This window comes from Lissotriton vulgaris, chromosome 6, assembly GCF_964263255.1.
Source record: "Lissotriton vulgaris chromosome 6, aLisVul1.2, whole genome shotgun sequence".
NCBI classification, from domain to species: Eukaryota; Metazoa; Chordata; class Amphibia; order Caudata; family Salamandridae; genus Lissotriton; species Lissotriton vulgaris.
This window is the reverse complement of record NC_141694.1, coordinates 241791798-241863886: the sequence shown is the minus strand read 5'-3', so window position 1 is coordinate 241863886 and position 72089 is coordinate 241791798. Positions and strand designations below refer to the sequence as shown.

Genomic DNA, 72089 nt, shown 5'->3' with positions numbered 1-72089 from the left:
GTTGAGTCGCGCACGAGCTGGGATGGAAGGTTACCAGCCTTCTTACACGGTATGGACTCAGTTCAGCATCCGTGATTAAAAACAGCCTTACTGCAGCCTGATGCATTTCGAGTGTTCTCTTCTTCAGAGGCTTTAGCGTAAGGTACGTGCTGGGCGAACATACTCCTCCATTTGGTATGCACAATGACACGCCCACAGTGGGGCAGCAATATTTAGCAGTGCGTGAGCATTCTGGGATTTGTAGTGTTCGTATTTCTTTACCTTTTAATTTAAGGCGCACTCGATTAACTGTTATTTTTTCAAAAGCTCTGAATGAGCCCCGGTGGTGACCATTGTCCTTATCCAGCATCCCAGCCCCACGTTGAGGGTGGAAATGAATCCTCGTGGCCCCCTGCAGATTTGGGGTGGAGCGGTGCTCGGCGGCTGGGCCGCCGCCTCTATGTTCCGATGCGATGGTAACCCATGTTGAGTCGCGCACGAGCTGGGATGGAAGGTTACCAGCCTTCTTACACGGTATGGACTCAGTTCAGCATCCGTGATTAAAAACAGCCTTACTGCAGCCTGATGCATTTCGAGTGTTCTCTTCTTCAGAGGCTTTAGCGTAAGGTACGTGCTGGGCGAACATACTCCTCCATTTGGTATGCACAATGACACGCCCACAGTGGGGCAGCAATATTTAGCAGTGCGTGAGCATTCTGGGATTTGTAGTGTTCGTATTTCTTTACCTTTTAATTTAAGGCGCACTCGATTAACTGTTATTTTTTCAAAAGCTCTGAATGAGCCCCGGTGGTGACCATTGTCCTTATCCAGCATCCCAGCCCCATGTTGAGGGTGGAAATGAATCCTCGTGGCCCCCTGCAGATTTGGGGTGGAGCGGTGCTCGGCGGCTGGGCCGCCGCCTCTATGTTCCGATGCGATGGTAACCCATGTAAATATATCGAACTTCACAGTCCTGTAGCACATGGACCCAAAGGTGAACACGAGCACAAACAGGTACAGACCACAGCGATGGGTGCAAAATAAAGTGCCTTTATTCCGAGATGGGCAGCAGCGTGACGCGTTTCGTCCGGGAAATCCGGACATGATCACATGACATACCCAGAGAGACTTGCGGTGCAAATACTGTGCACAACAACTTCCTAACTCCACCTCCTGTCCAGCAGAGAAATAAAGAACATACTAATTCAATCTTTATACAGTATGTCGTGTGGTCAATTGTCAAACAGTACATTGTATTCATTGTAATCAATGACAATATATTTTATCTAACGATAATTTTTGCTGTTATCACTATCACTATTTTTCATACTTATTATTAGCACACATAAAACCCAAATAATAAGATTGCTAAAAAATGGTCCAGTATAGCAGCAACAGAAAAAGGGCAAGTGCCCTAAAAACTGTATTCAACCAATCTGTTCATTCTGTGTTCATTTCAGTTTATACATATATATACATATATATATATATATATATTCACTGAAAAAAAACCATAGGTTATAGACCATATATAGTTAGGAATTAGCATTTACAAAACCTTATTTTACTCACACAAAACCATTGAAATTCGCATATATAGTTAGTTGCACTAACTATATATCGCGCACCCGCAATCCACTGCTGATGATGTCACATATTACATCATTCATGACATGGTCAGTGACATCACTGATGACATCACTGATGACATCTCAAATGACCACTTAGTAACCCCCATACCAAATGGAATCGATTGGAATACCTCTTATTTGCTGCAGGGCTATCAACTGGAAATGAAGATTCCAACTCCCACTGATGACAACATCCAGTGACTGTATGTTTCTGTAAAGTTAAAATATGTCTTACATATTGAAGAATGAGTGGATGTATAAGTGTCTGGATGAAGGATTTAGTAGGTGCATGACTGACAAACACTCATTTTTGGAGACCGGCACTTATTTTTCTTCATCAATATTTGACCCAGTGGAAGAATGGGAAAAGATCACAAGGGGGAAAGAAGTAGCAAGAGAAAGATGGAAAAACCTTGACAAAGGAAGGAAGTAGTAACTTGCAAGAGAGACATAAAGTGGACGGGAGTGTCTGGTTGTGTGTAAAAGAGGCATGAGTTCAAATCAAGGCTAGGCAGCAGTGGTATGCGGCACATTGACATTTGATAGTTCTGGCCACAGGCTTTGGATCAAAACATTGGGCGCGCAACTTATTCTTTTACAAATTAATCACTTGACATAGCGCAGTATAAAGTATTATAAAAAGGCAAATGTAGTCTTATTTCCAATATGTTTTATTGAACTTTAGAAACACTACTTACTCATCTGACCCAACCTCACTGTTACTCGACTCATAACATACTGCCGGATATTTGCTGTGGGAATACTGGGAGTTGGAATCTTCATTTCCAGTTGATAGCCCTGCAGCAAATAAGAGGTATTCCAATCGATTCCATTTGGTATGGGGGTTACTAAGTGGACACTGGAATACCTAGTGCTTTTCCTCAATAAGTCCTCCCTTTACAGTGGACGTTTAGGCCCTTCCCCTGCCATTTCCAATGTGTTTTGAGGATGTGGATGAGGATTGCTGCAGTTTGAGGGCAGAGGGCCAGGAAATAGGGGAACAGTGGTGTACTGGAGTGTTAGACTTGGCTGTCTCTAGTTGGCAGAGGTATACACTTCTGACAAATAGGGACTCACCTCCTCTAGTCAGGGCAAGGGGATCACACACTTAGATAACCCCTGCTCACCCCCTTGGTAGCTTGGCAAAGCAGACAGGCTTATCTCAGAGGCAGTGCGTTAAGCATTTATGACCACATACAGTAATAAAGTGAGTACACTACAAAGGGACACAACACAGTAGTATTATAAAAATAAGGATTTTTATATAAGGCTTAGTACAAGACCAAATAACGACAGAAAATATACCACAATCTTAATAAATACTCTCGGAAGGAAAAATAATAGTTCAAGTGTAGTTTCTTCTTGGCACAAAGTCTTTAGTATCAAAAGCACTCTTCTTCTTTAGAACTCAGTTCTTGGCAATAATGTAACCCTCACGGGAGTCACACGACGTCGAGGCAAAGTTAATCCAAAGGGTTCGGCGTCGACCGCGAGGAGCGCTACGTCGAGCCCGGAGTCGCACAGACCCCCCACAACACAGTACCTTGGAAAAGCGAAGCACACACTGATCAGCGGCGTCGAGATGTCCGGCGTCGCGTCTTCGGCGTCGATCCGGCCTCGGAGTCGGGGCGACCTGCAGCGGCGTCGACAGATGTCAGGCAGGAGCAGCGCTCACGAGGTGAAGCAGGATACGGCGTCGTCGTCGATGTCGATGATGGTGTTGCAAGAGTGAGCAGCGCTCACGGCGTTGAGAGGGCACGAAGTTGATGCGATCAGCAGCGGTGCAGACACGAGGCCACTTGGAGCTGGAGCCGAACTCACTACTCACTGGCGTTGCTGTTGGCGTCGATCGGGCCCGGCGGCCGGCGGCGAGGAAGCGGGACACTGGAGCCGTTACTCACGATGTCCAGCTGGATTCGGCGACGTCCGTCGGCGTCGAGATTGCTGGATTCTTTCAGAGGTGCTGGATTCTCAAGTTCCAGCAACAAGCACTTTTAGCAGATGAAGTCCTTTAGCCCTGTGACTTCAACAGGAGGCTGGCACTCTTCCAGCCCTTGGAGATTGTCTTTAGCAAAGCTTGAGAGTACACACTCAGTTCCTCTCTCCTGGTTCCTTGGCAAAAATAAAGAAGAAACTGCAGGATTCCCCCAACAAACGGCACACTGGCAGAAGGGGTAGGCAAGTCCTTGGATCAGCAGGCTTCATGTCCTTGGTTCAGGTTTCCTTGTCAGAAGTGATCTAAAGTCTTGGTTCAGGGGTCCTTCTCTTATACCCCTTTTGGCTTTGATCCCTTTGTCCATGCAGGGGAATTTCCCCACATCCTGGGTCTGTTGTGGGTGTAGCCAGGCAGAGGCACCTGGCCTATTCACTGAGCAGGGCTGGGTCCTCAGACGCCCAGCAGGAGGTGGAGTCAGCATTGTCACTGGCAGGAGCAGAGCTATCGGCCTCCTGGTAGGAGGTGAGGCCAGGATCGTCCATGGCAGGCTGAGAGCCATCAGTCGCCTGGCAGGAGGTGGAGCCAGCATTGTATCAGGCAGGGCAGGCTATCAGGAACTACTCTCCCCCCTACTTTCAACGCAAAGGTCCCACTCATCCCACACTGACTCATGCAGACCTCTGGAGCCACCCAGCTCCTGTCACACACACACCAAACCAGCAGAAACCAGAAATGGTTAGACAAGAAAATAGCCACTTTCTAAAAGTGCTATTTTCAAACCCAGAGTCCAAAAACCATCCACACAAATGGATGCGGTATTAAACCCCGAGTTCAGGGATACCAAACTCGACATTGCACCATGCTCCCCGAGCCAGCTAGGATTATAGCATTAATAATCCTGGCAGCCCATTCTAACTAATGGAGAGCAGGTTACCTCGCAATAGTGAAAAACGACTATGGCTGTAGTTCACTATTAGGACATGCCAACTTGGTCAGGCTTGTCCCACCTTATACTTACAATGCACCCTGCCCGTGGGCCTACCATAGGGGTGACTAACATGAAGTTAAGGGAATTGTTTAGGGACTGGCAAGTAGGTGTACCTGCGCAGTCAGTGTGACAGTACGACAGTACCAGACTGCAGGTAGGTCTAGCAATGGCAGACCCTTAGACATACTTTTACTAGGCCGCTCTTGTGGGTGGCACAACACGGGCTGCAAGCCCACGAGCAGCCTTTGTATTTACAAGCCCTGGCACTCCTGGTGCACTAGACTAGGGACTGACAGTAAACCAAATAAGCCAAACATGGAATTCAATCAATACAGCAATTTTACATAGGGAGCACTTGCACTGTGGCACTGAGCAGCAGTGGCACAGTGCCCAAAGCGATATACCAGCAAAAACATCATAAACAGAGGAGGCAAACAGAAAAGAATGGAGGAGAGACTCAAGCCAATGATGTCAGGTCTTACATGGAGGCTATGGCAATTCTAGTGGGACCGTTGTGTGGTCCCTGGTTCGGTAGGCGTCTGGGGTGGAGATCAGGATGTGCACTCCCAACAGCCACTACAAGCAGTTTTACTGAGTGCGGACCAGCACCTCAGGAAACATGGCCCAGTGTTTCTGGATGTGGGATTTCCTGGCCAGGTATGTGTGGGCTTTTTAATGATGGTATCTCTGGTGCATGATGAAATGTATTTCTACATTAATACCTATTGTTATCATTGTGCCTACTGCCAATTGGCAATCATCACTGTCAATTTATTTATCGAAATGTATTCATGAAACATGACAAAACCAAACATTTTAATTCCAATCAGTGCCCATTCTTAGCTGCACTTTCAAGAAAACAACCTTTCCGAGGTGACTACCCCAAAAACATGTAATATAAAAAATAATAACATTTACATTGTAACATGATACTATGTTGACAAATAAGGGGCTTTTAAATAAGCCTCTCAGAGTTTAAGTGATATTTGGAAAACACCCTGCAGTATGTCATCAGAACACTTTTATGTAATATTGGGCCATATTACAAAGTTAACTGTTATATATAATAGCAGATTACGCCCAGTATTGGGAATCTCATGCAGTTCCAAAAAGGGGGAGGAAAAGTCAAAGTTTAAATGTAAAGTGAAACTATCGCTGGCTGCATAGATTGCTCTTGATAGTTTGAGTTTCATGCACAATAAATCAAGGGCAGCACAGTAAAGCGGGCTACGTGGGGCTCAGAAAGTGTTCATTTGTTCATAACTTTGAAAGTGTTCAATGAATCTGCATGGAGTTTGGCTTGCAGTTAGCCAGTTAAGCGCAATGTAGACTTTTCAAGCTTCTTGAGATCCAGTATTAAGGGATTGGCATAGTTAAAGGCCAGAGAATAAAAAATCAGTGATTTACCAATAACTCAGATGGTAACTCTTCGATGTGCATGTGTGCATGGAATTTGGCAGACATTGTGCATGTTTAACTTACTTCTGATGTGTTGTGTTTCATGCAGATCCATCAAAGTGGGCATGTTTAAGGGGAAGCAATTTGCTAATAAATCTGGCATCCTTTGGCAAATCTGCTCAACATTCATCTGAAATGTAAATATTTAGGGTTCTAATGCGAGGTCAAGATAAGCTCAGCGTATCGATCCAGGTTTTTCATGCAAACCTGGTAGGTTAAAGGGGTTGGGGTGTCAAAAAGGTTTTCAAATGAACCACCATTTGAATGATTGTTTAGATATCAGAACTAGACTTAACTTAAAACCTGTATGTCCAGTTGGCATTGGCCACATGGGAGGTTGAGTGCCTCCTGCTAACCCATGTTGCACACAACTGTAGGCAAAGTGGTGTTGGCTAGCCCCAAGGAGTGTTTGTGAAGCATCTACTCTGTAGCCCGACCCAATAGTCAACAACACTACAGAAAGCTGAAGGCCATGCACAATGGGGAAATGCTCGCAATATATTACAGAGGCATTATCATTCACCAACACACCTACCACAAACCCACCACATGTATCCACACAGCCAGCACTAAAATATGTGTACCTTTTCATCTGAAAAATGTCAGCTTTGGTCATAGTACCTTTCACAATGTTTAGAAAACTTCTGTAATCCATTTAGGAAATCACAGTTTAAGTTCAATTATGGCTAAGAAATAAAATCAAAAAACTATTTAAATTACCCATTTGTGGATGGCTCCAGAAAATATAGCTCACACATCTGCCATGCAAACCGTAACTCACACAGCAATGCAATGCCTGTGACCTCACATTCTTTATGACAATCAATATGATGATTACATACCATATCTTCAAATTACAACACATTCATAGAATTTACACTATAGCAATTGTCGTGCCATTCATAATTTCAATGGTGAGGTAGTATGTTATCACAAGTGAGATAATGTCTGTAATCTGTGAAGTCCTCCCTTGCATCAAGCATGAGGCCATAAGCATTTTATGTGGTGTGTGATTTATGGACTGCATGGCATGTGTGTGAGGTAGAATTTGCTGGGCCTGGGGAATTTCAGGGTTATTTTGGTTTCGTTTACTAAACCTAACTGGACTCTAACAATGGACTATATCAAGTGGATATATGTTTTCAGGCAATATCCATAGATCTTATATGCAAATGCAGAGCGTATATGTGCTATTTATTCCTGCTAATCAGTTTGGGGAGGGGGCATTACTCACGACAGGTGTTATGTTATCCTGACACTACCTCTAGTGTCCACTCATTCAACAAGGTCTCAAATTGCATGTTAGTCTATGTGCATGCATCTGCATGTACGTTGTGCGCAGTATTGTTCTTTCATTTATGTTATTTAAAAACACAGGTATTTAAATAAAACCATGGCACAGCCTCATTGCCCAAACCCATTATCTGAGCAGTGAGGATCCAAGAGCAATATGATGCAAAACAGCCAGAATATAGACCTCTTCTAGAGTAAGAACATGTAATTTAATATTTACACGGTATAGGTAAGTATTTAGCACTATACTTGTTCAAAATAACATGTTTTACTGGGTCACATTTACTTACAGTGTCATTATATATGAACTATTATCAAATGTGTTGTGTAACAGATCCTTGGATGAATTTTCATGTTTTTAGGTTTAGTATTCGAGACCTCTTGAATATACCTTAGTATGTACTTACATGCGTATGTACTTTGTGGGCTCTGGAGATCATCCCTAGGACTTGTCTGCTCCCACTTAGGGACTTTTATTTCTGTTCAACTGCCTTTATTTACCTGTCTTGATAGAAAATTACCAGTAGAGGTCAGTAAAAAAACAGAATTGCTTTCGGTTTGTTCAACTGCCTCTATTTAACTGTCTTGATAGAAAACGACCAATAGAGGTCAGTAAAATACCAGAATTGCTTTCTGCTGAGGCACTTTCATTTTTAAATTTTTCTGGGAACTGCCTCTATTTAACTTTCTTGATAGAAAACGATCAACAGAGGTCAGTAAATTGTCCATAGAAATTGTCTTCAACCTGCACCCGTAGACAATAATATTTTTGTCAAATCTTCTATTTTCAGTGATATGACCACCAAAGGCCCTGATTTTATATGAAAAAAAGAGCTTTGGACTATACCCTTTTCCGCTGAATGACAATATTTCTCTCAATGTGTTTCCATACCTGGCGTGTCACACAGTTTGGTGCTTACTTTCCCTCCATGTTAAAGAACAGTAGATGTTTCAGCACCCAAGCTAATGTGCTGCATAGCTAAATACATATAAGGTCCCAAAGACGAGACCAATTACATTGCAAATGCTTGTTTGTACCTGTGATAATTGTGCTGTGTTGTGCTTAGACTCTTCCTACACACCTCCCTTAAATTAAGCTTTTGGTGCCCTTTTACATACTTACTTAAGCAGTCAAAAAAGCTTACTTGAGAGCCACTTTCTGTTACATAGCTTGGGTTAATTTACTAAGGAGTTACGCAGGCCCTCACATGAAGCAAAGTGGGCATACAGCAATGCAAATCAATCCATCAATGTATTTACCTTTTTCAAAAGCCTGGGGCTTAGAGGAAAATTGTTCAAAGCCACTCAAACCCTATGCAACTCTAAGTAAATATCTCAGTTTGTATCTTGAGTACTGGGGGCCAACGGCACTCCTATTTCTCCCTTAAGGATATTCCAATGACCCATACAATAAATCATGCTCAAACTTGCATTGTCTTTACATAGTCATTTACAAATCCAAATGGATTTAAGGTGCTCTTGGAAATGTTGAAAATATATGTGGTATTTAGTTATATTGGTAGCAAACAACTGGACCCTGCATTGTAAATGCAATTGCATTAAATCAACCATTTTCTTTAATATGTTAGACATTGGAGGTGTGTGTAGGCAGAGGAGATTAAGTAGTCTCAACTTTCTACATACTGACGTTCCACTCACCTATAAATGAGGCGGGCAGAACTTCGATTTGGAAGAGAGGGTAATCCATTGCCATTGCGACAGAGTACTCTCCGCCAAAATCCATGTTGGGCCCTTACTTTCAGACGAAAGGCAAAACACTCTGTAATGAACGTTGCAATATAAAGAGCATATGTGGCTCCAAAGTTTACTAAAGCCCAGAGTAATAAATCTTTTATGCAGCACAGCAACCAGATTTTCTGTGCTTCCTTGAAAAAGGAAGAAAACACAGCATAGAGCCATATCTCTGAAGACAGCCCTCCAGCTGTTATCTCGTGTGTTGGGACTCGAACAAGGCTGTCTTGCATGCCACGCAGTGTCGCACTGTGGTGCAAAGGTTAGTGTGCACTGTGTAGCATAAGATTTGTACACTATGGAATGTTGATTCCTTTGATGCTTTCCTTTACAGGGACATGTGTACCCAACTTGTTTGAACTTTTTATTCCTGTTTATTATTCAATAAACAGATTTTACAATTAAAAGCAAAGACAAAACAAGCACAGCGGAGGTGAGGTGCGGAAAAGCAAAGCGATGTGTTGGTTCCTTACTCCACAGGGGAGGTGATGAGTCAATTTCCCGACATACAGCTTCAGTTCCTTACTGCGGTGCAACGTTGATGAAGAGATGGCATCCAGGGACAATGTTTTGAAAATCCAGACATGCTGCGACGCTGCATTGATTTCACAGCAGCAAAGCAGGTACTGCGTTGATTCCTCAGCGGCGAAGCAGTGGCTGCGTCAGAGTCAGAGGGGATGCCACGGACGTCAATGACACAGTACTCGGGACTTGGGCTACAGTGATTCTTCAGCCGTGAAGCAGGAACTACAATGATTCTTCAGCCGTAAAGCAGGCACTGCGTCAATTCTTCAGGCTCAATATAGGTGTTGCATCAAGAAAACAGGCGCTGTGAGTCAATGTGCGGATTCTTTCACCAGGTTACGCTTCCAAGGTCCGAGAAACTAGATTTAGCACACTTGGCAAGAAAGGTCTCCCAGAAGAAGAGCCCAGGTACTGGTAGGTGACGTCTTTGATGGTCCCAAGACTTCTTAACAGGAGACAAGCACACAGAAGCCATAGGAGAACCTTGGAAGCAGGATACAGAAAGCAAAGTCCTGTCCTTTTATTCCCAAGACAGAAGTAGAAAGCATCAGGCCAGCACAATAAAGCAGCAGGCAGAGTGGCAGCCTCTCCTACAGCATCCAGCTGTTCTTCTTCGCAGAATGTCCTCAGTTTAGAAGTGTTCAGATTTTGGGGTGTCAGGGTCTAATACTTATACCCCTTTCTGTTTTTTGAAGTAGTTAAACTTCAAAGGAAAGTCTTTGTAAGGCAAAAGACCCTGCCTTTCTCTGACAGGGCTCCAGACACACTTTAGGGGTGGAGACAAGCCTTTTGTGAGGACAGGCACAGTCCCATTCAGGTATCAATGTCAACTCCTCCCACCACTCTAGCTCAGGAAAGCCCGTCAGCCTGGTGATGGGCCATCAGGATATGCAAGGCACACCTCAGCTTCCTTTATATGACTGTCTAGAATGAATGCACAGGAGCCCAACTGCCAGCCAGCCCAGAAGTGAATTCTACAGACAGGCAGAGGTACAGAATGGTTAAGCAAGAAAATGTCCACTTTCTAAAAGTGCCATTTTCAAACACACAATTTATAAACCAACTTCACCAAAAGATACACTTTTAAATTGTGATTTCACAGACTCCAAACTCCAAATCACTGTCTATTCCTAATGGGAAATTACACTTAAAAGATATTTCAAGACAATCCCTATTTTACCCTATGGGAGAGATAGTCCTTGAAATAGTGATGAACAAAATTAGCAGTATTTCACTATAAGGACCTGTAAAACATCACAGTGCATGTCCTTCCTTTTAAATACGCTGCACCCTGGCTATGGGGATGCCTTGGTCCTACTTTAGGGGTGACTTACATGTAGTAAAAGGGAAGGTTTGGGCCAGACAAGTGGGTGAACTTGTCACTGTTGCCTCGTTAAAATGGCAGTTCAAAACTTCAAAACAGACACTGCAGTGGCAGGTCTGAGATATGTTTGCAAGGCTACCCATGTGGGTGGCACAATCAGTGCTGCAGGCCCATTAGTACCATTTGATGTACAGTGACTTGGCACCCCTGGTGCTCTTTACTAAGAACTTACTAACAAATAAAATATGTTAATAATGAATAACCCAATCACCAATACTATTTAGACAGAGAGCATATGCACTTTAGCTCTGGTTAGCAGTGGTAGTGCCCAGAGTCCTAAAGCCAACAAAACCAGGAGAAGAAGGCAAAACGTTTGGAGATAACCCTGCACAAAGGGCCAGGTCCAACAGTAGTTTTGCGCAGCTTTAGCAGTGTGCCATAACTTTTGTTGTTTGCTAAATCAATCTACATACTATGTGGAGTGTGGGCTTCATTGCAGTCTTTTTCTCCCACCATCATGTTATTGCCTGTTTGCTGCATTATTATAAGTAAGTGCTTCATATGCAATCAATGAAAGGCACTGATTTCAAGAGATGTGAGAGCTCGCATGACCTACTTGAAGAATGCAGAAGCTACCTAGAAAAGAAGTATTCTCCCATTAAAAGCTATACTGTTGTGCTTACTTGAAATATGATTTGCTTAAGTATATAAAGGCACTGTAATAACTTTAAAGGTAACCATTTTTAAATGAAAATCATTTTTGTGTACATGAAAACATTACATTAAAAATGATGTATTGAAAAATGAAAACTGATGTGTTTTTGGGAGTTTTCATGAATTTTCTCTTCTCACTGTAGGTAAACATTTTGTTTTGTATTTTCCTGGAGTAGCTTTTATCGCTCAAAGCAAGCTTTCCGAGATTACTTTTCAGTTTTTAACGATCGCTAATAATAAAGTTTGTGGAAGATTCTTTTATTGCAAATTTCAGCCTTTAAGAACCAATGTTTTTGCCCTTTTGTCTGCAACCCCTATCTCTCTTACTGATAGTACTACCCCTACTGCCTCCACAGGCACCACCCCACAACAACAGGTGAATGGCAAACAAAATGGTGGACGCTTAGCTGAAAGACAATGGAACGACAAACATTACTACAGAGCATGCACTGCTTTTCCACTGAGCATTCACCTCAACAGCTACTGTTTTGTATCCAGTTGAGTCCTGTTGAAGGGTCTGAATATGGCGTACTGTGTTTTTCTTTTTGTTACTTTGCATTTCAGTGTGGTCTGCATCACCACACTGAAATGCATTTTAGGCATAGCACATGCATCATCTTTCTCCCATAGCACTGCACTGCTATGCAGCCTAAAACTAAAGTTGGAGTAGCAGAGCTCCATGGCGTGCACGCTGCTCACGGCAGACTTGTGGGCTGGCTGAGCTAGCTGTGCAGCCTAACTGGCTACAATGTATCAACAGGAAGGATTCACGCTCCACGGCATTGCATTCTAACTGATGTCACAAGGCAGTGTCCAATGACTACTACTGAGACAATCAGTCGACTCATTCAGGAGTGACACTGTGACTTTAATATGCTAAGGAACAGGACATCAGGTCTTGCTGCCGGCTGCAGTTTTAAAAGTTTGTGGAGTCTGGCTTCAGCAATTGCAGCGCTGCTCGCATAGCGGCGCTGCGGTAAATGAAAATCCATGATGATGATCATCCAAGGGAATGCCAAACCTGGCCAACCCCACGGCCCACATCGGTCTCTGGAGCAAGTTCACACTGTGCAGCTCAGCTGCTGCTGAGCCTGAGAGAGTTTGAGTGCAGGCGGCTGCTCGTTTGCAGAGGGACTTATGGCCAGGAGTCTGAGGAGGTTCGGGCCCCCGTGAACAGAACTACCATCACCATGGCTCCCCTCGCAAAGTAACGGCCATTACCATGCATCAGGTGTTAGACTATCACATTTCAGCGTGGTGGTCCGCATCAGAGCACTTAAATGCGAAGTCATGCATTTTCGGCATAGCGCCTGCCTTGGCTGTCTGCCGTAGTGCTTCCATGCTGACTAAAGCTTAAGTTGGAGTGGCAGCAGACCATGGTGTGTGAACTGAGCCCGGCCGGCTTGTGGGCTGGCTGAGCAAGCTGTGTAGCCTAACTGGATACAATGTATCAACAGGAAGGATTCACACGACACAGAATTACATTCTGACTGACTTCACAAGGCAGTGCCCAATGGCTACTACAGAGATACAGAAACAATCATTTGACTCACTCAGGTGTGACACAGTGATCTTAATAGGCTAAGGCGCAGGATGTCAGAAGTTTGTAGGAGGCTGGATGCGGCAATTGCAGTGCTGCTTGCACCCTCTTGCCATTTTATATTAAAATCAATAATGATTTTCATCCCCTCAAACACCAGACCCCGTCAACCCCACTGACGAAGGCAGCCACCTGATCCAACACACACTCTGCAGCTCAGCTGCTGCTAAGCCTCAGAGTTTTAAATGCGGGCGGATGCGCTTTTGACAAGGGAGTTGCTGCCATAATTCTAGGGAGGCGCGGGCAGGCGCGGGCAGCCCTTAAACCAAATAGCTCTCACCCTGGCCCCTCTCGCAAAAGTAAGTGAGAGTTGCGATTCTCCTATTACCATGACTAGAGAATCTGGATTTCATTAAAGACAAGGAGGCTAACATTATGCATACAACTTTTAATGCAGAACCAAGCAGCCGCATACATCATAAAGCAAGTTCCATATTAGAACATAGAAAACAAATAAATGGCATGAGCACTAGGCAACCAGCCTCTATTAAATGCGGTGTGTAAAGTAGAAAAGGATCAATAAAATAGCAGGAACAGTCCACTTGAATGAACAATCTACGGAGCAACAAACTTGGAGGAACAAATCAACAAACTTGAAGTAGAATTCCATAAGCACTTAGTGTATCTTGAAGAAGAAAGATGAATAAATCGATCCGAGGATCACAACAGAGAAGTTATGAAAGATTATCTGAAAAAAAGAGAAAAAGATATAACATTTACAAACAAAGAGAGTGCATATTAAAAAATGAAAATAAGTTTAATCATACAAGCAAGGAAAAACAAAGCATGAAAATGTAATATACAGGGTATATAAATCATATACAGTGTCATATAAAACATAAACTGTAAGATAAAACCAACTTATCCATCTATCAAGGGAAAGGATGGGAGGGATAATGTTAGCCTCCATGTCTTTAATGAAATCCAGATTCTCTAGTCATGGTAATAGGAGAATCGCAATTTCATTACAAGATCGGAGGCTACCATTATGCATGTTGGTAGCCATGTAAAACAACATCAGACATGTGAGAAATAGGTTTGCAATAATGATGAGCAAAAGTTCTAGAGTTAGACCAATCTACAGCTTTAATAATGTCATCTAACTTACCACCTGACCAAAAGGACTTACTAGCCATAGCACCTCTGATAGAATGTGGTTTGAAAATATCCAAGTTGATACCTGCGAGGTGGTGTACAACTGTTACTACGCATTTTTTACCACGCACTACACTTACAACGCAGGCATTACCACGCATACCATTACAACGCATTGCGCTGGGGGGCGCTCTAGGATAGGGAATAAGTTTAATTTTATATCCAACACCTTCCCTAGTATCCACGGGGACTTGAGTTGGAATATAAACTTATACTTACCACTATCCAGCACCTCAAAGCGCTATGCGTTGTAATGGTATGCGTTGTAAATGCCGCGTTGTAACGGTATGCGTGGTAATGGTATGCGTGGTAACGTCATACATGCCTGCGAGGTTCATAACGGTTTTTACCCATCTAGCAATAGAGGCAGAGATAACACCCTTATGAGGTTTAACAAAAGAAATAAGCAATTGACATACACCAGGAGGGTGAAAAGCATTAATTCTTAAGTCATATTCTTTCATACAATCCACTATACAAAGTTTCTCACAAATATCAAAACATGGATAAAAAATAGAATCAGACATAGTCTTGGTTCTCCTATGCAGCTCAAAGTTGACACCAAAAATATCATAAGACCTATATGAAATAACAAGAGCTTTGACATCAGAGACCCTTCGACAATAAATCAAACAAACAAGAGTGGCTAATTTGATTGAAAGGTTCTTTCTGTTCAAAAGAGAATTGTCAGACCAACTGCAGAATAGATCAAGAATCAATTTGACATCCCATAGAGATTGATATCTAGGTTTAGGAGGCCGCCTAAGTCTAATACTCTTTAGGATTCTACAAATAATAGCTTTTTTACCTGCCGTTTTACCGTTGATTAGGGCATGACCAGCTGAAATTGCTGACCGGTAACAATTGATAGATCTATAACTAAGACCTCTATCAAATTGTTCCACAAGGAAATTAGCTATATCAACGATAGGAGCTTGTACAGAATCCAGGTTCCTTTCCAGGCACCAATGTAACCACATTTTCCAAATGTTGTTATACCTGTAGTGTGTTTCAGGGGCCCAAGACTCTCCGAGGAGAGTTGAAGCTGTTGACGAAAGTCCTGCGAGATCATTGGATCTCCTGACACTCTCCAGGCAAGAAGGTTCAAATTTCCTGTTTGAACAAGAGGGTGAATTTGACCTTCTACTTCTGAAAGTAGGTCCTTGAGGGGAGGAATAAGGAATGGAAGGCCGTAAGCCAGTTCCAGAGTAGTTGGAAACCAGGCTTTGGATGGCCAAAAGGGAGTTACCAGGACAATTGAAGCGTGTTGGTGTCTCACCTTCTGAAGGACTCTCTGGATCATAGCGAAGGGAGGAAAGGCATATGCGTTGATCCCTTCCCAAGAATGGAGAAAGGCGTTCAACGCTAGAGCATCCGGGTCGAGCATCCAGCTGTAATAATTCTCTAAATGAAATGTCAGTCTGCTCGCGAATAGATCTATTTCGAAGGGACCCCAAAGATTGTTGAGAGAATTGAACACAGAGATTTTGAGTTACCAGTCGGTGTGATCCAAGAGTAATCTTGAGTTCCAATCCGCACAAAGGTTGGATTTCCCTGGAAGGTATTCTGCTCTCAGAGAGATCTTGTGTTCTAGGCAGAACATCCAGAGTTTTTTGGCAAATTTGAGAGGTCTACTGATTTGGTACCTCCTAGGCGATTTATGTAAGCTACTGCTGACATATTGTCCATTTTGAGAATAACAGATCTGCCCTCAAGGGAGTGCTTGAAGCTCATCAATGCGTAAAGACCTGCAGTGAGTTCCAAAAAATGTATGTGGTGTAAAGATTCTTCCTGAGACCAAACTCCCCCAGTGTTCTGATCTAGGAGACAGGCACCCCAGCCACGAAGGCTTGCATCTGATTCGAAGATAAAATCTGGTGCTGAACCAAATATCGCTCGTCCGTTCCAAGCATCCCGGTTCTCTAACCACCAGGTCAGTTTCACTAAGGTTTCTTGGTTCAAAGAAACACTGTCCTGATATCAGAGCCTTTGCTTTTATCCTTTGAAGGGCTCAATAATTTAGGGGGCCCGGAAAGATGGCTTGGATGGAAGAAGAAAGAAGACCCAGGAGCCTGGCTAATTCCCTCAGGGAAAGATTCTGCTGTTTCAGAACATGTTTTATGTTTGATTTTGGTAATCTTCTTTGGTGGAAGAAGAAGAAGACAATTGGTGGTGTCTACAGTGAAACCCAGGAATTCCATGGACTTTGAGGGAGATAGTATGGATTTTTCTTTGTTTACAATAAAACCCAGATTCTCTAAAAGGTCTACTACAGTTTTGAGATCTTGAAGAATTTGAGAATAAACCTGAGACATTTTAAGGATGTCATCTAAGTAAACGATCATGCGAATTCTCTTCTCTCTCAGAGATGAAGCGACCGATCTCACTATCTTGGTGAAACACTAAGGGGCTTATGATAGGCCGAAAGGAAGAGCTTGGAATTGAAACAGTCGGTTTTTCCAAATGAACTGAAGGAAGGGTTGATGTTCCTTGGCCATAGGAATGGTAAAGTAAGCGTCTTTCAGGTCTAATTTGACAAACCAGTCCCCTTCTAACAACAAATCCCTGAGGAGATGAATGCCTTCCATCTTGAAGTGTCTGTAGACAAGGTATTTGTTGAGTTCTCTCAAATTTATTTAGCATTGAGGATATCTCCTCCTCTATAATCTTTTCCTGAGCTTGGGTAAGTGGAATTTCTCTGGGCAGTGAAGTTTGTATAGGAGTCTCTGTAAAATCTATAGTAAACCCATTTACGGTATTTAGAACCCAAGGATCTTGAGTAATAAGATTCCAACTTTGGGCAAAGAATTTTAGCCTGCCTCCCACTTTTGGGGAAGAAAGGGGAACGGAATAAGGAATTGTAGTACTCACTCTGAGAATTGGTGTCATTAGTAGCTCCTCTTGCTCTGAAGCCTCTGGACCGGAAACCTCTTCCTCTTGAAGGGAAGAATTGAGCTTGCTTGGAGGGTTGGAAGCCTCTTCCACCGAAACCCCTGGATCTGGGGTAGGGCCTGCGATTAAAGCGGCCGGAAGATTGGACCCTTCTTCCGGCCCTGCCAAAAAGGTTGCTGGAGTTGAAAACACGTTTCATGTTTTGGCGTGTTTTATCCAGAGCAGTAAAAGTGGAAACATATTTGCCCAATGTTTTAATTAGATCTTCACCAAAGAGTAGGCCCTTGGGATTAAGAGAGGGCTCTTTATCAGCTAGATCACTTAGTTTAGGGCTAATTTTAGTAAGCACAACCCTTCTTCTTTCTGAGTTGAGCCTGGCATTGGTGTTGCCCAATAAAACTAAAGCCCTGTGGCTCCAGCCACGGATAGTATTGGTGTCAAGAGGAGAACCAGTAATGTAGCTATCCTCAGCGGCATCAATGATTTTGGCCAGAGGTCCTAAAACATCAAGGAGACGGTCCTGACAAATTTTAAGGGACCTTTCCATCCCCTTTCTAGGATTACTTCCGAGTTTAAAAAGGTATTTATTAAGCTCGGGTCAAGGTTCGGAGTATTACAGACCTTGCCTTCAATAGATGGTCTTGAGCATTTAGATCTTAGATTTCGGGTGCCTCTCTCCAAAGGGTTTCTTAACCACTTTGCAATAAATTTACCAACGTGATCTTGGGGAAACCATTCTGAGCTGCGAGGATGCCTAATGTTAAGAGGAGAGAACATCTCTTCTCCTGGAGGATCCAAAATATTATCTTTGGAGGAGGAAGGAGTATTATCATCAAAGAGATGCGAGTCAAATTCCTGGTTATCTTCGTCCAGGTCGAGGATGTACTCATCAGGGAATTCGGAATTAATATCATCATGATCAATATCATCATGGAAGAAATTGAGATTGATGTCTTGAGCACTTGGATAGTTTGTGCCGCGGGGGACACCTTTAAACGTTGTGCCGCGAGGGACACCTTTAAATGTTGTGCCGCTAAGGACACCCGAAGCATCTGAGGAGTGAGGCTCTCCCATGAAGCTTGAGGTACTATGACCTGTAGTGCTCTTTGAGGTATAATCTATGTTATTTCTTTTCCTGGATTTTTTACCTCTTATTTCAATCACTTCGTCATCATTTATAGGGTTATATTCAAGTAGTGCAGCGCCATCCTCCCCGGAGGAAGGAGGCTTCTTTGACGCCATAACCCTAGAAAGTGTTGAAAACATGCATGATCTCATTCCTCTGTGAATCATGTTGTGTAAGGGGGTATTTCCATAATCTGAGTCCATTTCAGGCATAATTAGGTAAGTAGGAAGGATTAAATATATAGTATATTAGTTATCATTTTCCTTTCTCTTACCTTTTTTTTAAATATATTTATAGGGGTAAAATAGTAAAGATAATAATAAACCTCCCTTTTTTTATGTAAGTTTAAGGATACCAAAAAAGAATCAAGGGTAGGATATTAAAAACGGTGTTAATTTGGTCCAAAAATACGATTAATAATTATGTTTAGAGTTGGCTCGATAAAGAACAACTGATCGCGTTAACAAACTGTCAGAAATGCTTGGTCAAACATGGGGAGGCTTTCTATATCAGAGGAAAGACCCTAGCAAACACACGACCGTGCGTGTGTGTTGCTAAGGTTCTTACCTTAAATGTCGCGTTGAGCAGGCCCGGCTCGGTAAAGCCGAGGAGACAGGCCGATGGAGACTGAAGAGCGCGAAGGGGAGAGAGCGAGCGCAAGCAGGTGAGTCTAATCCTCGCGCGTGTGTTCAAATAAAAACAAGGATCAAGTTGGACCGAGTCCCGAAATAAAACGGGAGTGGGGAGAAAGTGTGGAAGCCGGCCTCCATAAATTGGAGGTCGGAGCACGATAGGAAAGAGGGGGCGGGGGTGGGGAACTGAAACGAGTGAGTCAGTCAGTGATAAAATAAATCCAAACAGGAATAAAACATTGTAATTAGATCGCTAGATCGAACATGAAAAATAAAGTTACCAAGAGAAGTCAGGCTTCTCCACTTCAGCATCATAGAAGGTAGTAATGCAATCAAAGGAGTAAATGTGTATAATAAGCAAGTATAGAGTCAGTAATCACCAAATATTGAAACAAATACATTACAAAGGTCATTTCAAAAGATTACAAATGTCATCAATTAAAAGATACAATGTAAATATCATTAATAGTAAACAGTGAGAAAAAAAAAGATGAACTTATCTGCTTGGAGCCGCATTTAAAAGAGGCTGGTTGCCTAGTGCTCATGCCATTTATTTATTTTCTATGTTCTAGTCTCAGAAAGTGCTGGAGTGTCGCTCTCTCTCTCACTGACAAATGTGCTTTCAGCTGCCAGCTGGTGTTATCTGAAGTTCTGCCCTGGTTTATTGAGGCTGCGGTAGCCCATCTATGTCCTCCGCAGGCAGCAGTTTTGTTTTTCCTTGCACGAACGCCAGCGTCAGAGTAGAGCCTTTACTACAGGTCTCACCTTCTGTGAGCCTGAGCCTGTCCCTGATTAGAGTAGGGTGGCTAACTGGCATGAGTGCAAATTCAGGATGGTGAGTGTAAAAATGCGGACGAAAATTCAGGACAGGAGGTCAAATTTCAGGAAAAAATGTGGGACAAAAGGTATGCTTTGCAGGCACATCAGTGGATGTCATGCAATAGTATATAAATAAATAGGAAAAGAACGGTACACAGACAAAATATCGAGTTTTAAATATCGATATACAATAATATCGAAGTTTAAATATCGATGGGACAAAATATCGAAGGTAAGTAATATCGACAGTCTTAATATCGATATTAGTATGATATCAGTAATATCGAAGTTTTAAATATTGATGTCAATAATATTGAAATAAATAACTTCGATGTTACTAATATCAATTTTTAAATACATTTTGTGTATATTATATTGTATTTATTATGTTTTATTATTTATTTTTAATGTAATTTAATTAAATATTGTCTTTTACTACTGTAGCGGGTTGTGGGTTTATAGGGGAATAGGGTGGGAAGTAATTTAATTATGTTAAATTAATTATTAATTAGTAGGAATTATTAATTAATTAATTGAGAATTAATTTTTAATTAATTTTAATTAATTGATTAATTGATAAATATGTTCTGTAGCGGGTTATGGGTTTATAGGGGAATAGGGTGGGAAGTAATTTAATAATAATTAAAATAATTAATATATGTTTGTACATATTTTAATTAATAATTAAATGGTAATTAATGTATATTAATTAGTTAATTAATTAATATAATTTTGTACATATTTTTAATTATTAATTAGTTGGTAATTAATTAATATTAATTAGTTAATTACATTAATTATAGTAATTTTTTATATATATTTTTTTGTTATTCTTAATTAATTAATTGGGAAAAATAATATTAATTATTAAATTAAATTAATTACAGCTAATGTGCTAATATATTTACTTTATTGTTATTGTTAATTAATAATTAATTGGTAATTAAATAATATTAATTAATTTGGGGTAAAGGAGTATTTTTAGGGTTCAGGGTCAGTTTTCAGTTTTTGGGTAAAGGGGTATTTTTAGGGTTCAGGGTCAGTTTTCAGTTTTTGGGTAAAGGGGTATTTTTAGGGTTCAGGGTCAGTTTTCAGTTTTTGGGTAAAGGGGTATGTTTAGGGTTCAGGGTCAGTTTTCAGTTCTTGTGTAAAGGGGTATTTTTAGGGTTCAGGGTCAGTTTTCAGTTTTTGGGTAAAGGGGTATTTTTCGGGTTCAGGGTCAGTTTTCAGTTTTAGGGGAAAGGGGTATTTTTAGGGATAAGGGTCAGTTTTCAGTTCTTGGGTAAAGGGGTATTTTTAGGGTTCAGGGTCAGTTTTCAGTTTTTGGGTAAAGGGGTATTTTTAGGGTTCAGGGTCAGTTTTCAGTTTTTGGGTAAAGGGGTATTTTTAGGGTTCAGGGTCAGTTTTGGGTTTTTGGGGTACAGGGATATTTTTAGGGTTCAGGGTCAGTTTTGGGTTTTTGGGGTACAGGCGTACAGGGTAAAAACAAAAAAAATTACATTAAATCAATTTAATAACATAAAAAAAAAAATTACATTAAATTATTAAGTGTTTTATTTATTTTAAATGTATATGTATTAGTTTTAATTTTGTTTTAATATTTTTATTTAATTTTTTTAAAATTATATGTATTTTAAAATTATTTTTACATTATTATTAATACATTTAAAAAAACAATATTTTTAATTCCGATATTTTTGTACTACGATATTATTTTTTCGATATTTTTGTACTTACCTTTATGAAGATATGATTCCGATATTTTTGATGTCGATATTTTTGTGCCGATATTTTGGTATTTCGATATTCTGTCTGTCGATATTATGTCAGACATTCGAAAAGAACATAAGTACAAGTCACTTCTCCCGCCCGGTTACTTCTCCTGCCCCGTCACTTATCCTGCCCCGTCACTTCTCCTGTCCCATCACTTCTCCTACCCTGTCACCGCTCCTGCCATTCAGTGTTCCTGTCTGGTCAGCAGTCCTGCTCATGCCCGATCACTTCTCCTGCCCCATAACTGCTTCTGCCCCGTTAACTGCTCCTGCCCCGTTCACTGCTCCTGCCCTGTTCACTGTACATGTCCGGTCACTGCTCCTGCCCAGTCACTGCTCCTTATCATGCCTAATCACTTCTCCTGCCCTGTCACCTCTCCCGCCCCATCATCACTCCTGCCCCATCACCACTCCCGCCCAGTCACTTCTCCTGCTCCATAACTTCTCCCGCCCCGTCACTGCTCCTGTCCCATCACTGCTCCTGCCCCGTCACTCTCAATGAACAACATTGGCAAATTACACAAGGCCGCAAATTCCCCACAGTACTCTGTTTGGGGAAAGCTCCTCTGTAATCACCAACTATGATCTACTGGCTCCAAGTGAGTCACTGGTCTCCAAGGCACTCACTTGCACATGATATGCTAAAGGCAGATGACACATTGTCATTTGAAAGGGGATAATCGGCCTCAGTCAGAATGACTATGGACCTGTCCACAGTCTAATCGAGCTCAGTGAGGGGCTGCTGCAGCCTCTGGAGTTCAAAAGAGAATTGCAAGCTGGCCCCTGAGAACTTTTAATCTCTTGGGGCTTCTCGCAGGGGAACAGCACAGCTCGCTGTAATTAATCTCCAAAATTACGGACAAAAGGCATCCGTAAAAGGAATGATTACGAACAACGAACATCACACCAAAATGACGGACGGTCCATGAAATTTACGGACCGTTGGTCACCCTAGATTGGAGCCAGTGGTTGCCTGGCCACCTCCTCCCTCGTACTGGTCACCAGGCATTGAAAGATTCATGTGTGTGTGTGTGTGTGTGCACATGCATGTGCATGCATGTGTGTGTGTGGTGCTAACACGGTCCTACCCCTGACCCGGGCAGTGTCGCATCGTGGGCAGTACTGCGTGTTGAGTACAGTCTAAATGCTGCTCATATCAGTGTGTAGTATTAGAAAAAGACCAAATGAAAGGTAATTGTTCTGATAAAAGGAGCACACATAGAAGTTATTCTTTGTGCGAGCCAATCTGATAAAGTTTATCTGCAATCATGTCAATATGAACGTGCACCTCCTTTGGAAGCACTAACTTGTTCTGTTTCAGATTATGACTAAAAACATTAACAATGCTTTTCCCAAAATAATGTGAATTTTATGGTCATGCTAAACTGTTATTTTGAAGCCAACAAATGAACCAAAGATAATGCAGTTCCTTTTAATATGCGCACAAGTGGAAGGAGTCTGTACTTACACAATACTGTACACTATTTTATTCAACACAGCATCCAGATTACAGTTGTGGCTTGTGATATTTTCTCCCAGTCAGTGGCGTATTTTAGTATTGCACATCTGGATCTGTTTTTAACAGTGGCGCTGATGTCTCAGCGTGAAAGGGACCTTATTTACAAGGCAGAGTTAAGCCACGGTAAGTGGTTTAACGCTGCTGTGTACAGAAGGTGCAGCCCCTATCGCCGCCACAACATCAATATAAGTGACGTTGTGGTGGCGATAGGGGCTTGTACATATGCCCCTAAGTGTGAGGAGTAGGTAGAGAATCTTTGTGAAAAGGACTGACTGTGTTTCAGGGGATCATTGTGCATATTGTGTCACAGGAAACTATACAGGATGGGAGAGGGCAATACAAGTATGTCAGGTCCCTTCACATTGGACATAATGGCTAAACATGACTTACGTATTGCGTTGTTCTTTGTGACAGCAGAAATGTTTCCAGAGCTACAGTATTAGAAAAGCGAAGTAGATTATTGTCCTAGTGCAAGTAACAGGCATGGTGCAGCTTTTTTTTTAGACTTACTCACACAAGAGGCTCATTTCTTACATAAATCCCATGACATAGACACAACTACCTTTCCGGCTTCTGATAAAGTGCCTGCTTAACTGTGGGTGTTTGAACCCATGATTCTAAAAACCATCTCGTTGCTCAAATGGGTCATTTCTGATATTTATTGGTTTCCCTCGTCTTCATTGCTTGATTTTGCTCACGAGAAAGTGTCACTCATTGTCATTGAAATGTCACTCATAATTACATTGAAATTATGAAAATGTCACACATAGGAATCTAAAACCTTGGCATCTATGTGCTGGTGCGGAATACCCTGTGATGAGTTGTCTCTTAGGGATCCGGTCAGGAGCTGGTGCTTTTGAGAGCATATCTGAGCGAACTGAGGAGAGACAAGACAGCGTATATCTGTCTTCGTGCACCTTTCACCATCTGGTCATAATTCTCAGGCCAGTTTCTCTTTTTGATGTCTTCCCTATCCTTTCTGTAATTGTTTCACTTTCTTCTTTGGTTGCTAACTCTGAGACCATTTGTAAGATAGCCAAACATATTATAAGCACACATTATACCACGTGTAATCATTGCTTACCTTGCATCACCGCCAGGTAAACAGGACAGGCATTTCCAAATGGCTCGTTGCTTAAGGGCAAGCCATTTTAGCCGCATGAGAAACACACATCTTGCTGGCTTCGGTGGGCAGTGTGCTGTAGTGTTTCTGGTGTTTACATTTGACAACCATCACAACCTCAAGTCCTTGCATACACACCCTCAGACTCATACTCTGACAGAAATCTATTGTATGCCCTTAGGCTTTGGCAAGTTCTAATGCCACTTTCCTCTGACAATAACCTGCTTGATAACATGCACTCTTGCAGACCAGGGTCCAGATTTACAAGGAAATCACGCAACGGAGAAAGGCAACTTTCTGCCCTTCGTTACATGAAAGGAAACATCAGAAATGCACCATATCTACAAAGATCTGATGCATTTCTCCTGCCTCCTTGCACTGGTGCAGCCAACGCAAGCTGGTCCCTGCGTTACAAGTAGGATTGTGTGTGTGCAGGAAGGGCCAGCTTCCTGCATAAAAACAATCCTTAAAGGTGTTTTCCTTTATCTATATGTGGTGCGAAATGCATCACACAAAGAAAAAGGAAGTAAGAAGGAGAAATGAAGACATTTCTCCTCATTACACCTGGGCCTGGGAGGTGTTCCATTTTGACGCATTCTCATGTTTACAACTGTTTGCAAATCTGGAAATGCGCAAAAATCCATGGATGGATATGTGGGAACGCCCATACTATACAATGAATCGGCTGCCTGCTGCAAGGTAACACAAGGCAGGGAAATGCAATGTCTTAAGTTACCTTGGACTTATCAAACCACGCAGAGCTGCTCAAGGTGGCTTTGCGAGGTCTATTAAATCCCAGTTAGCAGCTTGCAGCACCTTGCATCCCCTTGCGTGACTCAAGGGAAGTGCAAGCCTCTAGTAATTGTGGCTCCAGAAACCTAGCGCAGATCCCTGCAGCCCCTGTGGCACAGGGGTCCCCAACATTTTAGGGGGCCCCTTGCCCTTCAGTGGGGCCTCATTCAACCTAAGGTCAATGAATATCTGTGAGATATGCACAAATCAGAGGCTTCTCTTCACATTCTGGGGGAGGCAACATTTTGCACTATTCCACTGGCAGAGATCCATGAATTTTGTTATTAAAAGAAGGCTAAATACATTTGGTTGCAATAACCTGGCATTGTCTTTCGTCCTGATGTTCAAACAGGCGTGCATGCCATCTTGTCAGTCTGAAATAGGCTTTGAACATGTGTAATGTAATCACATCTACAAGTATTCTTTAGAGATATAAGCATTCCACAGGACCAAATACAAAATAAAACCGGCAGAGGCATATACCTGGTGACTTTTATGCTTGGTTTTTCTGCGTAGAAAATTGTGTTCACTTTACGTTGACATCCTCAGAAAAGGCACTTATCTTGTGAACCAAAATGTGGAATTTCGAAGCAGAAATTGTCTTTTTCTGCGCCTTCGATATACGCAGGTGCAAAACAAGTTTAGTGAACTTGACCAATGTGTCTCAGAGGCTCCACTTCAAATCTGTATTATATTCAGCCATTCTTCAGCTTGTTAGTGCTTTAAGTTAGAGTCACATTTAACACTGCAGAGAACATTAAACAAGAAATGCTATAAAAGGAACATGGCACTTTAATGTTCGAGGGGAGCTTCAGTTCAAGTTCTTAGTATTGAATTATATTTGCATTCACATGTTTTGTGTCTTTGCCCTTTCAGTTCTGGGTGACAGCTGGGTTTTCCAAGTTATACGGTTCATAGGAAGCAGCCCACATTGTAAAAAGTATAAGGAAGATATTTTTACGAGGTATCCAGAGTACACAATGGCCTGATCAAATAAAAGTCATTAAAATAAAACCGTCAAAACAACGTGAGAACATCTCAATCTGGTTATTTCTTCAGCCAGAATCTCTATGTGCAGTAATTATGTTTGTCACGAAATAATCAGTTTGAAAGAAGCTTAACAGCAAAATTACATTTGTAAATTTGCAAAATGCCATCATTATTGCCCTTCTTAGACAAGAGGGGCATCTTAAAGCCGTGGAGCTCGCCGTAGCGGGCTCTATCAGCCAATAAAAGTCTGCTCCAGAGGTAAAGGCCCAAGGCGAAAGAGAGGACCTTTAACAAGGGAGTGGGCCTTTAATGGCATGTAGTGCCGCTATAGAGGGCTCTAAGGCGATTAAAACATTCCTCCCCTGGAGGGCAGATGTTCTACTTTCTAAAACAAAAGCCATCACGGTGTCCGATGGGGTAGAAATCCCCTCGGGCTCCGTGAGGCCTTTGTTAAATAATGGAATGTTGATGCTCGGGGCTTCTCCTACACATTAGAAGCCCAGATCAATTCACTGTTTTTAATGGAGTGCTCAACATTCCAATATTCTAATAACAGACAAAGTACTAATCAATGCAAGATGATTCACCCAATGGTAAAACTTTCAGGTTCCAAATTAGACAAAAAAGTATAACTATGGTTCCCAGTTTATAGTACTAGTTGTTTGCATTTCATATTATGTATTCAAACGTACTATCCTCATCTTATTGTTATCTATCCTTATTTATTTTCTCGGGTTACAATGTTATATCAATGTATGAAACAAAGAAAGAATAATTGTTTGCTGTATGGTCATATACTATAGCTCTACACTACTCACAAAGCATTTGAAATATTTAGGTGTAAATTAGATGTCCATAAAAGAACTGTAAACGCTACTTCCTGAGTGACAGAATTAAGAATTGGCATAGTTGAAGTTTGGCATTTGTAAGATCAACTACCAAAGGTATGGTAGGCTTACATTTGTGTGTTTATGGTTATAGGTGGGATTTTGGAGGTTCTGGGATGGGTTTCCTGGAGATGTAGTTGAACAGTGAGATGCTCCTATGATTTTTGGTATTCACATATGTCTTGTAGATACTATTTTAGCCTGGAAAGAGTTTTAAATGTATGTCTGCAGTGATTGGTGGACAAGTACATTTATCTCTTGCGTTACTCCTGGAGTAAGTGGGTTGTGGGATGGAGAAAGGAGAGAAAACCACAGCATATTTCTGGTGTGTACAGGAGAATGAGCAGCTCCACAAACATTTTGCTTGTGTAAAAAAATAGTTCCATATGGTAATGTATGTTTTGTTTCAATCACACATACAACATATTCCAGCTTGTAACAATTCAGCTAGAGTGCATTTTGCAATTGGAGGATTTTAGAAAATATCTGAACTACTCCTGCTATTTGTTAAGTATGGGGAAAATTTGCTAATTCGCGGTCCGCAAATTCGTGCGAAATGGCAAAAAAAATCCACGAGTTCGAGAATTTTCCTGCGAACTTGCGGATTTTTGTGCCATTTGCACAAATATGTGACCATGTGCGCCTGTAACTTGCCACCGCTCCAAAAGGCGCCGAGGTCCCTTGAGTGAGCTGGCCATTATAGAGGGGACAGGCGGGAAGACGTTTCATACTACTAGTGTGTGGTGGACAGGGCCAAACGGGTGGTGCTTCTTTGCGAGTTCACATGCATATTGTTTATAATGGCTCAGAAACTGAGCAGAGCAGCAGATGAGGAGAAAGCAGCCTCCTGGTCACAGGAGCTACACGGGGATGGCGCTCGGGAAACTCATGGATGCAAAAATACGTTTGGCACAGGAACCCAGAATCCTTCAGATGTCCAAGATAGCTCTGCTGCACGTGTTGGTACAAAGCCATTCTGATCCTGCTCAGTGGGTTCAGGCGCATGCAGCTGCTGCTGCTGGACAATGTCCCATCTCATACCAAACTGCCCCGTACAGGCATATGCTGGCACTGGGCAGTAGGGTGCAGTGGCATGCGGGTGCTCCATGCCTGGTACCTACCCTGATCAGGAGCATCCAGGCACCAGACTTCATGGTGCAAGAGCACAATGGTGCTGTGCGGTACAGGTATATATGTACTGGGGGCAGGGAGGCACTTAGCACAATGTGTGCTCACATCCAGAGGGCTCCCAGGCAATTAAGCACGAATGATGTTCACACTGAGAGGGCTCCGGGGCTTACACCCACTGGGCCCGAGGCAGTTCAGTAGCGCGTGGGCTCCCAACCCATGGGAAGCTCAGCAACGCTGGGGCACACACACACAGGGCTCCCGGGCACTTAGCAGCATCACCCTCTGGTTCATCACTGCCACCCTCTGGTTCATCACTGCCACCCTCTGGTTCATCACTGCCAACCTCTGGTTCACCACTGCCACCCTCTGGTTCACCATTGTCGCCCTCTGGTTCATCACTGTCACCCTCTGGTTCATCACTGCCACCCGCTGGGTCATCACAGAACCCTCTGGTTCACCACTGCCACCTTCTGGTTCACCAATGCCACCCTCTGGATCATCATTGTCACCTTCAGGTTTATCACTGCCACCCTCTGGTTCACCACTGCCACCCTCTGGTTTCTCACTGCCACCCTCTGGTTCATCACAGCACCCTCTGGTTCACACCTGCCACCATCTGATTCATCACAGCACCCTCTGGTTCACCACTGTCACCCTCTGGTTCATCACTGCCACCCTCTGGTTCATCACTGCCACCCTCTGGTTCACCACTGCCACCCTCTGGTTTACCACTGCCACCCTCTGGTTCACCCCTGCCACACTCTGGTTCATCATTGCCACCCTCTGGTTCATCACTGCCACCCTCTGGTTCACTACTGCCACCTTCTGGTTCACCACTGCCACCTTCTGGTTCATCACAGCAACCTCTGGTTCACCACTCCCACCATGTGGTTCACCCCTGCCACCATCTGGTTCATCACTGCCACCCTCTGGTTCATCGCTGCCACCCTCTGGTTCACCACTGCCACCCTCTGGTTGATCACTGCCACCCTCTGGTTCACCACTGTCACCCTCTGGTTCATCACTGTCACCCTCTGGTTCACCACTGCCGCCCTCTGGTTCACCACTGCCACCCTCTGGTTCACCACTGCCACCCTCTGGTTCATCACTGTCACCCTCTGGTTCATCACTGCCACCCTCTGGTTCATCACAGCAAACTCTGGTTCACCACTGCCACCCTCTTGTTCACCACTGCTACCCTCTCATTCACCACTGCCACCCTCCGGTTCATCACTGCCACCCTCTGGTTCACCACTGCCACCCTCTGGGTCATCACTGTCACCCTCTGGTTCATAACTGCCAACCTCTGGTGCATCACTGCCACCCTCTGGTTCATCAGAGCACCCTCTGGTGCACCACTGCCACCCTCTGGTTCACCACTGCCACCCTCTGGTTCATCACAGCACCCTCTGGTTCACAACTGCACCTTCTGGTTCATCACAGCACCCTCCGGTTCACCACTGTAGATTATGGGGAGAAAGCACACCTGCCCAGCCTCAAACAGGGGCTGGTTAATGTGTTACTGAATTTGAGCTTCAAGTACGGCACCTGCTTCCTTATCTGTAAGTGCTTCCTGTTGTGGTTTAATTTTTGTGACAGCCTGGAGCATTGCGCCATATTTGTAACTATTCTCTGACCCTGCTTCGAGGGTCAGAGCAGGGCCAGAGAATAGTTGCAAGTAGGCAACAACTCTGGAGGCACCGCTCAGGAAGCCTTTACAGGGTTACAGCAGGTGCCCAAGTTGAATTTAATTTCTTTGTAACCATTTTGTAAGTGGTTACAAAGAAATTAGCTTCAACTTGGGCACCTGCTGTAACCCTGTAAGTGCTTCATGTAGTTCAGTTTTTGAAAATCTGTCTCGCACGCAATTTCGTGGATTTTTCTGCAATTCCGCGAGATTCGCGGACTGCGAAATTGCAGAAAATCCGCAAATTCCGCGAACGGAACAGATTTTACTCCCATGCTTACTATTTGTTAATACTGAAAAGGTAAAAATTCTGCTGCAAATGTAGGAGTATTTTTAAGGGAGCAGAGTTCTGATTTTTTAACTTGAGACATTGTGTATTTATTAGTGATCTTTATTACACGGAATTCCACCCTTCCTTCTCACACTACTTATAATACCTGACTAAAGCCACATCTGAGATAAAGATATGTCAGCTGCTGTTTGTACATGGAGAAAATCCCTCTTTTTGAGTGATCACCACTATTTTGTGCTGACTGATATTGGTTGTTTTTTTAAACTCTGTGACCTGTGGTCCTCCTGTCCATTTCCCAAAGTACATGGCCTGACCCCGAAAACATGGTGAAATTACTTAAATATCAATTGAAATATTCAACTTTTCACTAAGGACATATATGTGTTTAAAATTGGGTTGTCAGTTGAGGGGGGGTGCAAGCCCTTCTCAAGCAACAGCCTCAATCCCTGTCAGGATGAATTACAAAACTTTGCCAAATTAACCTGTGCGTAATTAACCCACTGGTAGCCTGACGCAAAAGTAGTCAGGCTTAACTTAGAGACAATATGTAAAGTATTTATATAGTACACAAACAGGAATAAAGTAATGTAAGAAATTGAGTTTTTGATTGACTGGGGGCGTTAACCCTAGTCAAGCCGCAACCATAATCCTTGTCAGGGTAAGCCACTTGTAAACCCCAAATTAACCTGTGCTCAACCCCCCTGCTAGTTTGGCACAGAGCAGTCAGGCTTAACTTAAAGTCAAAGTGTAAAGAATCTGTGCATTACTTCAAGAAGTAAAACAGTGAAAACACCACACAAAAAAATCCCACACAAAGTTAAAAAAACAATTAAATTTAATAACTAAAACAAGACCCAAACAACAAAAATCCAATCAGTTGAACCGGAGTTCTGAATTTTTAAAGAATAAAGTGAAAAAAAACACCTAAAAGCAGAAAGCGCCAACCGCAGCTAGCTGGGCAAGCTTGATCAGGTCGGAGTCTAAAGTTCAGGCAGATCAGGATGGAGCAAAGGTCCGATACAGTCTCAGATTAGCCCTGCTGAAGTTTTGTGCCAAGATTCCAGTTTGTGTTGGAGAGGATCGCGGGAATCTAAAAAAGTGCAGAAGGCGGTTGTCGACTTGGCGCAAAGAGCAGGCGGGCTGGAAGTTTGCATTGGTGGTCCCACCCATTGCTGTGCGAAGAGATGGACTGGTGGCAGCTTGTTCTGCTTTTCCTTGCAAGCTGCACAGTTTCAATGCAAAGAGCCAAAAGCTTGATGTAAGAGTCTGTGAGCCACAACAAGGGTCCATGACCTGGGAGACAATGCTCCAGGGCCAGGAACTTGCTGTAGCTGGGTCCAGGACTCTTTTATGTCCCTACTGCTCAGATCAGGAGGCCGGAAAACTAGCCCTTGGAGTCACTCTGGGGTCTTGGGTTCAAGAGGAAGTGGCAGGTTCAATTCTTTTTGCCATTCAAGAGGGCTGCAGACAGCAGGGGAGTAGTTCTTATAGAGCAGCAGTCCAGCAGAGGGGTAGTCCTAGAAGCAGCACAGCTGTCAAGTCAACACCACCTTTGTGATTCCTAGGGATACTTGCTAGAGGATTTAGAAGTCCAAATCCAGGCAGTACCAAGCCTGTATGGTGTAATGGCGTAGACTATTGGAGTGGCCAGACAAGGGAAAGGGTGTCTGTGGTAGGAACAGCTGGGAGAGAGACCTGCAAGAACAGCAATAAAGATTCATAATTTACATCTGGATCCCTTTACCCGCCCCCATGATTTGAATGCAACTGAGCTCTATATTTACCAGTATTTAGTGGTCTGTGGGTTCACAAGCTGTTGATATACTCAACTGTAGAGTCATGCTTCAATGAAGAAAGAATACCATATGTTAACCACACAGGTCACCATGTGATGCAGAACAGTGCAGTGACACAATGATGATTTATGTTTCCAATACCTACAATGACGAAGCTCAGTTGCTGAAGTACATATTACTCATTGAGTTTGTCTGCGTATAAAGTTGAGCGACACCTATTACTCAGTTGTTCTTGAGGCTTTATGCTGATCTTATTATGTGCAGCTGATGCGCCTTTGTGCAGATATGAAGATTGAAACAAACAACAGTCTTAAATGCTCCTCCCAGTGTAAGAGATCACTATATACCATCTTGCCGACAACTTGTTCCTTGATGGGACCAGCCTCACCCTTTTCACTATAATCATTCACTTGCGGTAAAATGCGCTGCAGAGTTTCAATCCGAACAATATAATGTCCCAAATATTAGCATATGTTACAATGCTCAAAGATATATCCTAAGTGCCACTCTTACTCCAAGATATCCAACCAAACTCTTACTGTTCTTTCAATGTGTATTTCCTGTGTATTCACGCATGCTCAACTCTCAACAGACAGCACAACTAGAAATCCTTGATTCCCCAAGGAGCGGTCAGGCCGAAACAGGAATCTCCTCCAAGACAAGTGGGCCTTTGCAGAAGCTGAGCATGACGGCAGCAGAAGAGGCTGAAATTAAATGTGAGTGCACTGTCTATGGCAGGGCTCTATTCATACAAGAGCCTTTCCAAAATGGCCTCCGCTCTTGGACTTAGGGGACATGTAGTCCCCAAAGACAAACACCCACATGCATCAACCTATTTAGGAAGTGCAAACGGTGCCAATCGGTAAATTCAGCCGTTTGCACTTCCTAAATAAGTTTTTGGGATGCATCATGCATTTTTGTGAAATTCGCTATTTTTAGCGATTTCCAAAAATGCGATTGCTTTTAAGGAATCGCAAATTTGCAATTCTTTAAAAGCAATGCATGATTGTTTTTCTAATTGCGAATTAGCAATTAGGAGGTGCAAATTACCATGAGGTTGAACCTCGTGGTAATTTGCAAAAAGTTTTGAAAATGCTCAAAAATGCATTTTTTTAACTTTCATGTTTCAGACACACATGTCCTTAGGGCATGTGTGTGTGAAACATGCACTTCAAATTAAATTTCTGGGGTGCAGGGGGGGGTCCTTGGGACCCCCCTCTGCACCCTTGGAATGCATTAACAAATTGCGATTTTCAAAAAGAAAATCGCAATTTGTTAAAGCCTTCCCATTGATCCCTATGGGCCTTTTGTCCCATAGGAATCAATGGGAATTGCGAATTCGCACTTTGGAATTCGCATAATATTTGCGATTCGGTAAAAATTGCGATTTTTACCGAATCGCAAATATTTTGCGTAAATATACATGCATCCCATTTTGCGAATTCCAAATTGCGATTCCCTATTTTTCGCAATTTGAAATTCGCAAAAGGCCGGGATGATGCATGTGGCCGAAAGTGCTAACTGGTACTCGGATCTAGAATAAGGAAAAACAAAATAAATAAAGGGTGCAATAAAACAAAGAGTGTACAGTATCACACTTGTCTACATCTGCATTCCTGAAGACTGTGCAGTACAGCGCTTATCCGTATTGCTTAGCACTCCACTTGAACACTGCATAGGCAAGCCCTGTGGTAACACTGCAGCCAGGACTCAGCCCTTGCAAAACCACCACGGATCTTGCCACAAAGGGTCCCACTGATGATATGCATTGTGTGATCATTCAGGTCCCTAAAGCCTCTGGATGTGGCTATGACAACAGCAGTCCATACTCCCTGTACACATGTGTAAAAGCATAATGCCTTAATTCAAACTGAAGGCATCAAATGACTAAAATGCCCTGGTCATTGACCTATTATTTTGTGCTGTTGTGAGAGGCACTATTACTTGAGTGACATTGAACAGATCAGTGGTGAAAGGGTCTTGACTGAGAGCCTTCAATAGATTTATGTATGTTTTATTTCTTGGAAAACATGATGCTGCCAAAACAGCTAAAACTGTCTTTAGACCAGACCTAAAAACTATATTTCAGAATAAAATACTATTTTGCTAACTTGGATTTGAGATAAGCTACAGAAATGAAACATCCATTAACTTTCATATTTAATAAAATTTGAATTAACAAATTAAGTTGGATTTATGTTGACTATGTAGGAAACGTAACTTAAAAAGGTAGTTTTCTCTGCTTTAAGCTCCAGTAGTCTACTTAGCATTAGCCTTCTAGGAGCTAGCCCATCATTGTTTTACCTTAATGAGATGTGAAAACTGCTCCCAGAGCAGAATCAATAGCTTAGGCCTTCTGGCACAAAGGCCTGGGTGTGAGGTATGTGTCTCCTCTCAGCTCAGAACGGACAAGAGTATGGCCTGTCCATTAACAGAAAAGTGTAAAGGCAGAACCAGGGAAGAAAAGCTTTTGTTCCCTGAGATACCTGCATTCATCTGGGTACCAAGCTAGTTGAAGGAGGTGCTGGTCCCAGAAAAAGTTTGGTGGGTTTGAGGAGTAGGGGACTGTTCATTTCCCTAATCACATCCAAGGTGGGGCACAAGAAAGCTCCAAGGGCAGAAGGATGCTGCCATGTTGGATCTGCACTGTAGGATAGTCTGCAGTAAGGGAAACATGCTAAGCAACAAAAAAAGGAAGGATTGTCCCTGAGTACTGTTTTCGCATAGATCCAGGAGTCACCTTTACCTCCTAATTCGTGAATTGGAGCTCATCATAAGACAGTTAGACCTATGAAACCGCTGTCTGCAACCTGTTCAGAGACATGAATGGCTTGAAGTGCTTTCATTTGTCCACAGAACTGAAAACTGGACTCCAAGGATCAGTTGTCTGACCTCCTTTGTGGCTATGGATACACAACAAGATGAAAGAAACATTTTTTTCCATGAGTGACCAGCTGATCCGTGGCAACTGCACCTAGTTGTTCCTGCTGGTGGTCGCTGCTTCAGTAAGTCCTGGCCCCTAAGTGCATTCCCTGTGGTTCTGGGAACCTCGGAAGAGAGCAAGAGGAGCTGCTCCTGGAAGTCTGAAAAGTTGGAAATAAAAACATTTTTGGACTTCCAAGAAGTAACAAAATGCTTTTTTTTGTGTAATCGCCACCTTTGTTTTGGATAAGGATTGGAATTGGTTGGCAGAGTAAGGCAACATAGCTATTTCTGCTGTATTTCTAGACTCGAGATTTATGAAGCAACTCAGGGCCATGCAAGATGGCCTTGTTTGACTTCATAAATCTTATTTTTGAGTTGTGTCGCTGTTTCACCATGTTGCGTGGTGCAAGAGCAATGCAACAGTGCTCATAAATGTACCCCTTAGTCTCTTTTCTTGGAGCTCAAAATCCTGAAGTGGGGCAAGCTTGGAATATGTATATAACTAGGCCTGGGTGGAGTTTGTTGAGTTGCGTTACGGGGATATCTGCAAAGTGCCACAAAAACTCCACCACGCTATGCGGAGTTCCGTGAGTGGCAGAGTTAAAGCTGGAGTGCCAATGATAACATTGCTGAGCTACATGATAGAAAAACTCCACACCACATTGCAGAGATTTTTGAAACTCCACGAACTCTGCTGGCAGACCGAAATTCTTCGCCCACCACTATACATGACAAAGTCCTCTTGTAGCAAGGTCCTGCTAATTTTGTGCTTGTATGAGAAAGTGTATTTTTACTTGTGAGGGACAGTACTCCACCACAAGTGATACTGTCAATATTCTTGTTGGTTCTAGTACAGTTTTCAGTCATTTAAACCTGAGCATGACCCCTGGTAGATATGGCATAGATGAGACAGACTTATCTTAAGAAGATATGTAAAGCATTTAAAAGTACCAAACAGTTAAAAAGTTGGAAACACAACTCAATAAAAGTCCCAATCCAATTTATAAAAATAGAGAGTATTTTATAGTACAAATGACATGAAAAGGACTAAAATTCTGTAAGGGGAACCAGAGATATGAATGTATTAAAGTTTGAGTAAAGTGTTAGAGCCAAAAAGAGCAAAGTGCCAACCATGGGTAACTGGTCACATAAGAATGGTAAGATAGTAAGATTTTAGCCGACCACAATGGAGCATGGCTTGGATATGAGGACCAAATTAGTCCCAGTGAAAGAATTACTTTTGGATTTAGAAGGTTTCTGAGTAGGTGAAAGAGTTGTGTGGTTCTTCAGTATGTCGATTGCAGAGATGGCCATCTCCACCACCTACATACACTTCCAATGACCCAACAGAGTAAGGGGAGGCTGGGGTATGGCCTTTTGTCTGCCCCTGTATTTACAGTGGGCGAGCAAATAGGCAGTTTTCACAGTCCGTCACAGCCTTCCTACTTTTTCCCACAAAGGTAACCATGCCAAATATGTGTCCTTTTCCCCCCTTGTTGGTGAATCCAAGTGTTTATGAAATACCCTAGAAGGAAGTAAGAAAATAACCCCCAAAAAACCAAAATTTAGGGGCATATTACCAAGCAATAGCGATAATTATCTCTATTGCTTGGTTAGAGACAAAAATTTACCGCTGAGCTGCGGCAATTTTTACCGCAAATAAACCTTGGTATTACCAAGGTTTATCGCAAATGCGATAAAAATCGCCGCAATGCATGAATATCGCTGAAAAGTCAGCGATATTCATGCATTACCGAGCTAATGCTCTTAGCCATGTCATCCACCTCCCATTGGATAACATGGCTAAGAACTGCTCAGGGCAGGTGTTAGTTTTTGGAGATATTCGCGCTTAGCGCGAATATCTCCAAAAGTTGGTAATAGGAGATAGCGATGTTAGCGACTGTTTTCAGTAGCTAACATCTTGGCACGCCCACTTTGCATGTCATTAGTGATAAATATCACTGACATGCAAAGTGGGGCCCAAGATGGTCGCTATCTCCTACTAGCTGTCGCTAACTGGTGTTAGCGACAACTAGGTAATAGGGAGATAATTTTATCTCCGCTTTCTTGGCTTTTAAAGCCAAAAAAGTGGAGATAAACCCCCTTGATATTATGCCCCTTAGTTTTTTCTAGGAAACATGGAAAAACGTAAATTTGTTTCCTAAAAGTCATAGTGTTAGACCTGTCAGACTTAGGGTGATCTTCTTCCAAAATTTTTGTCTCTCCTCCATTTTGCTGAATCTGTTTTTGTTGACCTTAAGACTCTAGGCACTTTATCACTGCTGACCAGTGCTAAGTGCTTCGGCTCTTGCCCAAAAACATGTTAGAGTGGCTTATACTCAATTGGCATATCTATGTTTCTTGTAATGACCTAGTAGAGTGGTATAACATATACCCAGGGCCTGTAAATGAAGTGCAGTACTGATTGTGCCACCCACTGAAGTATCCCTTTAAACATGTCTCAGGACTCCCATTGCAGCCAGTGAGTTTGTAAATTTAAACTGCATTGTTGGCCTGGCAAATTAAACCTTTTGCCAGGTCAAACCTTCCTTTTTTCCTTTTTAATACATATACATCCCTGTAGAGCCCAAGAGAAGTTTTCAGTGCATTTAAAAAGGTCGACGTTCTTTTCAAAATGTTCATGTCCTGGTAGTGAAAACCTCTTAGATGCGTTTTTCACTACTGCAAGGCCTATCTCACCCATAGGAAAACATTGGAATTTCCTTAATACATTTTATAAATGTAATTTCCAAATGGGAAGAAATGCCACGTTAATTTTTGGTGTCTTTGGAATTAGGGTGAAAAGTCCTATTTAGTGGTGAATTCGAGTTTTTGATCAACATTTTTAAAATGTCAATTTTATACAGTTGCCCTTTTTCTGCCCTTTTGTGCCTATAGTGTGGCCTTCCAGACAACCACACAATAGAGGGATTAGGTGTGTCTGAGTGGGCCATCTGCTAGCAAGATGAAGAGGCGCAGCTGAGCACAGCCCCACTTACACCTGAATAGCCTATGCGCTGCCTTCACATTAAGGACCTAACAACTCAACATTGTCACTACAGCCAACTTGGAGCCATGGCAGAGGAGGCAGGACATTCCTTACACTTCAAAGCCACTGTCTAGAAGCTTCTCCCCTCCCACAACCAGGGCACCAGTGTATAAAAGAAGGACTTGAGACACCAACTATTTAGTACACTTATGGACCTGTGGATACTCTGCCAGGAACAAGGACTGCTGTGCTGCTACATGGACTGCCTTTTTGCTGGACTGATGCCCTGCTGTGCTGACCTGGAATGGAATGGAATGGAATGGAATGAGAATTTGTAGAGCGCGATGGCTACCCAGGGGCGTCCCAGCGCTGTAGAAAACTGGATGGTTGAGCAGAGGAGGGGGGAGTGGGGTTCGTAAGGAACAGAAGGGGTTAGGTGGGAGTTTTATTAAAAAGCCACGTTTTTAACAGCCTTCGAAAGGTAAGTAGGTTGGATTCTGACCTGATTGAAAGGGGAAGGGAATTCCAGATCTTGGCCAGATTGTAGGAGAGCGAGCGGCCTCCGCATCTAGCTCTTCTTATGCGTGGTACAAAAGTGAGGTGAGAGGTCGCGGATCTGAGGGGCCGGGAAGGGTGGTAGGCTTCTACCAAAGGCTGGTTTATGGCGGGGCCCGTTCCCCAGTAAGAGCGATGTGCAACGCACATGCTCTTAAATTCTATCCTAGCACGCACAGGGAGCCAATGAAGGTCCTTCAGTCTCGCCTTGACTGAGGAGCGGCGGGGGAGGTTCAACAGGACTCTTGCCGCGCAGTTTTGAACAACTTGTAGTTTGGCAAGGGTGGACTGTGGGGCGCCAAGATATAGGGCGTTACCGCAGTCGAGACGTGACAAGATTAGTCCTTGGACCATGATCCGTCTTGAGTGAAGCGGGAGAAGGGGGAGAATCTTTCGGAGTAGTCTCAACAGCCCAAAGCAGGTGGCGGCAAGTTTGGTGGCTTGATAGTTGAAAGTGAGGTTTTGGTCGAGCCAGATGCCCAGGCTCTTAATTTGGTCTTTGGGTTGTGGGGGGCTGCCTAGACAGAGGGGCCAGATGGTATCAATGGATTTGGTGATGTTATTTCCAAGGAGCATTACCTCTGTTTTATCCCCATTAAGTTTTAGACAGGAGTCTGACATCCAGGTTGCGACAGCTTTTAGGCATTTATGTAGGCTGTGGTGAGAGTTGAGAGGGGGGTCCAGTGCCACCACCAGCTGGGTGTCGTCCGCGTAGGTGACAATTTTCACCCCGAAGGGGCGGACGACATCAGCTAGAGGACGGAGGTAAACATTAAAAAGGGTTGGACTCAGGGAGGAGCCCTGAGGCACTCCTCAATTAAGCGGTTTACTAGAGGAGGTGAACTCCTTTTCGAATACCCGGAAGGATCTGTCTGTGAGGAACGATTCTATCCAGGTAAGCGCAGTTCCTGACACCCCTATCATAGCAAGCCGGTGGAGTAGGATGCCATGATTTACAGTGTCGAAGGCGGCACTCAAGTCAAGTAGAACGATGGCCGTGGAGCCGCCACCGTCCAGGATCCTCCTTGCCTCCTCCGTCACTGCAATCAAGGCAGTCTCAGTCCCATGGCGAGGCCTAAAGCCCGTCTGGGTGGGGTCCAGTATATTGTTAGTTTCTAGGAAGGCTGCCAACACGGAGTTGACGTGTTTCTCAAGAAGTTTGCTGAGCCAAGGCAGAAGGGAGATGGGACGGTAATTGGAAGGGTTGGATTGGTCGAGGTTGTTTTTTTTTAGCAGAGCTTTGACCATAGCTCTCTTCCATAGGGGGGGGACGATGCCAGTATCAAGGGAGGAATTGAGCAAGTCTCGAATGGTGGGTAATATCTGGCTGGTTATTTGAGTGAGAGCCCTAGGGGGAGCTGGGTCGACAGGTGATCCCGATTTGACTAGTCTCATTAGCTTTTCTAGAGAAGTTTCGTCAAGAGCTGGAAGGTTATTGAGGATACTAAGTGGGACTGTCATAGGATCTGTGGTGATGAGGTCACTGGCCGAGATGGCAGGGGGGGGAAAGGAAGAGTAAATGAATTCTATTTTATGATGGAAAAACTCCGCTATGTCCTCACAATGAGTCTGAGTGTCATTGTGATCTTTGGGAGTCTCCGGAAGTTGCAGGAGAGATTTAGCTATGCTGTAAATCTCTTTAGGTTTAGACGCTGCATTACTTATCTTTAGTTCAAAGTATGTGGCTTGAGCTCGTTGGATCTCTACTTTGTAATTTTTAATGGCTGCTCTATAACTAACTTTGTCTGCTAGGCGGTATTCCATGCGCCATTTTCTCTCCAAACGTTTGCAGGCACGTTTTTTCTCCCGAAGATCGTTTGTGTACCAAGGGGCTGTAGGATTGCCCCGCTTGGGAAGGAGTTGGTGATCCATCTGTTGTAGTTATCGTTACCCTGAATAGGGTTGGATGAGCTGGGAGGTATTGTGCACTGTAGGGAGGTTTGCCATTCCGGTAGAGGGATTTTTTGCCAGTTCCGTGACTGCTGAATCGCCGGGGGTTTGGGGTGTGAGTAGTTGGGAAGGATCCAGGTAAATGGGATAAGAAAATGGTCAGACCAGGGCAGCGGGGAGGGGTTTTTGGCGAGTAGGTTGGGGCAGTTACTGAAAATAGGGTCTAGGAGATGTCCTTTTTGGTGTGTGGGCCCGAGGACAAGTTGGTGTAAGTCCAGGGCTTGTAGGCCTGATAAGAGTTCTCTAGCAGAGGGGTCGGTCTGATCATCCAGGTGGATGTTAATGTCGCCCAGGATCGTATAGTTGGCTGAGCTAAGTGCCAAATTTGCGACTGTCAGCGCTAGATTTGAGAGAAATAGGCCTTGGGATCCTGGTGGGCGGTATATGAGCATACCGGAAAAAGTATGAGTGGGGCTAAATTTTATAGAGAAGGGGAGACATTCACTGTCTGGAAGATGCACCGGGGTGCTAGTTACGTCATAGTCTGCTTTATGAATCACTGCAAGGCCACCTCCAATTCCTTTTTTCCGGTCGAGGCGGAGTATTTGGAATCCAGGCGGAAGAGCTTGAACCAGATCAGGTCCTGAGTGCTCCTGCAGCCACGTCTCTGTGGCAAAGAGGATGTCAGGGTTAATTTCCTCTAATAATAAATGTAGTTCTGTGGAGTGTTTGGGAATAGACCTGCTGCTTGCTGCCCTCTTGCCTGGGAAAGAGGAAGTGGACCTGCAGCTTCCCAGGACCCCGAGTGACAGCTGCAGTGAGGACCTGACTCTCAAGTTGTGCCCCTCAGGTAGGGGTGGGTGAAACTGGTAGAGTTTAATTCTGCTGAATTCCATGGAATTACATTAAAATTCTGCAAGATTCTGCTGAATAAAACTAATTAAGAGATCCTGGGAGTCTGCCGAGCCAGTCACACATGTGCAGAGGGCACCATGGCCCTGTGTGTTTGAACAGGAAAGTGGACAGATGTGTTTGTCAGTTGGTGAGGGTGGCTCAGTACCTCTCTAGGACATTGGACTGTGACAGCCCATTTCCTATCATTCTGCAGGTAAGGGGCTGTTGGCTTTTCAGTTGCACAAGCTTTGATTTGCGATACCTTATTCATGAGAAATGTAACCAGCCTGTTTAAGGGATTGCTATTGGCCGTAAATTGCAGTTTAATTGATAAGGTTAGTAATTTGGACTTTTCGATAGTTAAGAGCAGCAATCAACCTTGTAGGAAGAGCAGGGTCACTCGCTTGATTTGTATTTTGTATGCACGCCATCACGCCAAGCAACAAAGGTAGCCGTATTCAATCAATATTCAGTCTTAGAGGGGAAAATTCATTATTGCCATGGCTCAAAACATCTAGACTCTGCAGCACAAGAGTCAGCCTGCCTGAAAGCCAAGGCCACAAAACTGCAGCACCTATTGAAATGAGCATGACTAGCCTGTTTTTTTTTAAACTGCAGATCCCAAAAAACAGGTCAAACATCAATGGGCAGTGACACACTAGCACACACCCACAGAAAAGCAACCGTTTCAAAACAGATTTAAATGTAACTGTGGCGGGACTCAACATTTTACTAAATCATACTTACATCTAAATAGTACAAGAGATCTCTGCTGTGGTAGATGGGATCTGAAGGTCAGAGTCATGCTATGGCTAAAGTGTCACCATAGATCCAGGGATGGGACAGCAGGTTCCAGGAAAGGCAGCCACATCACCAACTACCCAGGCAGGCAGTGTTGTTACAACTTTGTCCATGAGGGTCACACATGCACCCTGGATCCTCGGCATAACTTCCGGACACACTGTATTATCACGGGTGTTACTGGCATGGACCAGCCCTCGGGTCTGAATGGGAATCCACACCCCCTCTGCATTTAAAATCTACATACGAGGCCTAACCCATGCAAGACAGTAGTTGAAGTTCTAAATTTTAGCTATCCACAAGGTTTTTTTGTTTTGTTAGTGCTAAGTCTTTCTACGTGGTGATTTTCACTTTAACAGTGCTGATTAATTCCGCCCCCAGAACAGCAGAATTTATTAGTCATTCCCCGTTACCTGAGTAACACGGAATTACTAAATTTCTCCAATCCCATGGGAGGAATAAAAAATTCTACCCTCTTCTTCTATCAGGCTTTGGACCTTTAGTGCCATTCATGGGCTCTTGAGATCAAGCTTTTGGGCTCATCGCGATCACAGATGCACTCGTTTAACCTGGCGCTGCGCCGCTCACACCAAAATTTAGGGTGACCTGCCACCAGGTTGTCTTTTCGCACAACAAGCATCAATTTCCTGCGGAGGACCACCTTCACGAAGCTGCAGCCTGCCAATCCGTGACACCTGGCCTGCTCTTCGTACCACACCGACCACCGCTCGCGTCACTCTCCTTGCTCTCTACGACCCTCGCCAATGCAAAGGAGTCTCTTGGTACAAAGTTCAGCGAGACTAATCTGGAACTGTATCTGACCCATGCTCGGTCGGCTAAAACTCTTGACTTTGACCCGGTCCAGCATGACCTGATAGCTGCGCTTTATGCTTTTAAGCGCTATTTTGCAGTATATTCTTTAAAAAAGTATAACTCTGGTTCTCCTGACTGGATTTGTGTAACTCTGGTCTTGATTTATTTTTTAAATTAAGCTATCTTCTGACCTGGTGTGAAATCTTTTTGTGTTGTATTATCGCATTTTTACTGTTTCAGCTGTTTCTCAAATACTTTACACATTGCCTCTAAGTTAAGCCTGACTGCTCTGTGCCAAGCTGCCAGATCACATATTAATGTGGGGTTTGCTTGTGCCTTACCCTGGTTGCTGCCTGACCAGGGCTCACACCCCAGGCAACCAGTAACTCAGGGGCATGTTATCAAGGAACAGTGTTAACATTATTGCAGCTTTAGTGGCAGAAAACTGCCGCTAAAGAGGCTGAAATGGGCTTGATAATACACCCTTGTGAATTCCCATAGAAACCCATGTTCTGGTGTGAACATGGGCTTTTATGGGAATTCTCTACGGCATACTGCTTTAGCAGCAGTTTTCTGGCAATAACGTTAACGCCGTGCTTGATAATATGCCCCCCAATTTCTAATACACAGCAATAAAAAGCTTGCTTTGCTAAAAGCCCCAGCATCCATGAACAAGCAAAGTTGGGAAAAAAGTCTGCATTTTACCCACAAATTTTGCATTTTTCTTAATGGTAGTCAAATGTTTATGTTCTTTCTACAAAATTGCAATTTGTGGTAGTCCAAGGTTTAAACTGGAAAGCTATATATTTCCAAAACCTTAAATCTAGAACAATAGAAGCAGGGACAGCGTTTTCATCTGTCATTATTTGCCCTTCTGGTTGATAAACAATACTAATAAAGTACATACCTGTAATCTCTGTATAAACTGCAGTCTCTATTTTCTTTACAATGAGGGACTTGAGCCACATCCAGTCACTGATTATAAATAAAAGACATTAGAACTCAACTATTATAAGTTATCACAGTTACGTTCTACATCACAATGGCTGAGGTGAAAGGTAGGTCAGGTTACAGATTATAATTGATTAAGCTGTTTAAAGCAACAAAATCAGAATTTTACTTTTCTTTCTTCTATTCTATTTCACTAGCTTACAATGCCAAGCAGATAGAATATGTTTATTTTTTGCACTTCTTACATAGAGAAAAGCTAGAATGTTTCTGCATATTTCTACACATTCCGAGCTACTGAAGTTTCTTTAAAAAATCTGACTTGTATTGAACTGTTTTTAATATCTGTTTGCATATCAGGTTTTTAATATGTTTAATTTTGTACGAAAGTCTTTATTTTTATTCTTCATATTTGCAAACATGTTCATTCTTTCATTGGAAAGAGCTAAGCATCAAGGATTTAAATGGCTTGTCGGAAAGGTGATGCTTTGACCATGTATTATATAGTACATCCCTAGCATAAATGATAAGGATATTGAATGTCCCCACACAACTGCTCAACATTCCCAACGACCAGCCAGATCGGTGATAAGATCCCAAAACAGGTGATAAGGCGCGTTAGCAGAGCAAATTAACACCTGCTCTGACCTGGTGTAAAGTCGGACGACAACCTACACCAGAAAAGGGAGCCCAGCCCAGACCCACACCTGAAGAACAAAAGATGCCATGGAGCAACTGATCATGCAGCTCGGACCCCCAACAGGGCCGCAACACCCACCACCCCCACCCCAGGACCCCCCCCGGGCTCTACTCCGGGCACCCCAATCCCCCCTGGACAAAGATATGTCACATCAACATTACGAAATCATGAACATAACAATTCGCCTAATGTCGCACAATAACAACACCTAACATACATGTGTGGACAGAAAAAGGAGAATCATACATTCATGTTAGAATTGCCAAATAATTTGTTTGATTCAGAATAAACACAAAACAACTATCCTGAAGAGTCATGATGGGTCTTCTCAGGACAATCTGTAAGTCACAGCCTGCAAGACAAAATCCTGCATAAGAAGGTGTGTCATGCAGTCATCAAAGGACAGAGAGAGAGAGCAAAAGAGAGAGAGAGAGAGACAGAGATAGAGAGAGAGAGAGGGAGAGAGGGAAGGAGGGAGAGAGAGAAAGATAGAGAAAGAGACGGAAAGATAGAGAGAGAGATTGTACAAGGAGCACAAGGCCAATCGGGCTCTTGGCTCATACATGCCAATTGTTGCGTGTGTATCGCTATTGGTGCACCATAAGTCTAAGGCCTGGCATCAATTGCAACGCGAAGGACACATCACATTAAAAAAATGCAAGCAGTAGTCAGACTAACATTAGGTATGAATGCTCTTTTGTCTTAATACACAAGGCAGAAGGACATCTGAACCTCCGACCTTGGTTTTGAATGCGGCTGGCACCCCTTGCAAGAGATACCATACCAGATCTTGACGACTCCCTCACCACAAACTGCGCTAATGAAAGACCAACTTGTCCACACCCCACACACATTTGTCCCTGCTTGAGGTACACCTGCATGGGATGCCCTTGACACATAAGCAAAAAAAAAACCATATGTCTAAATATTTCACAAAAATACAACTCATTTCTCCAAGCTGTGGCATATCATCCACATAACTGCCGCAGGTCAGAAGAGTGCCGGTGCTACGAGATAGACAAACACAATGGCAGGCAATTCCAAGCACATGCACAACCCCTGTCACGTTGAACTGTACCGTGCACAAATGCTGCATCTGTTGAGATCATTGCCACTGGCAGTGTTGCACATCAGTTACCGTCTGAGGGCCCGATTCACAGAATTAACTTAATACAAAATCCTAAACTTACTACTTTTGGTATTCACAGAATGCACTTACGACTTTTGGTATTCACAAAATGCTCTTACTACTTTTGGTATTCACAAAATGGATTTACAACTACTAACTTTACGTTCGCACTCGGGACAGAAATTCTGGCCCGGAGGCGGTGCTTCCGGCCCGGAGGTGGGGATTTTTGTTACATGGCTGAAATCTCCACCTCTGGGCCATAAGCTCCGCCTCTGGGCCGTAAGCTCCGCCTCCAAGCCGGTAGCTCCACCTCCGGGCCGGAATTTCCAGCCCGAGTGCGGAGTTAAAGTTAGTAGTCGTAAATCCATTCTGTGAATACCAAAAGTAGTAAGTGCATTCTTTGAATACCAAAAGTAGTAAGTGCATTCTGTGAATACCAAAAGTAATAAGTTTAGGATTTTGTCTTAAGTTAGTTCTGTGAATCAGGCCCACAGTTTCCATCTTGCATACGTTACCTGCGTCCAGTCCTGGTTCCACTGTCGATCAGGCACATTCGAGTGGCCCATGGAGGTCTGCCTATGCAACGCAACGGTAGCTAAATTGGATTTTCACTTGTGTGTGTGCCTCTTGTTGGCCCACAAACAGGAGTGTAACCAGGATACCCATGCATGGCATGCCTTGATCTTTGGCGTATGTGCTGGCAGTTGTGATATTGTAGATTTTGGTTGTGATGTGGGAGATTGCACACCTCCTTGTGTGCAGTGACCACATCGAGGTTCTCCCCTATTTGGCTGTGTTTCAGATTGGTTAAACGGCGTGGACGGAGTAAAGCTGCCCGGACAAGTTAATGGATTGGCTCTCCTTCGTGTTCCTTGAACTCAACAACGATGCACTCTTGGAACAGTTTGCCCATGAAGCTGCGCTCACATTCACGAATGAGTAACTACGTCCCTGGCGCCACAACTGATTGTCACCCATAGCACAGATCCCCATAGCTTGTTGCATCTTGGAGGAATGGTCACATATCCCACCACAACAGTGGACATGTCTGCCTTCGCCTGGACTCAGAGTGGACCTATGCATGTGTACACATACCTGTGCAAGGTGATGCAGTCCCATGGGCGGAGCTGTACAGCGTCGTTTGGCAACGTTCCCAATTCGGGCATACTGCTGGCGGGAGAGTACACACATGGCAATGTAGTACAACATGTGACCTTGTAGGACCCTTTCACCTGCTCACAATCTGCAGAGCAAACAGTTGGTGCAGTCCAGTGGTACAGCACTCTGCAGATCCCAAAGGCTGTGAGTCGTGTCCCCTGACACGGGGCAATGAGCAGACACCAAACATCACATGAGTCGTCCAGCAAGGCAAGGTGGGCTGAGAGTGTTGCCATCCGTAATGATTTGTATTTAGTTTTGCCTCCCCATTTCTTGCACCTCTACATGTTCCTATGCTGCCCGTTAGTGTCTGTAGCATTGGTCTGCATGTTGTGGTCCTTGTCTTGCCCGTGCTGTCACGCACATGCTAATAAAGACTACTCAACTTCACTAGTGTACAACTGTGATGAGTGTTGATTAGAATGACAAATCGTGTGCCTCAATGAGCATTGTCTGTACACATGGAGGGACTGACTGACACCTGTACAATGGGGGTGGGGCCCTATTGATAGCTCCACCTCTGTGAGCCAGACATTGTGGTTGGGAGAGTTGCTGGCAGACCTGTGCACTTACTTGTCTTAAGCAATGTGAGTATGGTGTCCAACTTCTTGCCATGTGGATCAATGTGATCCATCAAAACAGGCTGTGTTCACACAGATGTGTTGTGAGTAGGTATGCGAAGAGACGTTCTGTTGTCACATGTGATGGGGGACACTACTTCAGGACTGCTACCGAATTTGACATTTCTACACACAGCCCTATTTAATACATGGACGTGGGGCAAAGTTGGGGGTTTGCGAGATTGTTGCTCATGTGCAATGAGCCCACATCTAGTTCACACCGTCACAGTCAACTAATTGGCCATGTGGATCAGGATCAAGCATTTTCATTGATGTCATTTACCAGGGTGTACCTTTAAGTGCAATCAATGTCCCTACATTCATCCATACTTTTATACTTGAGTGAACATAGACATGACACATCTGTGTGATTTAGAATGTTTTATTGACATTCTGTGGAGTGTCGGAGCTGGAGCAGTACATAGCCATGCCATGCCCACATTACATCCCCACTTCCTCTCCTGCTATATCCCCCTGCCCTTGGTCAGACCATTTTTTAATTTCCTTTTCCCTTGCCTTAACCCCAGTGGCTAAACTTTCCCTCCCCAAGAACACCTGGGTTAGGAAATGGGGCAAGGCAGATATGCCTTCCTTCCACTCATCCTTAGTTAACGCCTGTCCCGATCTTTCCGGCTTCGCCGCCCCGGATCAGTTGGCCATGATCGATGGGTGGCTGACCCGTGCTGGCGAAGACTTCGCCCCCTTGAGGCGGATCACGGTTAAGCGCGCTCACGCCGCTAACCGTTGGTTCACCCCTGACCTCAAGGCAATGAAACTGGCCGCTCGCAGAGCAGAGCGCGTATGGAGAAGAGAATACTGCCCCTTGGAAAAAACCATCTACCTCTCCGTGCTCAAGACATACAAGCAGGGTATCCTGGATGCTAAGACCCTGTTCTATTCCAACAGGATACTGGCAGCGGAATCTCAAACCAAGGAGATTTTTGCCACAGTTCACGAACTTGCTTCGTCCAATAGAGCTGCGGCCTCCATTCTCCCCTCCCAACCGCTTTGCGACTCACTCAACGATTTCTTCGTTGACAAGGTCGCAAAGATCAAAGCCAACATTCCCCTCCCTTCCTCCACTTTCACCAACCCTTCCCCGCCCGCTATCACGTCTAAACTCACTTCCATTCCCCCCTTAACCAAGGCCACGCTCTTCCCCCTGCTTCATAAGGTAAAGTCAGGCTCCCCCCTTGACTTTGCCCCTGCTTACATCTTAAGAGAAATCTTCCTAAACTGCCCCACTCCCCCCCTCACACTTTTGAACGACTCGCTCAGCAACGGAGCGGTCCCTTCTGCCCACAAATTCGCGGCCATCATCCCCATTCTAAAAAAACCTGGTGCAGATCCCTCTTCCCCCTCCAACTATCGTCCCATTTCCCTCCTGCCTTACTTGGGTAAAGTTCTAGAAGCCCACGTGACCAGCACCCTGAGCGCCTATGTGGAAGCCAACCACTGCCTCTCTACAAGGCAGGCGGGCTTCCGCCCCCTCCACTCCACCGAGAGGGTGGTGACCTCAGTGATGGACAGCCTACGCGAGGGCATTGACACTAACTGTCAGCAGGCCCTCATCCTTTTAGATCTGTCCGCCGCTTTTGACACAGTGGATCATTCCACTCTTCTCACTCGTGTCAAGGCGGCGGGCATCGAGGGCCTGGCCCTCGCCTGGCTTGAGTCCTTCCTGAGCGACAGGGCTCAGGCGGTTCATCTAGCTGGCTTCACCGCTGCTCCTCGCAGGGTTGCTTGTGGAGTCCCCCAAGGTTCCTCACTTTCCCCTCTTTTGTTTAATTTATACATCTACCCTCTAATTTTTATGTTACAGCAGCTCGAGGTCACGGTGTTTAACTACGCCGATGACCTCCAGCTAATTTTCAACCTTTCCCATTCCCCTTCCTCTTCCCTGAACGTCCAGTCCGTCATGTTGTTCATCCAGGACTGGATGAACTGCAACCACCTCAAACTCAATCCAGACAAGACGGAGTTAGTCTTGACCGGAGGTGGTTGCAGTCCCTGGTCCCCCTCCCACTGGCCTTCCTCACTTGGTGTCCCTCCGCTTCCTGTTCCCAAGGTCAAAACCCTTGGCATTCTTCTCAATTCTTCACTTTCCGTTCACTCACAGGTTTCCTCAGTTGTTTCCTCCTGTTTTTTTTCCCTTAGAACTATTAGGAAGATCTCTCGCTTTTTCTCTCTGCCTGCGTTAAAAGTCATAGTGATGGCCATGGTGCTCTCGCGCCTTGATTATGGTAATATCATCTACAATGGCGCCCCAGCCTACGCCATTCGCCGTTTGCAGCTAGTGCAGAACCAGGCTGCCCGCCTGATCCACGGCCTGCCTAAATTCCATCGGGTTACCCCCCTAATGCAGGCACTGCACTGGCTGCCGGTGAAAGAGCGTGCCCTGTTCAAACTCGGCTGTACCACATTCCAGGCCAAAATGGGCACCGCCCCGGAGTTCATCTGCTCCGCCATCAAACCCTACTCACCTGGCAGAGAGCTCCGCTCCTCCCATCAGGCCCTGCTGACCATCCCCCGTTTCCGTAAGAAAAAGGCCGGAGGAACAAAGTTTGCAGTCCTCGCTCCTGCGTTCTGGAACTCCCTCCCGACCGAACTTCGACTGACTTCCTCCTACATAGAGTTCCGGAAGGGTCTTAAAACTCTGCTCTTTGCCCAAGCCTACAAGGTCTGATCCCCTCCGCTCCTGCCATCCCCCTCGCAATCCTAAAGCGCCAAGAAACCGCTTGGTAGTAGAGCGCTATATAAATGTTTTTAAATTCAAATTCAAATTCAATTTTAAATTCAAATACATGATTGCCTAGTGGTGGGCCAACCAGAGTCCTTGGGAGAATGACAAGTTAATCTGAAGAGGAAGAGTTCAGTCCGCAGTCGGATTGCTGTGTAATTAGTAACCAGAGCAGATATGGCAGTCCATGTCGGGGTCCTGGTGAATGTCGCAGTGTGTTTCGGGGGACAGTGGGAGGTGTTGTTCCAGGGCATGGTGCATAGTATTGAACCAGGAATCGACAGGCCATATGGCGGGGATGGATGGTACTACCTCCTTCCTCACACAGTTATTACCCTCCACATCTTACTCCTCTGAGATGTCTTCTGTATGCGGTGTGTCAGGTGTGTGTGGTGGTGTTATGGCTGCATCACTGTGTGTCACTGACACATCAGGGTGCGAAGGTGATAGGGCTGCATCACTGTGTCCCAATGACATATCAGGGTGCAGAGATGTGTGTGTTGAAGTTGCTGCAGCAGTTATCTGGTACAGGCTTTGTGGCAGCGATGGCAAGATGAGGATCTGCAAGGCATGGAAGGTCCCAGCTACATCTCGCTGGTGTTCAGCCGTGGCAGCCAGACTTCTAGCCTGCATCGGCTCCATGGTCTCCATTGTCTCCATTGTCCTCCGCATCTGTGCCAACTCTGTGCTGTCATTGCTGGTACCTGTCTGAAGAGACAGTTCTTGTATCCGAGTAATGGCCCCAGCGAGGTCAGCTGAGGATTGTTGGAAAGCATGGTGCGGACAGTGGGTGTCCATTAGGGACTGTAAGTGGTCCCTGATGGGACTCAGACACCCACGTATGGCATCGAGTTTGGCTGCAGTGAGGTCGAACCCCAGCCGCAGCTGATCAGCCATCTTCTCCTGACACCCTAACACACGGCATTGGAATTCCATGTGTTGGTCATGGGGGTCCTAGGAGCCAGCCGTGGTGGGTGCTTCCTGCTGGGTGGTATGTGCAGGGGGTGAGGTCACCTGGATGCATCTGGGCTGCCCTGCTCCTGGGGGTGGGGTGCGGAGGCTGCCCATTAGCCTTTGGAGGGTCCCTGAGCATATGTGCAGGGTGTCCTCTTTATCATCACTAAAGAGATTTGTGTTCTGCTCTGCAGGAGGTGTTGATTGTCCCTCTGCAATGTGAAGGGGAGATGCAGGTTAACAGTGTGTCCCATGTATGTTGATGCATTGTAGATGTTTACATACAGACTGCATGACAATGTACATTGTGACAGTTTTGGTGAAGCTGGCTATTTGATGGGAGACAGTGAACATTCCAACTACATGATGAATATGAGGTTGTACTATTACATTATCACCTCACAATGTCATGCAATGCCAGATGTGATTGGCCAGTTTCTGATCACAAACAGCACCAGTTGTGTCCTCTGTCCTGTGGTGTGTGTGTTGCACTTTGTACAACATGATCGTCAATGTTGATGTACTGTGATTGCTATGTGTGTGTGCTGCATTGTTGTCGAGTCACTCCTGCGACTCTGATTTTGCGGGCCCTTATCCTTTTGAGGCGGTGTGGCTTTGACTTTTGACTGTTTACGACTTGGGTTATTTGTGCTCTTAGACAGATTTTATGCTCTTGTGCATTGTTTGTCTGCAGATGTGTTTTTGACGTCATGGGTTGTAGGTGCACATGGATGTGTCAGTGACCTGCTCCTTTACGGATGTGGTCCACACTCAGCCACCTCAATGTCATGTTGTGCACCATGTCGTATATTTTGGCTGCAGCCATGCTATTGGTCATGCAGTGTCACTTGCATTGTCAGTGTGGCTCACAGCGCCGTTGCTTTTCTGGATTCATCACATGTGTTTGGGTAGGTTATGGGATTGGTGATAGGGAGGGTGGGCCCTTTGGGCACATTGTGGAGGGGGCCTACTTGGTGTTTCTATGTGTGCTGCAGTGTGCCATGGGTATCAGGGACATGTTCCACAATCATTGTGCGTGTGCAGTGTGCTACACATGATTGTTCATGTGTGCCATTGTGCATATCTCCCTCTGTCTCCCCAGTCCCTGGTCGTTACTCACCGTTTTGCTTTTGGGTCAGGTCTTGTCGAACTGTGTCTGGGCTCCCAACTCCTTGCACCGTCTCCACACTGATGACTGCGGCCACAATTTCCTCCAGCTTATCCAGCTCCTCCTGTGGCGCAGGACTCCCACCTCCAGTCGCATTTGCTGCCTTCCTGTTGGCAGCGAGTTTCTGTTTGGTTTGGCTTTGCACATCATGCCAGTGCCTATTGACCTCCTCCATTGACCTCCTCGACACTTTGACTGCATTCAATTTGTTGACGATGGACTGCCATATTTCTGTTTGTGTTGCCAATGATGCAGTGGAGGTGACGAACAGTTGTTGGTAGTGTTCTATCACCTCCTTGACGATGATCCGGTCTTCCCACGGACTGAATGACATCTTCCACTTCCTCTTCTCCTTGCCCTTCCCGAACACGGGGTTCCTGACTGGTCCTCCGTGGGGCTTTTGGGGTTCGGGTTCTCCTTTGCACTCTGTCCGGGTGCATCCATGGTGCTACGCAATTTGATTTGTTTTTGGTGTGTTTTTTCTGTTGCTTTTATATTGCATTTTCCGCATGATGTGTGGGAATTGCAGGGCTGTCGCTGGTTGTCATTGATTTTTGTATCGTAATTTGGGGCATTGCAACTTTTTTCGTGTTCGTGTTTTGCATTTTTTCACCTTTGCGTACATTTTTAGGGAGTCATTTGGCACGTTATCCTGCTACTATCGCATGGTGCCGCCTGGTTGGGAATACCACTTTTACATGGTGTTATTTTGTTGCTATAGACTGCAATGTGAAGAGTTGCGTTAAGTTAATTTTGCGATTGTTATCACACGTTCTTGAGAATATGCCCCTGTATGTTCTGCTGAGGTATGAGGATGAACTGCAGAAATTTAAATTACTTGTATGTTATTATGATTATAAACAAATAAATAAGATTTTTATTTGTACATAACGATTCCTGTTTATTTGCAGATATTTATTGTATATTGACACCATGAATATCATATCATTGGCAGACAATTGATGAAAATAGCTTCGAAAAGCATATTAAAATATGACTACTACACAAATGTACCAAAGATGCTTTCATGAAAGATACGTTTCCCATTTTTTCTTGGACCTACCACCAATTGGCCTCGACATAAGCACCCGTGTTACACCACCTTGTACTTCACTACGCCTGCTCCAAAACATGTACCCCTTTAAACCCTCTTGCACTGACACACTGCTTACAATAAGCACTTCCTGTCCTCCAGGAAGTATTAGGCCAGCCCTAATTTCCACATTTGCGTTGTTTATTCTTCTAAAGCACTTTTTAATTGGTCCTTTTTTGACGTGTTGACTCGACCTGTAGGTTAATGTGCATCTAGACATGGTTGGGGTACTTGTAACTAAACACTCTGCATAGTGACCAAATGCCTGAAAATAGGTGTCAGTTCAAATAACTTTATTGCGTGATTTAAAAAACCATTGCAAGTACAAGATTTAGAAGGTATCAAAAACTGTCATTTAAAATACGTTTAAAAGTTCATTTAAAAGAATGAATAAGTAATATTCAATATGGGTAAGTAATGTCAGATATGGGTAAAAGTGACTGGTGAAGCCTGCCATGTCATTTTGCCAACGAGTGACCACCGACTGTGGGCCCCTCACAAAGTTTTTTTGCTGCGTGATTCATAAATCTGACAAGGGCACAGTTTAATTTAGTGTTCCTCGGATCAAAGCAAGCTAGGACTGCTGCCCTACATGTTCTAATCATTTTTGTATTCCATAGCTGCTTGAAGAGGGCCCGTCTTTCAGTCAGCAGCTTGGGGCAAAGACAAATGATATGTATTATGTCTTCCTTATATTCCCAGCAAAGTCGGCATGAGTCTCGTCCTTGCTCTCTTTTCCATTTTGGCAAATGAACCAACAAGTTAAGAACTCCCAATCTCAATTTTAAAAAGCTTAATTTTGTTTGTGCATTGAAGGATATGGTTAGATACTGCTGTGGGATCAACAAGGAATATGATTGCAGAGTCAGCCACCCATGACTTCTTTTAGCTAGGCGCGCCTTGTCTTCGACTATTAAAAGTTGTTTGGTGCTTATTTTCGCCAGCCTTTTGAATTCCTTCTGAGTTACATACATGCTCCAGAGATTCTTTAGGCATAGGGTTGTTAGCCCTTTTAACCAGTAATCATGGCCTGCTCGCCATGAATTCGATTGAAGGGTGGCCCACAAGTAATGTCCTAGGCTGCCTTCCTTTGACGACCTCAGTTTGTGACAACACACAAGAAAAGTCATAGCCCTGGCAAGTGATTGATGGCAAATTCCCAGTTCCAACCTTATTTGTGCGGGTGATGTTTGGGGTGGTAGCTTAAATACTGATCTATAGGTGTCAGTGTAAAATTGCTACCACTGTGCTTTCCCTTTTGTGATACTTCTACCTAGCGCTTCCTCTGAATCAGATATGTTTGTCATACTGTGAATCATGGATTTTAATCTATTATGCATATTTTTCTTTGTAATTTTCTCTCCTAATGAGTTACATCCCAAATATCCTTATGCCGGTTTTCTGAACTTCAACCACAGTATTTTCTATCTTTGTAAATGTTGTGACTTTGCTGAATCTTCTCTTTTTCTTGCCATTCCAGGTGGTCTTGAAACATGTGACTTTGCAGCGTTTTAGGTCCAGTACTTATAACCAGTTGTGGCTTTGAAGTGGGGGAAGCTTCAAAGAAAGGTCTTTGAAGTTCCAACAGGTCCTCCCTTCCTGCTCTGGCTCCTGACTCACTACAAGGGGGTTTGCATCCCTTTGTATGGGGGCATGACGCAGCCTATTCAGGTGTAAGTGTGTCCAGCTCCTTCCTCCTATTCTGCCCAGGATGGCCCATCAGGATGTAAATGGAACATCAAGTTACACCTAAGCTCCCTTTACGAGTGGCTGTCTAGAGGGAATTCACAAAGTCCAGCAGTAACCCTCCTTAGACGTGTATTCGGAGACAAGCGCCATCCACAAAATGGCAACTTTCTAAAAGTCAAAGTGAATTTAGGTGTTTACTCCCTGTTAAACATTGTAAATCAATGGGTGAATAGGTTGGGTGCTAATGGAGTATTCCTCACTGACCCCCAGTATCCTCAAAAAGGTGTGAGGGAAGACACTCCCACTGCACAATTTTTGGTACAGTGCAAATTCTGCAACTTTCCAAAAGTGACATTTTCACAACTGCAATTTAGAATCCGACTTTACCATGAGTTGTGATTTTAAATTGTGAGTCCAGAGACACCAAACTTGAAAAGTATATCTCTTCACAATTGGGAATTACACTTAAAAGATGTAATAAGGTAATCTTGTTATCCTATGGGAGAGATAGGCTTTTCAGTAGTGATAAACACATTTGGGAGTTTTTCACTACTTGGGGATGCAAAACTTAAAAGTACATTACCTGCCTTTTAAGTACATTGCACCCTGCCCTGTGGGTTATCCCGGGCCTACCTCGGGGGTGACGTACATGTATAATTTAGGCCTGAATTTTTAACTTAATACACTGGACATTTGTACTAGGTAAGTAAATTATTTCGAAGTCCCACTTGATTTTCTCTGATAACAGAATAGATAGACCACCCTTTCAATGACTGTGTCACACCCTTACTGCTGGTATTTCAAAAACAAAGTATTCTTTTTGATTGAACTTATTTAAGGCCCAGGTCTCTTGAAGTTAGGCATTTGCCGGAGAAGTTTCTAACAAACAAGATAATTTTGAAGATTCTATGCCTGCCATATTCCAGGAAACAATGTCAATAATCCTGATAAAAAGGGAGTTTAAATCATCTTCTCTGCCTTTTGCCATGTAGAGTGCTTTCAATCCAGGGCCAAGAGTTACTTTTTGGTGACTTCCCAGGGTAAGATTGGGCATGGTTCCAGATCTTCCTGTCTCCATCTTCGAGACTGATTGTTAGGTATCTACTGATGCAGAACATGGACGGGCTTTCTGATAATTGCTTTGTGATTGATATAACTTTCATGTGGTTAATTCAGGGGTTCTTACGGAGACCGTGGAGATTATTTTAGGGTTGAATCCGATAACGTTGAATCCTTTTTTATGTAGCATGTCACATTATTTTAACACTATTGACTGGAACACCTTAAATCTCAATTCCACTCAATTCCACACTTGCTGTAGCCACAGTAGACCTATCAGGGAATGAGACTAGTTTTATTTCTGGGAATGAAAATGATTGAAGAGTAGAGAGATTTTGTAAAAGGTTTAGGATCCGTTGGCGATTTAAAGGATCATTACCTGTAGCAAAGAGATCTGAGATCTCTAATATACAGATAGAGTTCTGATGGTATCTATTTCCTAAGGTTGAATCTGAAATGTTTGAAAGTGGAATTAGCTGGGTAGATGGGTAATAAACCTGTGGAGTGGTTTGATTTATAACATTTTCTGCCTGAAGATTCACATGCAGGGGTGCGTTCTCCCTAGGAGATTGTTGTATTGGTGCTTTTCATGTTTGAGGTCAGGTTTTAAAGAGTTTTCAGACACTGACCTTTTTAACTCTTCTTGTCTATCTATTAAAGGAGGGTCATGCGAAAACTTTATTTTTCAAAATTCCAGTTTTGAGAATCTTCGATTTTATTTATTTCCTTTTTTTGTAGATGTCTTGATTTGTACTTTCTTTTTAAAATTCAAATTTTGATGGGACTTTGCATTATCATTTGACTTGATTGCCAAATTATTTAGTGTTATGGTAGGGATTGTAGGTTGTTATGATAACTCTCTGTGAGTAAATATTGGATAACTAGGAAGGTATAGGTTTGATTCACACTCTCCTTTGGGTCCTGAAAAAGTTTTCGGAACAAGTAGATAGTGTCAGCTTTTCTTTTTGTCTGTTTTTATGCTCTTTTATTCAAACTACAAGTTTGTGTGGCTCTTGCTCTATTTTTTATCTGTGATTGCATTTTCCCCTCCGATATAATATTGGCACAAAGGTTATCACCAAACTCTTCATCTTGTTCTTCTTTTCTGATCTGTCAACATGGAGTAATTTGCTTGTTATTTTGAGTAACCAGATATTGTAAAATTTGAGTTTGAGTTTCCACAGAACTATCAGAATTTAGTGTACATTTTTCCTACAATGCGAGTTTTGATTCAGTCACCCTTTGTAATAAAAGGAGCAAATCTGAAGGGATTTCTTGGTGGTTTATAGATTGAGGGGCTAAAAATAATGGGAAATCTGGCGAATAAGATAGGTTTTCTTTTGAACTTTGTACATTGCTGGGAGCACTATTGAATAATTGTATGGACTTCTTCAGAACTTTAGGTATTGTTAGGTGAGACAGCTTACTCAAATTTATGTCAAGTAGTGTAAAGCCCATATTTGCAATGACATTTGTGGATGCTTCTGGAAGTGACTGTTGCTGATCCACGATTGTGGGGTGGTCTAAAGGATTACGGCTTGTATCTGTTTCATTCTTGAGATCCTGTCCTAGAACGCCTGACTTCCTGGTGGTATTTGTTTTCCCTTACTTTGTTCTGCTGTTTCTTCAAACATGGTACCTTAGTTTTTAGTTGCAGGAACTGAATAGGCTGGGAAAACTAATTTATTAAAGGTATTCCTGAAAGGGCACCTATATGCACCAGTCAAATTTGAATCTTTCCTAATGTTTGGGCAGTGCCCTTTTCTTTTCATATAGATTGTTGGATTTCTCAACTTTTTTAATACCGTAACATCCAACTTGATAGGAAAGTCTTAGGATATTAATGTGTTCACATTTGGGAACAGATTTTTTTAACAGATTTTATTTGTATATTTTTGATATTGCATCATTCCTTACAGATACATAAAAGCATTATCCCATCATTCACTATTAATAATACAATTTAACAACGAAACAACCCCAATGCACCAGTATGTAACCTTTACATACACTGTAGTTAGATACAATCGATAGTTCCAAAGTTTTTCCTCAACGTATACATTATCCATGTGCATCATATGACTGAATTTCAGAGTCAATAGAATCTGTCATCGTTATTTGCCTTGGTAGAACCAACCCACGATAATCCACCCATCTTTGCCAAATTTTTGGGTGCTTCTGAGGGCACCCCCGAGCCTGCAAAATTGGAATCTCCAAACCCATACAGAAGTCTATTCCACTTTTCCAGACCCTAATAGTAGGAGATGCCTCCGATCTCAATGACCTAGCAATGTCTTGTTTGGCGATAGTAAGGCCCAGCCAGAGGAGGTGGCATTTGTATTTGTTGCCCACAATCATATCTGTTATATGTAATAGTGTGAATCTAGGGGACTTAGGTAGCTTCCATCCAAGTATTTCGGCTAGGCATGTCAATACCCCGGACCAGAATCCCTCCAGTGCTTTACAGGTCCAAATTGTGTGTGTAAAAAGTGCCTCCTTTGTTTTGACATCGCAAGCCTACAGGGGAGTCAATCAGGCCCGCTCGCTGCAGCCTATATGGTGTATAATATGCCCTATGTAAATACTTAAACTAAATGAGTCATAGTTGGGAAGATATGGCTGCTCCTCGGGGGACTCCAGGGCCTCCATCCATTCATCTGCATCCAGGGGGCCAATGTCTCTTTCCCAGATGTTTTTGAGTGTCTCCAGTGTTGTGGTGCTGTGAGTGATGAGGGATTGATATTTTTTGGATATTTTATGTTCACCTAGTTCTCCCATGAAAAGTTTGCCCTCTAACGGATTGAATTCTGGAAGTGACTCAAGTTTATCAATGTGTGGCGTGATAGTGTAACGCAGCTGTAAATATTGATAAAATTGGGAATTATGCATGGAGAATTAATCTTTTAGGGCGTGAAATGATCGGAGGACTTTACCATGCATTATGTCACCTAGTGTACAGATTCCAATACTATCCCATCTACGGAAACCCTGGAGTCCCGCCAGCTGGGACAGATGTGGATTATGCCGTAGTGGAGTTTCACAAGTAAGACGCCCCCCACCATCCCATTCGTCAAAGTGGCTGTCACCAGGCAAGGACTACCACGGTAGTGCAGGCAACAGAGAAGAAAGATTCGATCTACCAGAAAGATAGGATGTAAGAGTCGGATCGTTCATTATCCAGCGTTCTACTGCCTAAGCCGGATTGTCATTGGGCCCATAGCGCAAATCATTTATGACCTGAAGATGCGATGCCACGTGGTAGTCCCGCAAGTCTGCCATCGCAATGCCATCACAGTACATTGACTGGAAACATGGGCGAAGCGCTACCCGGGTTGCACCTCCCTTCATAAGAATTGCCCCAACATGGCATTGATATGTTTGAACCAATTAGATGGGATAGTGTGCAGGTGGTTCTGTAGGTGGTAGCGCAGCTGAGGCAGAGTGTCATGGCTGTGGGCTGCAGCTCTAGGGGCACGGGCACCTGCTCAGGCAAAATGTGTGGTAAAATGCATACTGTCACTCCTATGGCGCACTATTGGTGGTTCTGTCATCGGAAAGTGAACTGGTAATACTTAATGCCAGGAACCTGTTTTCTTGTCCTTCGTTGAATGATCATTGCTATTATTAATGAATGATGCTAAATATATTCATGCTATGTTTATGCGCTATGTTTTATGCCATTAAGTAAAGAACACATTATATGCTGAGGGTTTATAGCCTTAATAACTTGGGCATTTCATGTAATTCCTTTGATCTCTTTGCTAACTTGTATTCTTTGTTGTTACCGGTAACTCTGTGTTCTTTATTGTTACCGGGAACTCGTGGCAAAGCCCTATTTATTCGATCACGCTCCTATGAGCGTTCTAGAACTATGGTGAACTCCAAGGGCGGGTCCCTTCTATCAAAGAGGAACGCCCCCATGGGGGCCCCAGGGGGAGCAGAGCGCGAGCGGTCTCCCCCTGGGGTCTTACGCCCAGTGGACCAGCCCGAGGACAGCGATAGGCAGGTAGGTAGGCCCGCGCTGTGGAACGTCACAGTCCGCGCTGAGGGAGGTTGTGAGGCGGCAGCTGGGCGGCGGGAGGTGTTATTCTTTGTAAGTGCGACACAGTTTTTTGATAGGAGATTTACTGCTGCGTGCTTTTATATTGGGGACGTTTTTTGATGTTGCAAGTATGTCACTGAAAGCGGAGCTGCTAGAAGCGCTTCGCGTCATACAAGAGGCGGGCCGGGCCGATTTATTATCGGCTGAGGCCCATAGGGTGTCGAAGGATTCCCCGCTCAGTCCGGCCTGTGGCTGCGTGTTTGCCACAGACCTCAGTGAGAGGGTGGGGAGCTTCGCGTGTGGTGAAGAAAAGGCCTGCCAGCATTTGTGGAGCCAGGGGCACAGCGCACCCAGCGCTGAAGAGGCAGGCTCATTCCCTGTCGCCAGTTGGGGCACATGTGGACCGAGCTGCTGTGAGGGAAGAGTCTGTGGAGTGGTTGGCACCAGTGGAAGGTAGGGGCAATTTGACTGAAGTTGAAAGCGTTTTTTGTTTGTGCAAGGCACCCTTCAAAGGTTATAGCAGGCGTGGTGGAAAGCGTGGTGGGCGAGTTGGTGATGGTACAGGTCATGTGGTGGATACACAGACGGAAGCAGTGCAGCAGGCATTGCCAGATAATGCAGGAATGCCTGGAAATGTTGCCCTTGTCTTTTCTAAGTCTGCCACATCACAGCAGACTCCTTCATTCGTTCTTTATTCTAGTGATTCTGAAGATGAGCAAGAGGTGCCGGAACCTTTGGTAAACACAGGGAGGTTTTCCTTAGCAAAAGCACCTGGTGGTGTCCTGTTGCAAGTCAATAGTAATGTTGCTACTAAGAAACAGTTTGTAGGTGGTACTGGCAATTTGCTTTCCAGTGTAGAGCCCGAACTGGGGAATGCAATGGAGAGAGATTACCTATGCCAGGCTACAGATTGTGATTTTGATGTAGTGGAGGAGAGGGGCCACAGGCAATCATTTTCACAGAGTTTTGAAGAACAAGATTGTACTGTTAGGGAGCCGCTGAGCCGTTATAACACCGAGTACATTTTACCTCATGTCAGGCCCCCCCGAGCCAGAGGTCTCATAGGCAAGCTCAGATTATGTGGGAGGAAAAAGGCCAGTGGGTGTGGGTTTCACATGATAAGACACAGGGTTCTGATAAGGAGAATTGTTTGCAAGTTTTAGATACAGAGACAGGCACGTCCCCTTCCCCTCAATTTTCATCAGGTACAAGGACAAGAGAGAATAATTTTGTCGCAGCCACACATGATGGCCGTATAGTTGGGAAGACTCGGCCAGCGGCGCACTTTGCGGTTGCCAAAAGTACTGCAGTGAGTGACGGGTCAAGTGCGGATTCTCTCCAAGCAGGCAGACCTAGTGAGTGGTGGTCTGTCAGAGACTGGACTCAATTTGATGGAGGCATAGGAGACGTTGAATGCCCTAGCACTAGTACTAAGCGGTCTGGAGGTAGGGATCCAAATTTTAATTTTGATGCGGACAGCAATACTTTGGAGGAAGGTGAATTCTTTGATGTGCAAGATAATGATGGGTGGGTAGGTGACGGGAGGGATTCGTGTGGGTCAGGGAGGGGGGCAACCCTTTGTGCTCCCTCATTGGAGAAGTCAAGAGCGGACCTGACAACTACAGAGAAGATTCCACGACGTAAGCAACAGAACGTCATGCAAGAATTTCAAGACAGAGCGGAGCAAATTCCTAAAGGTAGGCAACAATGGTGGTCTGCTTGGGATTCCACTTTTCATAATTTAGGCAAGCGGGTGGGGGAAGAGGTAAGGGACCAGGACAAACAGGTAAGGTCATAGGGTAGGAAGAAACGTAATTTGCCTGATACTTTGGAAGACGTCCCCATTGTTAAAAGGGGTGGGAGTGATGAGGTGGTGCAACAGGACAAGCATCAGTTAGTTCAAAAGGAGCCAGTTACTGAGGTAAACATAAGGAAACGTCTTCCATACATGGGTTTGGCGATGCCTTTAGGCACACATTTATCATTAAAAACTAAACAAAGAATTTGAGATCATGAATACGTAGACGTTTTTAAGTTGCTGCATAGAGATGTGAAGGCAAAGGAAGAGGAGTGGGAGTTAGCGAGGCATCCTATGGTCCCCCGCAATATTGAGAATTTGGACTTCGGCATTTTTCATCTTTGCCAGCATATACACTGAAAAATACACCGAGAGGGCGGTTTCCCTTTTTAAATACACGGATGTAGTGGGAAAAGCGCAGATGCATTTTGGGGTCTATTCATGGCTTAATTATGAAGAAGAATTTCGAGCCAGAATGAGTATATGTCCAGAGAAACCTTGGGGGGACGTAAATGCAGAATTGTGGCTACAATGGATGTCATCGACAAATCTACCAGCGACAACCTATACGGCTAACGGTCTACCAGTGGTCTAACAGCCCTTTCTGCCGCGTCCCGGTCAGCCATGGGTGGGTAACGCAGGAAGAGGTCAGATGGCAGGGTTTGGGACTTGTTGGAATTTCAACAGAGGGTATTGCAGCCGGCCAGTCTGCCGTTTCAGACATGAATGTTTCCAATGCAGAGGCCGCCACCCTATTACCCAGTGTGTTGCAGTGCCATCAGGGGCGGGAGGACAAAGGGTGCCGGAGGCAAAAATTGGTGCGAGAGGAAGGGAGACCCCATTCCCAATTGTTCAAAAAGGCGGCTACGCTATGGTAACATGGTTAGAAATTTACCCGGACTGGCATGCAGCGAACAAATTGTATTGGGGATTTCTTGAAGGTTTTCAGACTAGTTATCAGGGGCCTAGAGTACGTCGCTGGGCCGAAAATCTAAAGTCAGCAAAAGAATTTCCCGAAATAGTGCGAAAGAAATTAGATGAAGAAGTGTCCTTAGGCAGAGTAGCAGGTCCCTTTGAGATGTGTCCCTTACCTAACTTGATTGTGTCACCATTGGGAGTTATTCCTAAGAAGACAGCTCGTGAGTTTAGAATGATACAGCATTTGTCATGGCCGGAGGGCCATTCAGTTAACGATTTTATCTCTCCCATGGACACAACAGTTTCATACACATCAGTTGATGAGGCCCTAAAAATGGTCAATAATTTGGGGAAAGACACGGAGTTGGCAAAGTGCGATATTCAATCTGCATTTCGGTTATTACCGATACACCCGTCAGATTTTGAACTGTTGGGTATGTTTTTCGAAGGCTGTTATTATGTAGACAGAATGCTTCCCATGGGTTGTGTGGCCTCATGTGCCCTTTTCGAGATCTTTAGCACTTTTTTTAGTTGGGTTTTCACACAGATTTGTCAGCAGGGTGAAGCATGTAATTATTTGGACAATTTTCTTTTCATGGGCAGAGGGCGGACACAGGACTGTCAGGTGGCATTGGATACATTTCAGACATTGGTAGAGAATTTGGGTGTGCCCTTAGCGCTGGGAAAGACTGTAGGTCCTACCACAAGGTTAACTTTTCTTGGCATTGAGATAGACACAGTTTAAATGATAGCAAAGTTGCTCCAAGACAAATTGCAGGAGATTAAGGAGTGTGTGACAAGTGCTTTACGACAAACAAAACTGGAGCTGAGACAGGTACAGCGTTTAGTAGGTTATCTGAACTTCGCATGCAGAGTCATCAGAGAAGGCCGTACCTATTGTAGAACGCTGGGCATGGGTATGTCAGGCGCCTGGCTACCTCATCATAGGGTGCGCATTTCTAGACCAGTGAAAGAAGATTTGAAGGTGTGGTTGACATTCTTGCAGGGTTTTAATGGGGTACCATTGCATTTCATAGAAGAACAATTGGTTTGGCAGGTATAACTGTATTCTGATGCAGCGGGCTCCAAAAATGTTGGCATATTTTGGGACGGACGATGGTGTGCCGAGGAGCGGCCGGAGAATTGGAAGACACAAGGGAGGAGTATAGCTTTTCTAGAACTATTTCCCCTTATTGCGCCACTTATGGTATGGGGCAAAGAATTTCAGAACAGGTCCATCCTTTTTCATATAGATAACATGGCCGTAGTGAATCTAATCTACCATCAAAAAGCAAAGGATTTGAGGGTTTTGTGACTGCTCAGGGAATTTATGTTGATCAGTTTGAGATTGGACATTATTTTCAAAGCAAAATACATCCCTGGGGTTAATAACTGCATCGTTGACGCCTTGTCACGTTTCAATTGGCAGCGTTTTCGTGCTTTGGCGCCAGGGGCAGAGGCCATCAAAACACCCATCCCAGACACATTTTGGGCCCTAGGGGACTGAGAATTACTCAACGGATAGAGGACTCTTTGGCCGAGACTACTAAAAGGAATTACAGACAAGCATGGGCGGAGTTCATCAGTTATGTGCAATATTTGCAGATCAGTAGCAACACACAAGTATTGGTTCCGATTATGTTGTATTATATTCTGTTTCTGTCTAACAAGTGTTTATTGCCTAACACAATAAGAGGTGAATTAGCTGGGGTTTCATTTTATAGCCGTGTACATTGGGGTATCGACCCAGTTGATAGCTTTCTGGTCACAAGGATGTTGAAGGGTTTGAGTAAAAAGACAAAAATAGTTCCCAAGCCTCGAGCGCCCATTACTTTTCACTTGTTACAAAAGTTTCTATCTACTCTACCCGATTGTTGTTACAATTCACACAAAGTGGCTTCATTCAGACTTTGCATGATTTGGTTATTTTTTGGAGCTTTCCGTGTATCAGAATTGTTGGGAGTGAGGGGTAAAGAGGGTCTCAGTTCAGAGGATGTGGTGTTGGAGGGCAATAGAATTAGTATCTGGTTAAAACGCTCCAAGACGGACGAGTTGGGCAGGGGAGTTTGGGTTTTTCTGAGTAACAGTGGTTTGCTAAGTTGTTGCCCAGTTTTAGAGTGGGAGGAATTTCAGTTGCTCATGAAATTTAAGGGAGGGTATGTTTTTGTCCATAAGTCTGGTGCCCATGTATCAAGCTCCCATTTGTTGGTGGTCTTAAGGAAGGTTTTGTGCATCATTGGGGAAAACCCTGCAGCATACCGGATGCACTCATTCAGGATAGGAGCAGCCACAGAGGCGGCAAGGTTGGGCTTGGGATGTGAGGCCATCAAAAAAATAGGGAGATGGAAATCAGGTTGCTGTGCCCGTTACCTGTGCAAATGATGGTTTGATTGCTGTTGGTTGCTTATTTTGCTAATTGTTTTTTCTATATAGGTGATATTCGTGGTGTTGCAGGGAAGAAACAAATCTGGATTGTCAGACATTCTTTTTTCAAATGGGTGGCCATCTTTGCTGAGGAGCAAATATATGGACGGAGTCTTGGCATTCCCAGCGATGGACATGAGCTACAGTGGCGCGGGAAAGGTAGTATGAGATGGGACGAGCTATTCCCTACTTTGGCCAAGATGAGGTATGACAGAGGTTTGCCAGCAGTGTTAGCAATCCATCTTGGCGAAAATGACTTGGTCCCCCTGTCTGGTTTAACATTAATAAAAATGTATGCAGCTCGATTTAGCAGTTTTAAAGAACAATTGGTTAGGCACCTGTATTGTGTGGACCAAATTCATCTACAGACAACACTGGAGGAATGCTAGGGATCATCCGCAATGAACAAGGCTCGAAGGAAATTGAACAGGGCTATGAGGGTTTTTTGTGCGGGAATGGATATAAAGTACATTTGTCATGAACACATTGGTAGCATGGAAGGCCACCTGTTTAGGGATGATGGGGTGCACTTGACAGAGTTGGGTTTAGCATACTATTTGCTTGAGCTGCGAGATTTTTTCAGCAAAAGAATTCCAAGTAAATTTGTGGAGCACAAGAAGGGAATAAAATTTTTAAGTATGACATATGTGGGGTCCAGGAAAACTCTTCGGTTTTCCTGGGTGGCGTTGGTTTGGGGTGGGTAAGTCTGGAGCGGGCTTGCCCACCTCGAATTTTGGGAAAAAGAAAGGTGAAAGGAGTAAAGGTAACAAATGAAGATAAATGAAACACAAGGTTTGGAAAGAAAGTGACAACATAATATTTGAGGGTTTCGGTCTGAAAACGCTAATATTCTATACCCAGGAAAATATTAAAGGTTTTGTCATGTTTTACTAAATTGTTAATCTTATAAACTCAATTGCCTAAATTTGGAGTTACCTGATCTAAAATAAAGGTGGCTTGTTATGCTATTTATTAAACATGTGTCCAAGTCTGGTTATTTTGGGCAATGGGGGCCTCAGGGGGAGCAGAGCGTGAGCGGTCTCCCCCTGGGGGCTTTCGCCCAGTGGACCAGCCGAGGACAGAGATAGGCAGGTAGGTAGGCGCGCGCTGTGGAACGTCACAGTGCGCGCTGAGGGAGGTTGTGAGGGGGAAGCTGAACGGTGGGGGGTGTTATTCTTTGTAAGTCCCACCCTCCCATCCCAAAAGAAAAAAATATATATATATTACCTACTGGCGGTCGCCAGTAGGTATATATAGTTATGATTTTTTCCCTATGGGATTTTTGAAAATTCTATGTCTAATAACTTTGGCGTTTGTGGACGGAATTGGCTGAAATTTTCAGGAAAATGGAACATTTTGTTTCTGAGCAGCCCCTGAAAATTAGTGGGGGGTTCGTCAAGGGGGGCCGAGAAAAAAGGGGGGTCCCAAAACGCGTTTTTCCAATGTTAATTTCCATAGGGCGGTTGGCCTCACTTTTAGCCCAAACGGCTGAATGGATTTGCAGGAAACTTGGCAAAATTGTAGGGACTGTTAGCCCGATGTGCCTTTGCTAGGTCTCAATATATGTGCTCCAGTGGATTTTGAGAAATTAACGTTAAAAAAAAGATATATATCTGTGACAGCGCTCCGGGTAGCGCTCCGGTTCGCGTACTTTTCGCGTAATGGAACTTTGCGAAGCGAAGCTGATTGGCTGTTCGGTGTCTGTCAACATTCTAAACAGTCCGGAGCGGCCGCCATCTTGTCTCTCGGTAGGATCGAGAGACAAGAGGAGGCCAAAACAAAGGGGGAAATTACCATAAGGGGGCATAGTAGATCCTCCTTGACCCCTAGGTTTTATGTGGAGGTTTTAAAAGGGCCCCGCAGGGCAAAAAAAAAAAATTTTTTTTTTTTTGCGTGGGAAGCTCCCGGTTCGCGAACCGGGAAGCGTTCTGGGGAGCGTACTATGAGGAAAAAAGAATGATAGACTTTTCAAATACTGTATGTTAATCGATTGTTGGTTTTGTTGATTATTTTTTTAATTTCTTTATTTTTTAAGCAATTATTTATTATTGTGATTGTGTTTCATAATTTAATAAACTTTCTAACATTTCATTGTCTGAAATGTCATTATTTTCATTGAACATAGTTTGTAATCTCTGAGGGTGTAAAATGTCCTCATTTTGAAGGAGGTCATCTACTGCTTGCACACATTGCAGTAGTTCTTCGGCCCAAGTTTCATCCATAAATTCAATATAATTTGGATCAATTATTTCTTGGCTGCTCTCTTGCAGGACAATTTGAAATTCAACTTTGTGTTCGCCTTCCATTTTGCCTGAAATTTGGATAAAAAAAATATATATTAGTAGAGATAGGGCACTGTTGGGATTAATTTTAGATAGGCAGTTTTTATCAGTGATTTTATCTTTGGGCAGTGTATAGTATCAGAGTGGAAGTAGGAATATAAAAAAGTGTATGTGATTTAACGTAAGTATATTCATAATTATACAAGAGAAGCCTAACTCCATCCATAACTATAACAGAGAAGTCTATCTAAATCTATAACTACTACAGAGGGATAGTATATAACTATCAGAAAAAGTTTACCATATTAACTTATAGTGCACAATATACTTCAGTTTTAAAAATAACAACTTACCTTTACAAAGAAGTTAAAGTGATTAGTGAAAATCCAATTGAAATGTACAACAAGAAGTAGTAGTCAAAATGGCTGTGTTTCCTTCTCTTCCTTTATATATATTCAGGTATATAACCAATCATATGTCAGGTAATAAAAGTAGAAAATGAAAGTAACATTTTCATTGGTTGTCAATTCCAACACTTCAGATGTGTTTTGTGAAGTAATTTACCTCACGTTATTTAGAGAGGTCTACAGGCTAAATGGCTAAATGGAATTTCAATCAAATTTGTGAAAATGAAAGGGATTGGTATGTAGTATGAGCTAATCTATATTTGGTGAGAGTATCTTCAGTCGTTTTTCTGTAAATTACTTTCCCACCTTTTTTATTGGACCGCTTCCCGGGAAGCGTCCCGGTTCGCGAACCAGCAGCGTTACGGGAGTCCACCATTTTGTGTTTCGGTCGAATTAAGATACAAGATGGAGGGGAAATAATGTTCAGAATGGGTAGAAGGGGGCACGGTAGACTTATCTTGACCCCCTAGGTTTTCTGAGGGTGGCTGAGGAGGCATGTATGTGCGAAAAAAAACATTTTTTTATGAAATTCCGCGAGGTTAGCTTTCGGTTCGCGTACCGGATAGCGCTCCGGGGAGCGTATTTTGTTGAAAATTAGTGAAAAAAGTTAGAAAAAAATAATAATTGTGAGTGATCAGATGTAGGGTAGCTCTGAGAAGAGCTTTTGGGATTATGGTACATTTAGGTACTTATAAGTAGGTACCAATGCACAGTCTTAAATTCAGAATGAAAATTCTGTTGCCCTCATCTGAGAAGTGAACTCCATCTCCTCTGTAGATATCTTGCATGCAGTAACGGAAGTTATTGTTGTACATGGAGCCCATTCCATGGTCTCTCATGTAAGCTGAAACAGATTTGTTTACATGTTTCCTCGACTTCTCAATTTGTGGACAAAATTGGTTCGACCACCTCCATTTCTGTCTTTGGCATATATTTGAATATACCAAGGCAGTTTGAGGAAAAAGTGCCAATAATTGCTCAAAGGTGTCCTTTAAAAGCATTTCCAGACCTACTCCAGTCAAAGTGCCCAAATCATTACCTCCACAGTGCACAATTAACAGGTCAGGTTTTGGCAAATGCATAAAGGTTTTCACCAATGGTATCAATTGGTGACATTTTAATCCTCTTTGGCCCAACCACTTAATTTCCACATCTTGTAAATTGAGGTTAGGTAAATTTCTGTTCTCAGCATACCTTTGAGCCCAGTAGATGTAACTATGTCCAACAATCCAGACATAAAACATGGTGAGAGAAGGTTGTGCTGCAGTCAGATGAAGTGTGGTAATGAAAGGGCAGTTGAAACAGTAGGAGTTTGTAAAGAAAATAAACTGTGGAGTTTCAGTGGTAATGATTCATTAGCAGTAATTGGTGGATTTCTATTTCTGAAAACAGAAAGTTAGGGTGCATGGATGTGTTCTTTGAAAGATGTAATTTGAATGGTCAAGGAAAAAACATTTAATGAAAGATTGCACTGGATACGCAGGTGCACTGAGAGTTCAGAGTTCAATTGAAACATTGTTGTGTGAACTTGCAAACATCAGAGGTCTTTCAGGAGGTGGTTGCTATGCAAAAAAGGCAGAGAGGGCAGAGGGGGGAAGGGTTTTGATTTGAAAAAAGTGAGGAAAGAGTTTTGATTGGCTAACATGAGAGATATGTGTAATGAATATCAGCATTTCTGTGCTTTCTATAGCTGCAGCCTCTGGAGTGCATACTCTTTGTTCTGCTGAAGACAATTTGGTGTATTTCTGAGACTGTTTTGAAACTCAAAAAGTATTTGCTAAGGTGAGGAAAGATTTATTTAATTTAGATAGAGAATAGTATGATTTAAGGAGAAAATGATGAAGAAAGCTGTGTTTTTAAAATGTTGCTTTGTCTCAAGTGATATACAAATAGATTTTGTTTCTTTGAGAAATTGTAATTGCACATTCTGTGTAGAAATCTTGCATGCAGTAACGCAAGTTATTGTTGTACATGGAGCCCATTCCATGGTCTCTCATGTAAGCTGAAACAGATATGTTGTGTTTAAAAACGTTTTTTTAAATCAATTACATTTCTGGATATGTACTGCTAGAGCTTCATAGGTTGTTTGAGCCATATTTATAAGGCATTTGAGTGTCTATGATGTTATTTTTCCCATTTAAATTGAAGAGCTTTCTCCATGGGGCAAGTTTCTTGTAAATATGCTCCCACCTGTGCTTGGCAAATTTAGATTTTGATTCTTGGAGTTACATAGCCATGTAAAAAATGACCCAACAATGGTGCAGGGGCAATCAAAAAACGCTTTCATGTGTTTTAAGGACATTTTAAGTCATTTCCTCTTGAATGTAGGTATACAATTGATTTATATGTTGTGTTTAAAAACGTTTGTTGAAATCAATTACATTTCTGGATATGTACTGCTAGAGCTTCATAGGTTGTTTGGGGCATATTTATAAGGCATTTGAGTGTCTATGATGTTATTTTTCTCATTTAAATTGAAGAGCTTTCTCCATGGGGCAAGTTTCTTGTAAATATGCTCCCACCTGTGCTTGGCAAATTTAGATTTTGATTATGGGAGTTACATAGCCATGTTAAAAATGACCCAAAAATGATGCAAGGGCAATCAAAAAACGCTTTCATGTGTCTTAAGGACATTTTAAGTCATTTCCTCTTGAATGTAGGTATACAATTGATTTATATGTTGTGTTTAAAAACGTTTTTTGAAATCAATTACATTTCTGGATATGTACTGCTAGAGCTTCATAGGTTGTTTGGGGCATATTTATAAGGCATTTGAGTTTCTATGATGTTATTTTTCTCATTTATATTAAAGAGCTTTCTCCATGGGGAAAGTTTCTTGTAAATATGCTCCCACCTGTGCTTGGCAAATTTAGATTTTGATTATGGGAGTTACATAGCCATGTTAAAAATGACCCAAAAATGGTGCAAAGGCAATCAAAAAACGCGTTCATGTGTCTTAAGGACATTTTAAGTCAATGAGGAAACACAGGTGATGTAATTGTGAAATGAGGAAAAGAAACCACATTTTTCAATTACATCACTAGTGTTTCCTAAGTTTATGAATGACATTGTGCAGATGAAGTTTAGGTCTGTCCACGGACACAAAAGAGGTCTGCCCTTTGTTCAAGAGTGAAGTGGACATGACTTACTTCATTGGTAGGCCTTCACATGTATTATCTCCTTTGTATTCTTCAACAAGCGAAAATCTCATCTGCAACCGTGAGTAGGCCTCACCTCAAACAAACCTCTGGATAGGCCACACCTTATCGTCATCCTGAATCAATCATTTAAAATGTTAGGTAGAGATTTATGATAGGTGTATGCCTGTTTTGTACCACTGTGCGTCACTTTTGTGACGCAGTGGTGGTGCAAAAGATTTGCTATGTTAAATAATAAGTAGGGTGTTAAGTTTTTGATGACTGTTATTCATCTACTGTTTGGTAACAGTGGTTAATAACATTTTTTATTATATTTTACCACAGATTCAACTGCAGATCATTTCAAAATTTGAAAATGCCAACTAAGAATCGAATTAGAAAGGCTAGAAAACGTCAAAGACAGCAGGTTCATCTATTACTGCAGCAGTCCTCTCCAAAAAAAACTTGTCAAATCACCAAGAAAGCTCCGGGTAAGACCACGAAATCATTCATAAGAAATATTTGTAGTAAAAAAAGTATTTCTCCAGAAAATGTTTCAGTCCAGAAAAAGAGAAGCAATTTAAACGGAAAGGAAAGACCAATCAAAAATGTTACTGCTAGAGCAAGAGATAACTCTGTGCATGATAGTAGAAGGAAACAACAGTTTAGGGACATTCGAAAACGAATGATCCGCAACAGGATAATAGTTAATTTGTTAAAAAATATTAAGAAAGGCCAACAGAAAGTGGCATTTTATAAGAAAAAGAAAAATGTAGAGAAAATTATTGATCAGGCTTTTGAAATTAAGCGAAAGTTATTTATTTTGGTAATCAATAGAATTAGGAAACTAAACAAGGTAATTTCTGATTTCAAATCAAATAGTAGATGGAAGAGAGTAGTTAATCAAAGTAATTTTTGTGAAGTTTTTTCCGGAGAATGGATGCATAGTTCAATTTGTGAGGTATTTTTTAATGAGGAGAGTTATTTTCAGGATAAGGATTTGGTGCTTGCAGTTGACACCAGTGGTCGAGCTTATGAAGTGAAAGATGGTTGTCCAGTTGAAAAAGAAAAACTTGTGATAACAGAGACAGAAGAGGTGTTAGGTAATGAGGTTTTAGGAAGACGTCCTAAGGGTCCTGTGTA

At 43.4% G+C, this 72089-nt stretch overlaps 1 pseudogene; it reads right to left on the bottom strand.

Annotated features, from left to right (window-relative positions):
• Positions 1 to 13816: 13816 nt before the first annotated feature.
• On the bottom strand, positions 13817 to 52431 carry LOC147707073 (uncharacterized; annotated as a pseudogene).
• Between the last annotated feature and the right edge of the window lie 19658 nt (positions 52432 to 72089).